This window comes from Pseudophryne corroboree, chromosome 1 (genome assembly GCF_028390025.1).
Source record: "Pseudophryne corroboree isolate aPseCor3 chromosome 1, aPseCor3.hap2, whole genome shotgun sequence".
NCBI classification, from domain to species: domain Eukaryota; kingdom Metazoa; phylum Chordata; class Amphibia; order Anura; family Myobatrachidae; genus Pseudophryne; species Pseudophryne corroboree.
The window spans coordinates 766,189,558-766,261,646 of NC_086444.1; the positions used below are offsets into that span (position 1 = coordinate 766,189,558).

At 46.4% G+C, this 72,089-nt stretch overlaps 1 protein-coding gene and 1 long non-coding RNA gene across 3 annotated transcripts in view; one reads left to right on the forward strand and one right to left on the reverse strand.

The window, feature by feature from the left end:
- Positions 1-17,476: 17,476 nt before the first annotated feature.
- On the reverse strand, positions 17,477-20,040 carry LOC134944562 (uncharacterized). Its single transcript, XR_010181902.1, has 3 exons — positions 19,964-20,040; positions 19,678-19,890; positions 17,477-19,080 (listed from the first exon to the last, which is right to left on the reverse strand). It is a non-coding gene; the product is annotated as an uncharacterized LOC134944562 (long non-coding RNA).
- Positions 20,041-63,137: 43,097 nt separating this feature from the next.
- SMARCAD1 (SWI/SNF-related, matrix-associated actin-dependent regulator of chromatin, subfamily a, containing DEAD/H box 1) overlaps positions 63,138-72,089 on the forward strand; it is a 337,899-nt gene continuing 328,947 nt past the window's right edge. The window contains exon 1 of one of the 2 annotated variants that reach the window (XM_063917359.1): positions 63,138-63,301. The gene's annotated coding sequence lies outside the window, so the exon portion shown is untranslated. Of the gene's footprint in view, positions 63,368-72,089 lie in introns of both variants that reach the window. The other variant, XM_063917366.1, reaches the window with a different exon arrangement.

The window sequence follows — 72,089 nt, forward strand, 5'->3', positions numbered from 1 at the left end:
TGAGTTGGGCTTTCCTCTCAGGCCTTGGCCAGGCAGCAATTGCCTCCACTTTATTGACCTGAGGTTTGATTTGGCCCCGGCCCACCACGTACCCCAAGTACTTAGCCTCCGACATACCTATCGCACACTTCTCTGGATTGGCCGCGAGGCCGTAGAAGCGCAGAAACTTTAATACAGCTTCCATTTTGGCCAGATGAGACTCCCAGTCATTGCTGAAGATAACAATGTCATCTAGTTACGCGGCCGCGTACTTTCAGTGGGGCTGGAGGAGCTTATTCATAGCCCGCTGGAACGTGGCCGGGTCCCCGTGATGACCAATTGGCAAGACTCGATACTGAAACAGGCCATCTGGGGTGAAAAAAGCCATTTTCGCCTTGGCAGCCTTGGTGAGGAGAATCTGCCAATAGCCTTTAGTAAGGTCAAAAGTGGTCAAGTATTGGTTTTGGACCTGTTGATCAATCATCTCATCAAAGCGTGGCATGGGATAGGCATCACAATTAGATACTTGGTTCAACCTGCGGAAGTCGTTGCAGAACCGCAGTGCTCCGGACAGCTTGGGAACCACACTATGCGGTTATTCCACCTGCTGGTGGACTCTTCAATAACCCCCAGGCGTAACATGTCCTTCACTTCCTTGCGCACTGCATCCCTCTTTGCCTCGGGTATCCGGTACGGTCGCAGATTGACCACTACCCCTGAAGGAGTAACAATATCGTGCTCGATGATCTTTGTCCTCCCTGGAATCGCCGAAAAGACATCTAAATTTCTCCTGACCATGTCTTGAGCCTGACGCGTCTTGACCTCGTCGAGTGATCCGTCAATTGGGACTGCGCATGCCAAGATCTTGGCCACTCTTGTAGTTGCTGTCTCTGAGCTTTCCTTCCTAGGCTTCAGCAGATTTATATGATAGATCTGTGTAAGCTTTCGCTTTCCCGGTTGGCTCACAAGATAAGTCACTGGTCCCAAAGCCTCGAGCACTGTATATGGCCCTTGCCAATGGGCATAAAGCTTGCCCTCCACTGTGGGTACCAGGACCAAGACCTTGTCTCCAGGGTTAAAACTCTTTCTCAGCTGGGACATCATAATTACATTTCTTCCTAGACTGTGCCTGAGTCATATGGTCCCTGACCAACGGAGCTATCTGCTGGAACCGCCCATAGAGCTGGTGAACGAACTGTACTACATTTGTCTGCTGTTCCCATCCCTCCTTTAGAAGGTCCAGGATTCCCCAAGGCTGCCTGCCGTACAACAGCTCAAAGGTCTGAAGCCTGTAGAGGACTGGGGAACCTCTCGGATGGCGAACATCAGAAAAGGTAGGAGCTCGTCCCAATCCCTTTTGTCCTGGGCTACTGCACTACTGAGCATCTGCTTGAGTGTGCGGTTAAAATGCTCCACCAAGCCATCAGTCTAGGGATGATACGCTGAGGTGCAAATCTTCTTAACCACCAGCAGCCGATATAAGTCGCTCATCAGCCGGGACATAAAGGGGGTCCCCTGGTCAGTGAGGACATCCTTGGGTATACCCAGGCGGGAGAAGATCAGCAATAGTTCTACGGCAATGCATCATATTTCTTAAAGGGATGGCTCCAGGGTATCATGAGGCATAATCAAGGAGATAAGATATACTGATGTCCCCTTGCTGATTTTTCTACTGGCCCCACAATATCCATCCCAATCCTTTCAAAGAGAATGGAAATTAACAGAAGAGGGATGAGGGGAACTCTGTACTGGGGCTTTGGTGCGGTACGCTGGCAGATTGGACACTCCTGACAGTACTTTGCTACTGATGCTCAGATTCCCGGAAAGAAAAACTGCTGCTGTATCCTCTGCAGAGTTTGCTCCTCCCTCAAATGTCCTCCCCACAACTGTGAATGGACAGCTTCCAGGACCAGAGGCTGATGGACCCGTGGTACTATAAGCTGCTCAACTTTCTTGCCCCGTTCCTCGACAATCCGATATAGTAAATCCTTCTCTACCATGAAATAAGGGCTGCCCCCCCTGGGTAAGGGCGAATACATTTTCCCATTATAAGTACAAATGTTCTGGAAAGCATTCACGAGGTTCGGGTCTTCCTGCTGATCTCGTCCGAAATTCTGATGCGAAATGACAGTTCTTAATGTGCTTTCGTCACTCGCCTCCTCTGGATCGGTCGACTCTTCTGGCATAGATGTACTGACTCCACACACACACACTCGGTTCCTGAGGACTTACTCGACCTTCGAGCCACGAAGCTGGGAGAGGAAGGCAGTTCCTCGAGTTGAAACGCCAACAGTTCCGATAGGCCAGGGAAATCTCGCCCCAGGATCAAAGGATAGGTCGAGCGCGGGGCAAAAGCTGCCACCAGCTGGATTGTTCCTCCCCAATGTTGTACTGAAAACCGCACTCTGGGGTATTTGCGAGTGGCACCATGGACGCAGAGCACATCAATCGCAGGTAAGACCTGGTCAGCGCCTTCAGGGACCGACCCCGTGGAGATAATTGACAATTCACTCCCGGTATCGACAAGCGCCTGGATTGGCCATGCTGTGATCTGGAGGGTCACCTGGAATCGGGAGGGCACAGAAGAACCCTTGCTTCCGACACAGCTGTAGGCTGGTTGCCCTGATTTCTCTGCTCCGCACTCCATAGGCTCAGGTTGTTTGGTACAGTCCTTTCAGATGTGGCCCAGTTCCCCGCACTCATAGCAGATGACCGGGTTGGTCCGGGCCCCTGTTTCCAGAGGCTGACAGGTTCAGGGTCTTGGGACTGGTCGAGTCTCTCAGTCTGAGGGCTTAGCCATTTTCCACAGCGCAGTATATCTCTCCATTGCGGCGGCTAGGTCCTCCATATTTTGAGGGTCAGCCTGGAGAACCCACCTCTGCATGCCTCTGTCTAAGACCTGCACACAGTGGTCTATGGCTATGGTCTCAACCACTTGGGCAGCGGTATTCTTTTCCAGCTGAAGCCAAGACCTCGCCATTTTAAGAAGTTTAGCCAGCTGGGTTTGAGAATTCTCTGTCGAGGTCCAACGCCAGTCCTGGAACTGCTGGGCTTTGCAGGCCTTCGTTACGCCGATGCGACCCAGTATGGCAGCTTTAAGCTGCGAATAGGTAGATGGCTGGTCTGCCGGGAGGTCATGGTACGTTTTCTAGGGATCCCCCGTCAAATATGGGGCCAGCTTATTCGCCCAGGTATCCTCTGGCCATCCCAGGTGTGTGGCCGCGCGCTCAATGGTCCCCAGGTAGGCTCCTACATCGTCTGAGAGACACATATTTTGCAATGGCCTAGGCTCCTGGTGATGCTGTCGCAGGAGACCCACTTCATCACGAATCAGGCACAGGGTTTCCTGCTGGGCTTGTACTTTGGTAATTGTGTTTGGAGAAGCTGCATCTGGGATTGTTGCCCCGCAGCCACTTTAGTTAGGGCCCTTAACAACTCCTCCATGGTGGACGGGACGGACGCACGATATATGAATCTTGCGTCCTTTAACATACACCACAAACCACAGTTCACAACAACAAAAAACACACAAAGGAGAAAAAAAACTTTTTTTATTTTTTTAAACTAATTGACACACACACCCTGGCTTGTTACTAACCTGACCAGAGTACGTTTGCAGAGTCGGTGGAGACTGTCACGGCTCCGGCAGCCGATGGGTTCCCGCTGCGCTTGGTGCATCCAGCAGAGGGTCCCTGATTGGGCGCAAATTTGCAACAAACGACCTTCCACCAGACAAGACGCTGACACAGTTGAATGAAGAAATGCAGACCATTTACTTCCACAGCATAGTAAACAGATTTATCACAGCAAGTTTCAATGGGTACCTTAATTAGGCACCAGTTCACAAACAGCATGTACACAACCTCAGGCTCCCTGTTTCTAACCCACTGGCCCGCCCTCTATCACCTGGCCACTTGTTGGCCTCAGGAGCCCTGAGCCCTTGCCCTAACGAGGTTTATAAAAGTGTGGCACAGGTGTGCCTGATTACTGGGAGCGCTTGGTCCAATACCTGGACTGGACCTGCATGAAATTGCCAGGTATTTCTGTGTATCAATAGCAATACAATAACATCATTTCCAACTGCCAGATAATCTTTGACACAACATTAAAGAGACAACCTGCTGTATCCCAACACCTCCCTGGGCTTCTTCTTGGTCCAGACCTAAACCCAGGTTGCCTTAGCTCGGAGCACCTGAACTGTTGTGCCCTGTCCTGCAAACACCCGGGGTGGCATCCGGACTAGACTGCACACTATGTTTGAGAGAATAGCAGATGATTTAGGAAGATGGATGCCTCTGTCCCAAGACACTATAGGGGTAATTCAGATCTGATCGCTAGGCAACGATTTTTGCAGCCCTGTGTTCAGATAGTCGCCGCCTAGAGGGGCAGTGTATTTTCGCTGTGCAAGTTTGCAAATGCATGTGTGGCAGAGCTGCACAATCTGATTTTGTGCAGTCTCTGCGCAGCCCAGGACTTACTCAGCCGCTGCGATCACATCAGCCTGTTCGGGACCCTCCCTACAAACGCTTGGTCCCGTCTGCGTTTTTTCAGACCCTTACTGAAAATGGTCAGTTGCCTGCGCATTGCGGTGCATATGTATGTGCAGTTCAGATCTGATCGGCACAACAGCGATCAGATCTGAATTACCCCCCTATGTCCAACACGATGGACTGTATGAATCACAGCAGTAAATGCTATGCTTCATATTCAGTTATTTCTAAAGTATTCTAAAAACACTTCTTGCAGCAAAGCTTATGGATTTTTCTTACAAATGGAAAAAGGAACTTTCTTTTTATTTTGCTTTAGTACAAACAGATTTTCAGACTCACTAAAACACTGAGTAAAGTGCTCAAGAAGGAAACTCGGACTGTATAGAGTGCAGCTGAATCCATTGCTTTCATTTTGGAGATACTCAAATCTGTTCAGGAGTTTGATCAAATCTGTAATTAGGCTTAGCAAAAATCAGAAGAACTGGGCCTCCTGTCAAAAGATAAATCGTATCGCAAAACAGGACAAAAAGGTTCTACAGAGCTATCAACCGAAGATAAATACCATCACCACCACTGTATATATTGTCAAGCCCTGGACAGTGTATCCGGGGAAACTGAAAGTAGATTCCAACAGAAAGGATTTGAAACTATGGGGTCAAGATGACGGCCGTCAGTATACTGACAACGACATCCTGTCCTTCAATATGCTAGCAGCGGGGCGCGCGCAAAGAGCAAAGCCGTCAAATACAAGCGAGCTAGATCCAGGTGTAGACAGGGACCCTGTAACAAAAGGTCTGGTCGAAGACGGAAGGGTGTGTCTATGGAGAGACACTGAAGATCTGTGAACCAATAGGCCTGGGCCATGCTGGATCCACCAGGATGATTGTGCCACCATCCTCTTTGAATTTGCGTAGTACTCTGGGAAGGAGAGATACTGCAGGAAGAGATAAGCCAGATCAAAGTGCCACGGGACTGTTAGAGTGTCCACGAAGATTGCGTCCAGATCCCTTATCCCTTGTCCTGGAGCTGTACACGGGTACCTTGCAGTTGTGTCCGTTCCCTATTTGTTTGCCAGAAGCTGAAAGAAGTCAAGGTGTAAAGACAACTCTCCGGGGTGCACATCCTGCCGACTGAGGAAGTCTGTTTCCCAGTTGAGGGACCTCAAGGATGAAAATCGCAGAGATGGTCGGAAAGTTATGGCCAGGCAAGAATCTGAGCTTCTTCCTGCATTGCGGCAGCACTGCAAGTGATTGGTATAAACCACTGAAGCTGCGTTGTCTGACTGCACTTGCACGGGAGAGCCATGAAGAAGATCTTGAGCCATCTGGAGGGCCTGGTACACTGCCCAAAGTTCCAGGACATTGATCGGAAGATCCCTTTCTGTTGGGGCCCAACGGCCCTGAAAGGAGTAACTGCACATGACAGCTCCCCACTCGCGGAGGCTGACATCCGGGGTGAGAAGAACCCAGTGTTGAATCCAGGAAGGGTGACCCTTTTTCAGGTTTGAAGTTTGTAGCCACCAGGAGAGGGACGTCCGGACATCCTGAGGCAGAACCATTGTGTGAGTTGATCTGCTTGGGTTGTCCATTCCACCTGGTGAGGATCAGGCAATGGAGAGGTCTGGAGTGGAATTGGGCATATTCCACCATGTCAAGGCGGATAACATGGAGCCCAGGGTCTGCATTGCTGAGTGAATAGAGACTCTGCGACTGTGGAGTAGGTTGTGAATGCGTAATTGTAGTGCTGCACGTGCAAAAGATGCGTTGTACGTGAGCATCCATCAGACCTCAGGGATGGAGCATCCTTTGAGACGGGATGAGAGAGGACTTGGCCCAGCTGATCAGCCATCCATGATCCTGAAGGAATGACAGTGTCATCTGGAGATGGTGGTGGACTTCTGGAGAATGTGCAAGAATTAGGAGGTCATCCAGTTAAGGGAGTATCCTGATTCCCTGTCTTCGAGGATGAGCAGCCATACCGCCATGAGTTAAGTGAACAGCAAATCAGAGGTATTGTTGCTGACAGGATGTTATAGGTATATGGAAGTGAGCATCCTGTATATCAAGGGAGACCCTAAAATCTCCAGGCCGCATAGCCATGGCAATGGAACAAAGAGTTTCCATTCGAAACCTGGGCACTTTGAGGTATTTGTTCAGTAATGGGCGATGAGACCCATTTGGGTTTCTGAACCAAAAAAAGAGTGTAGAATAGAACCCCCTGGTCCTGTTGAAACACTGGGACAGGAATAATCATGCCTGATTGTAGTAAGAAGTGAATGACCATCTTCAGCACCTTGGCCTTGTTGAAGTCTGCTGGTGGACTGGTAGGAAAGTGTTGTCTGGGAGGACGCTTCAGAAAGGAGAGAGTGTACCCGTGAGAGACCACTTCCTGAACCCAGGCATCCGTTGTGATCTGACACCACACATGGGCGAACTAAAGAAGTTGGCCTTCCACCCTGGGGTCCCCAAGGGAGAGGCCCGCCCCGTCAGGCAGAGGGTTTATCCTCCAGTTTGGTAGTTGGGTGTCTAGCTGCCCAGGCCAGTTTGGGTTTGGGCTCAGAAGCCTTTGTGGGGTGAGACTGCCTAGGGAAGGTCTGAACTCTGGCCTTGCCCTGAGGGTAAAGGACCGAAAGGATGAAGTCTGAGGCCGCGTAGAGGGAGGCTCAGGGTAGGCAAGCTGTTTTAGAAGTTGCCAGGTTATCAACAATCTTGTCCAATTCTGGTCAAAAAAGAAATTCACCTGTGTATGGAAGCGCTTCCAGGGCTTACTTAGCATCAGAGTCCGCCTTCCAGGAACGAAGCCAAACAATGTGGCATGCTACTACAGAAGCAGCCGAAGCGTTAGAGGACAGTAGAGCAGTATCCAAAGCAGCCTATCCAATTTTACAGGCGGCATCCATGTTTGCAATTAATGACAGTTGTTCCTTGGTCGCTTCCAAAGGGAAACTGTTTTTAAGGGCATCATCCCAGTTTTCAATAGCTTTAGCCACCCAAGACATAGCCGTGGCCGATCTGGCAATGGCACCTGTAAGTGAATATAAAGATTTGAAACATGTGTCTAATTGCCTGTCAGTTGTGGCCTTAAGGGAAGACGCTGTTGGAATAGGAAGAATGGAACTTTTAATCACACGTATCACAGAATCCCCAGTAGGTGGATTTTCCCATTTTGTACAATCAGCCAGGGGTAACGGATAAAAGGAGTTTAGCCTATTAGGTACAGTAAACTTCTTGCTAAGTGTATTCCATGCCTCATTCATAGCATGGAAGAAATGGCCAGAGTGTGGAAACTCAGTCACTACTACTTTCTGGCTTTTACAGAGAATCTTTAGATTTTGGGGCTGGTTCAGTATCCTCAAGCTGGAGTGAGAAATTAATCGCACTAAACTAAAGCAGCCACACTGTACCTCTTCCTACCCAGAGGGGGAGACTGCATCAGAGAAATCAGCATAATCTGCTGCAGCAGAAGATTCCTCAGAATCTGAGAGTAGTGTAGAATGTGAAGATGGCACAGCAAGCTTAGTGGCAGTAGGTGTAGGTAGTGTTACCTGGCCCTGTAATATGTTATGAAATGCAGCAGATGAAGCTACCAGACAATGTACCAAGTTAGAAAACATGTCCAACCAAAGAGGATGGAGAGGTGGGACTGTAATAGGCTGATAAACAGGCTGCAATTACTGTGGGAGACCCATAGGGGGAGTCACAGACGAGGCTGCAATATGGTCAGCAGTTTTAGTCAGCACATTAGAAAATGAGGCCCATGGAGGCTCCTGTGCTGGCACTGGGGGAGTTGATGGGTCCGGGAACACAAAAATAAGATTTTAAACCTACCGGTAAATCTTTTTCTCCTAGTCCGTAGAGGATGCTGGGGACTCCGTAAGGACCATGGGGTAAAGATGGTCTCCGCAGGAGACATGGGCACCACAAAGAACTTTAGAATGGGTGTGCACTGGCTCCTCCCTCTATGCCCCTCCTCCAGACCCCAGCTAGAGAAACTGTGCCCAGAGGAGACGGACCGTACGAGGAAAGGATTTTGTTAATCTAAGGGCAAGATTCATACCAGCCCACACCATCCACACCGTATAACATGGAATATACTAACCTGTTACCAGTATGAAACAAAACAGCATCAGCCCGAGACTGATCAAAACTGTAACATAACCCTTATGTAAGCAAAAAACTATATACAAGTCTTGCAGAATTTAGTCCGCACTGGGACGGGCGCCCAGCATCCTCTACGGACTAGGAGAAAAAGATTTACCGGTAGGTTTAAAATCTTATTTTCTCTTACGTCCTAGAAGATGCTGGGGACTCCGTAAGGACCATGGGAATTATACCAAAGCTCCAGACCGGGCGGGAGAGTGCGGGTGACTCTGCAGAACCGATTGAGCAAACATGAGGTCCTCATCAGCCAGGGTATCAAACTTGTAGAATTTAGCAAAAGTGTTTGAACCCGACCAAGTAGCTGCTCGGCAAAGCTGTAAAGCCGAGACGCCTCGGGCAGGCGCCCAAGAAGAGCCCACCTTCCTAGTGGAATGGGCCTTTACTGAATTTGGTACCGGCAATCCAGCCGTAGAATGAGCCTGCTGAATCGTGTTGCAGATCCAGCGAGCAATAGTCTGCTTAGAAGCAGGAGCGCCAACCTTGTTGGCTGCCTACAGGACAAACAGAGCTTCTGTTTTTCTAATTCGAGCCGTCCTGGCTACGTAAATTTTTAAGGCCCTGACTACATCAAGGGATTTGGAATCCTCCAAATCTCCCGTAGCCACAGGCACCATAATAGGCTGGTTCATATGAAACGATGATACCACCTTAGGCAAAAATTGAGGACGAGTCCTCAACTCTGCTCTATCCACATGGAAAATGAGATAGGGGCTCTTATGAGACAACGCCGCCAAGTCTGACACCCGCCTTGCAGATGCCAAGGCCAATAACATGACCACCTTCCAAGTGAGAAATTTTATCTCAACAGTTTGAAGAGGCTCAAACCAGTGAGATTTTAGGAACTGTAACACCACGTTAAGGTCCCATGTTGCCACTGGGGGCACAAAAGGTGGCTGAATGTGCAGCACTCCCTTTACAAAAGTCTGGACTTCTGGGAGAGAAGCCAATTCTTTCTGGAAGAATATAGAGAGGGCCGAAATCTGTACCTTAATGGAGCCTAACTTTAGGCCCATATCCACTCCAGTCTGTAGAAAGTGGAGAAACCGACCCAAGTGGAAGTCTTCCGTAGGAGCATTCTTGGCTTCACACCAAGAAACATACTTCCTCCAGATACGGTGATGTTTCGCCGTCAGCTCCTTCCTAGCCTTTATCAGAGTAGGGATGACTTCCTCCGGAATACCCTTCCCAGCTAGGATTTGGTGTTCAACCGCCATGCTGTCAAACGTAACCGCGGTAAGTCTTGGAACACGCAGGGCCCCTGCTGTAACAGGTCCTCCCTGAGAGGAAGAGGCCATGGATCTTCTGTGAGCAGCGCCTGAAGATCTGAATACCAGGCCCTTCGAGGCCAATCTGGAACAATGAGTATTGTCTGCACTCTTTTTCGCCTTATGATTCTCAGTATCTTTGAGATGAGAGGAAGAGGAGGGAACACACAGACCGACTGAAACACCCATGGTGTCACGAGAGCGTCCACCGCTACTGCCTGAGGGTTCCTTGACCTGGCACAATACCTCCGAAGCTTCTTGTTGAGACGTGACGCCATCATGTCTATTTGAGGAAGTCCCCAAAGACTTGTTATCTCTGCAAAAACTTCTTGATGAAGTCCCCACTCTCCTGGATGGAGATCGTGTCTGCTGAGGAAGTCTGCTTCCCAGTTGTCCACTCCCGGAATGAATACCGCTGACAGAGCGCTTACGTGATTTTCTGCCCAGCGCAGAATCCTGGTGGCTTCCACCATTGCCACTCTGCTCCTTGTCCCGCTTTGGCGGTTTACATGAGCCACAGCTGTGACGTTGTCTGATTGAATCAGAACCGGTAGGTCGCGAAGAATATTCTCCGCTTGTCGTAGGCCGTTGTATATGGCCCTCAATTCCAGTATGTTGATGTGTAGACAAGCCTCCTGGCTTGACCACAGTCCCTGAAAATTCCGTCCTTGTGTGGCTGCTCCCCATCCTCGGAGGCTCGCGGCCGTGGTCATCAGAACCCAGTCCTGGATGCCGAACCTGCGACCCTCTAGAAGGTGAGCACTCTGGAGCCACCACAGGAGAGACACCCTGGCCCTGGGGGACAGAGTTATTTTCTGATGTATTTGAAGGTGGGACCCGGACCACTTGTCCAGAAGATCCCACTGAAAAGTCCTCGCATGAAACCTGCCGAAGGGGATGGCCTCGTAGGTCGCCACCATTTTTCCCAGTACTCGAGTGCACTGATGGACTGACACTCTTTTTGGTTTTAACAGGTCTCTTACCATGTTCTGGAGTTCTTGGGCTTTTTCCCTCGGGAGAAAAACCCTCTTTTGTTCTGTGTCCAGAATCATGCCTAAGAAAGACAGCCGAGTCGCTGGAACCAACTGCGACTTTGGTAGATTTAGAATCCATCCATGTTGCTGTAGCACTCCCAGGGAGAGCGACACGCTTTTCTGAAACTGTTCCTTTGATCTCGCTTTTATCAGGAGATCGTCCAAGTACGGGATAATTGTGACTCCTTGCCTGCGTAGGAGCACCATCATTTCCGCCATTACCTTGGTGAACACCCTCGTGGCCGTGGAAAGCCCAAACGGCAACGTCTGAAACTGGTAATGACAGTCCTGTACAGCGAATCTCAGGTATGCCTGATGAGGAGGATATATGGGGACGTGAAGGTATGCATCCTTTATGTCCAATGACACCATAAAATCCCCCCCTTCCAGGCTGGAGATGACTGCCCTGAGCGATTCCATCTTGAACTTGTACCTTTTTAAAAACAGGTTCAGGGATTTTAGATTTAGAATGGGTCCGACTTAGCCATCCGGTTTCGGGACCACAAATAGGGTTGAATAGTACCCCTTTCCCTGTTGCGTTAGGGGAACCTTGATAATCACTTGCTGTTGACACAGCTTTTGAATTGCAGCTAAAATTATCTCCCTCTCTGGGGGAGAAGCTGGTAAAGCCGATTTGAAGAATCGACGAGGAGGCACGTCTTCGAATTCCAGCTTGTAGCCCTGGGATACAATTTCCATCGCCCAAGGATCCACGTCCGACTGAACCCAGACGTGGCTGAAGAGTCGAAGACGTGCCCCCACCGGCGCAGCCTCCCTCAGGAGAGCCCCAGCGTCATGCGGTGGATTAAGTAGAAGCCGGGGAGGACTTCTGTTCCTGGGAACTGGCCATAGCAGGCATTCTCTTCCCTCTACCCTTACCTCTGGTGAGGAAGGAAGAGCCCCGACCTCTTCTGGACTTATGCGACCGAAAGGACTGCATCTAATATTGAGGAGTTTTCTTTTGCTGTGGGGGAACATAAGGTAAAAAGGTAGATTTACCCAAGGTAGCTGTGGAAACCAGGTCCGCGAGACCTTCCCCAAATAAAACCTCACAGTTGTAAGGTAAAACTTCCATATGCCTCTTTGAGTCGGCATCACCCGTCCATTGGCGGGTCCACAGTGCTCGCCTAGCCGAGACCGCCATCGCGTTGGCCCTTGTACCTAGTAGTCTGACATCTCTCTGAGCATCTCTCATATATAAGACTGCGTCTTTGATGTGACCTAAGGTCAACAAAATGGTATCCCTATCTAGGGTATCAAGATCAGCTGACAAGGTATCTGTTCAAGCTGCTACTGCGCTATAGACCCAAGCTGATGCTATAGCCGGTCTGAGTAAAGCCCCAGTATGTGTATAAATTGATTTTAAAGTCGTTTCCTGTCTGCGATCAGCAGGATCTTTGAGAGCTGCCGTGTCTGAGGACGGTAGCGCCACCTTTTTGGATAAGCGCGTCAAAGCTTTGTCCACCCTGGGCGAGGATTCCCACCGTAACCTGTCCTGTGCCGGGAAAGGGTACGCCTTAAGAACTCTTTTTTTCAAATAACGTATTCAGCTCATGCGATGGGGGAAATGTTACCTCAGGTTTCTTTTCCTTAAACATGTGTACCCTCGTGTCAGGGACAGAGGGGTCATCTGTGATATGCAAAACATCTTTTATTGCAATAATCATATAATGAATACTTTTGGCCACCCTTGGGTGTAGCCTTGCATCATCGTAGTCGACACTGGAGTCAGAATCCATGTCGGTATCAGTGTCTGCTATTGGGGATAGGGGACGTTTTTGAGACCCTGAAGGGCCCTGTGACACCGTCAAAGCCATTGATTGACTCCCCGTATTATCCCTGGACTCTACTTTGTCCAATCTCTTATGTAACAAGGTCACATTTGCATTTAAAACATTCCACATGTCCAACCAATCAGGTGTCGGCGTTGCCGACGGAGACACCACAATCATCTGCTCCACCTCCTCTCTAGAAGAGCCTTCCGCCTCAAACATGCCGACATGGGCGTACTGACACCCCCCACACACACAGGGATTGTATATATATATATATATATATATATATATGGAGACAGTCCCCCGATAAGGCCCTTTGGAGAGACAGAGAGAGAGTATGCCAGCACACACCCAGCGCCAATAACCCTGGAATCAAAATTCCCAGATAAACAGCGCTTTTATATAATGTTACAGATAAATCTATTCACACAGTGCCCCCCCCCCCCCCCCCCCCCTCTTTTTGAGCCCTCTGTCACCGTGTTCAGCAGGGGAGAGTCCGGGGAGCCGGCTTCTGCAGTGTGGAGAAAATGGCGCTGGTTAGTGCTGTGAGATCAAGCTCCACCCCCTCAGCGGCGGGCTCCGGTCCCGCTCAAATTTATTTATACTGGCGGGGGATTATGTTGGGCCAAAAAAAAAGGCAATACACCAGGCGGGGCAAGCAATGCTAAAGAATCTACAAAAAAAGCCCCCAAATCCAGGAAGAAAACAACATACTGTAGTGTTTAACTTATCAGGACGTTCATTAACAACGTTAACAACGGATGAACTTTCAGTACTAAATAAGGGCCTCTCGTTCATCCCTACTACTCCATTTGATGAATTCCAGTGGAAAGTCGATTCTTATAATGTCCATAGGCGATTGAGATTGAAGGAACACTTTGCCCATCAGATTGGTACCAATATGGAGACGGACGTACCATCTAAATTAAAGCCAAGGTCTAGTTTTGACCCTCAGAGTAACAATCCCTCTTTAAAATGTTTTGCCAGGGTACTGAATTTTAAGACTATGGAATCAGTTAAAACAAACAGACATTGCAGTAACAATTTGACCAGGGGGGAGCGAGAAGCTCTGAATACACTTAGTAAGGATAGACAGATTGTAATACGCCCTGCCGATAAAGGTGGTGGTGGGGGGGGGGGTCATTGTACAGAATTTACAACAGTACAAAACAGAAGCCTATAGGCAGTTGAATGAGACTTCTGTATACAGCCGTCTGCATAAAGATCCTACTAATAAGTATAATGATGAATTGAAGCAAATGTTATTGCAGGCTTTGGAGGAAAAAATCATTACCTCTACTGTATATGAGGCATTGTTTCAGGACTACCCGGTGGCACCGGTATTTTACACCATCCCGAAAATCCATAAGGATGCCAAAGTGCCACCGGGTAGCCCCATAATATCAGCTAGGGATTCTGTCTACTATAAGGTCTCACAGTACCTTGATTATTACTTTCAGCCAGTCATACAGTCTCAATTAACTTATTTGAAGGATACTACCACGCTGATTAATAAACTGGCAGAATTACCCAGGTTTACTGAGGATTGTGTGTTGTGCACATTGGACGTGGTGAGCCTCTACACCAATATCCCACACGATAGAGGTGTGGAGGCAGCCAGGCGCCTATTGTCCACGAGCACACTATATAAAGGTCCTAATCTTGGTTTCTTTTTAGATCTCTTAAAACTTACCCTTGTGCATAACTACTTTTTGTTCGATAATGGGTAGTTTGAACAGAGGCAGGGGTGTGCCATGGGCAGCTGTGTCTACCCTGCTTTTGCGAACTGCTTCATGTTCGAGGTAGAAAGGGAGTTGTTCTTTACGAATCCAGAAATTGCTGATAAGATCTTATTTTTTGTTCGTTATTTAGACGATTTGTTTTTAATCTGGTCGGGCACAGAGGAAGAATTTTATGATACTTTACAAGTAATCAATGATTCTGATGAGAATATCAAATTTACGGCTAGTATCAGCAAGACAAGGGTAAATTATTTGGATGTAATTATTTCCATCAATGAGGGCTATATTCACACAGAGTTATATAAGAAGCCCACTGACAAAAATACCCTTTTACATGCGGCAAGTTTCCATCCACCATCCACAAAGTACAGTCTGCCTTACTCCCAGTTCCTCAGAGTTCATAGGATCTCAGATAATCTAGTGCATATTGCATCTGAGATCAATGAAATGGCCCTGAGGTTCAAGTTGAGGGGATATGACTGGGATGAATTAATGCGGACGAAAACCAAAGTATTTAGTATTGACAGAAACAAGTTATTACAGAATTCAGAGAAAAATGCAAAAACTATGCATAACAAAATTCCATTTGTACAGAGATGGGCCAGTATTTACTAAAAATCCGAGTTTGGTCGATTTGTGTTTTTTTTTCAAAGTCCCAATCCGGGAATTCACTAAGCACCAATCTCGGCAGTGTCTGGTCTATTCGTAATGGTTTGACTGACAACGTCCCGAAATACGAATGAATAGACCATCGGTCAAACGCGGCTGTTATTTCATAGAGTACGGGAATTTACTATTCATTCGTATTTGGGTGTTAGTCTCTGAGGGCTCAAATGCGGTCGTATTTTTTTGGGATTCGTTAAAAAAAGCGGCAAAAAAATAGACCTGCTTTTTTCAGTCGTGTTTACATGTGTTGGCAATAAAAAATCACTCATACCTGAATTAGGATGCCTATAAAAGGATGTTAGGCCCATTTCAATACACCTACACTCAGAAATGGCAGCAGGACTGTGGGCCAGTGATCTTTTGTGTGCTGTGGGATTCCTCAGACTCAGACATCAGCCTGTAAGTACCCAGGGCCAAGAAAATGAACATGGTCAGCAGGTTGTACCGGTTCCGCGGAGGCTGCGCAGGCCTCGTTTTTTAGGGGGCGTTTAAACTTGAACGCATTGTCCGATGATAAGGTCATACAGATGTTCCGTCTAAATCGTAACAACATTTTCCGTCTGTATGACCTTGTCAAACTGGGCCTAGACCCTGAGACAGCACGCTCTCGCCCTGTCTCAGGCCTGCACAAACTCCTGGCTGTGTTGCACTTTATGGCTACTGGCAGCTTTCAGGCTGTGTCTGGGGATGTCATAGGAATCTTACAGCCCTCATTTTCAAGAATCTTAATACAGGTGATGTATACTTAACAAATTCTTCTGTTTTGTGTTTGTTTTAATTTCTCGGTGGCCAGTTCTGTCATAAAATATCAAGTTTATTGTTTGTTAAAATGTTCACACAGGTTTTGGCTGTTTTGCAGCCCCACATCGAGGCCTCAATCTGCTTCCCTACCCAGGAGTCTCAGTGGCATGCCGTCAGGGTAGATTTCTATGAGCTGGCTGGCATGCCCAATGTGCTTGGAGCCATAGATTGCACACACATTCAGCTGAGACCACCTAGGGGCAGGCAGCACATATATACTAACCGCCATTTTCAACACTCCACAAATGTGCAGGTGGTTTGTGATGCAAATCTCAAAATAATGAGTGTTGTTGCTGGTTACCCTCGGGGCTGCCATGACTCCTTCATCCTCAGTCAGTCATCCCTCTTTGATAAGTTTGAGGACGGACAAATGCCAGATGGATGGCTGCTGGGTATGTAATTTGATATGTGTAGGCCTGCGTATACTTTGTCCAAATACAGGGGCAGATGTATTAACCTGTAGAAGGCATATGGAAGTGAGAAACCAGTGATCTGTGCAAGGTGATAATGGCACCTGCCAATCTGCTCCAATATGTAAATTAACATTTAGGAACAGATTGTCTGCTGCCTTTTTTACCTTGCACATATCACTGGTTTTTCACTTCCTTATGCCTTCTACAGGTTAATACATCTGCCCCACAGTGTGTTACTTATGTGTTGCTGTATCTTAACATGATTCACGTTACTATATCTGTCTTTTAGGTGATGGAGGATATGGCTGTTACTCTTGGCTTCTAACTCCATTGTCCCGACCTGATACCCCTGCTGAACACAATTACAATAATGCACATAAGTCCACGCGGAATGTGATAGAAAGATGTTTTGGTGTGCTGAAATCTAGGTTTCGGTGTCTGGATAAGTCTGGTGGACTTTTGTTGTATAGTCCCTCCAAGGTGACTCAAATTGTGTTCTGCTGCTGCTTTCTTCATAACATGTGTTTGCAACAACATCTGCCACATGTTGAGGAGGAGGAGGAGGAGGAGGAGGAAGAAAGCAGCCAGCAAGCAGAGGAATTAGAGACATCTGGTGATACTTGGAGTACTGATGTAGGGAGGCAGGTTAGGCAACAAATCACAAATCGCTATTTTTAAGGTAAGCTTGGTTTGCTTATTTCATTTGTTGTGTCTTCATAAATAGATGTTTTGTGTTTTTTGCAAAAATCCATTACTCTGAATGTGTCTGTCTCCTTGACACATACAAACATACCCTCACTATATGCTTAAAAAATGTTGCATGTGTATTGTGTGTTTTTTTAATATCAAAACAACAGATTATGAGTGGCATGCATTAAGTCTGGATAAGTGTTCGAAATCTTGCAGTGCTAATTTCTTACAAGCCAACATCAACCATTTAGTATTTTACTTTATCATTGTGTGTAATGTCCTAATGCACAGGTTCACAAACTCGGTCCTCAGGACCACACACAGTGCATGTTTTTCAAGTAACACAGTAGAAGCACAGGTGTATGAATTACTCACAGACATATGTTAAAAGGTTCACAGGTGGAGCTAAATATGTCACTTGTGATTCTGTGAGTAGACCTGCAAAACATGCACTGTGTGGGTTCCTGATGGCCGAGTTTGAGAACCTGTGTTCCCAAAAAACACTCCTCAACATATAATATGTTAGCCTTGAGGAAAACATGTGTCCCTATGTGTGATGCACCATCATATTTAAGACTCACAAACTTACTGTAATCTTGAATATTTTTTTTACTCATGTTTGATGCTGTAAACTTGATGATGTGTAAGTAAATACACAGTTTTCCACACATATACATTATTGTACTTTTTTTTTTTTAAAGGGTAAAAGTACATATTTGTTTGTTTATGCATCATGTGTAAAAACATGCTTAATAATTTTTAACACACACAAACATGTCCCAACAATACTGACATTCATTTGGACAATGTTTTATAAACAAAACAAAGGCAACATATTACAAGCTTTTTACGCCACTCAATTGAGTTAATCTTGTAATGTTGTATAGATAAGATAGCTAAGATATGTATCACTAACATTGTAATTTGGATTGTCTGCAGGCAAAGAGAATGATTGGAATCTAGAAAGAGTAATGATTAGAAAAAAATCAAGTGGTCAGTTTACTTCCTGCTAAAGACATTCAGCGTGGCAGGCAATTATTGTATCTGCAGGCAAAGAGAATGATTGGAATCTAGAAAGAGTATTGATTTGAAAAAAATCTAGTGGTCAGTTTACTTCCTGCTAACATGTATGTGTGGCTACATCAACTTTTTCCTCCTCCAATACCCTAAAAAAAAGAAAAGGAATAAATGTGCGTAATATTTTTTTCTATTATTTTGGCCCACTTATAATTAATGATGTTAAAAAAACGGTCAAGGAGCTAAGTGTGATATTTTGAAAACCATCAAAAACACTTGCAAACTATTTTGTGTTAATTATCACAAATGTCTAACTTGTTTTTTTTACGTTTTTTTGGTTGGCTGCTTGTCCTGGCCTTTGCCTTTAGCACTGTCATGTTGGCGTGCTCTGGTGGACCGTCTTGGTGGTGATGAGACTGGCGTGATATTTGGAGTAGTCGTACCAGAACTGCTGGTTGTTTGCTGTTGGTGCATGCATCTGAGAGTTTCATTCAGGTTAGTGAGGATGGCATTGAGTTCACGTGTAGCAGCATTTTGATTGTCTACTATTCTGATTAAACTTTCATTAATCTTTTGACTGTTTTGAAAAATGATCATATAACTTTGCTGTTGTCTGTGCTGTTCTTCCATTAGTCTGTGCTGTTCTTCCATTATGCGCTGTAAGTTGCCCATGACCTGTGTTATGTCTGTACGCATGACTTCCATGGTATTGCCTATTCTGGTTGTTTGCTCATTTTGTCGACTCAGATTTCTTGAGATTCTTCTGAGGTGAGATGGTAGGCTTGCAAACATTTGTGTCTGCTTACGCAGGCAATCTTCATTAGTGGCCTGCTGTCTAGACCAATAGTCCAAAACACCTGATCAGGGCCTTGTGTTCCTGGTGTTGTTGGGCTGTGTTGTGGTGGTGGTGTGCTTTGCTGTGGTGGTGTACTCACAGGTGCTGGGGGGCTCATTCCTTGCATTAATGGCAGCATTTCTAAGATGTTTGTCTCCTCCATGTCACTGTGTTGGTGTTGTTGCGGAGGGATGCTGGTCCCAGGACTCGAAGCTGAAATATTAAACATATCTACGTTAGCTATCCATATGTTTGTGAAATGATTAAAAAACACTACACATGGAACACATGTCATTCACTGTTACTTACAACTATTCTGCCTAGCAACATCATCACTCATAGCTTAAATGCATACATATAGCTGTTTGTGGCAAATGTGTCTGGTTACTTAATTGTGAAAGCAAACACTTTAGTTTTATTGGAGCTCACACATACTCCACCATAAAAAACATTGGAATACATAATGTGTTACCTTATAGCTTTGTTCCAACAAACATAGTAATGTTTTTGAATGTATTTTGCAATGTAACCTCAAGCACACATGAGAGTTTCAGAACAAAAAAAACTTGTCACAAAAAAAAAACATGCTTTTTTGTTGCAGCATCTTATACCCAATGTCATACTGTATGACTCAAGTGGACATACATATCTTTACTGGATGTGGACAAGGACATTTAGTTTGGATTCCATTTCAGCTTTTACTTACTGCGGTAAGTATTTTTGTTTTGGAAGTGTTTTGACTTAATGCGGTTATGACTGATTATGATTATGTTCTGACATTTTTCACTTTGATTCCAGTTTGATACTCACAATCAAGATGAGGGGAGTGTGGATGACGTCTTGGAGGTGTGTCCATAATTTGGAGTGGGGGCACCGAACATACGGACGATAATCTTCGTGGCGGGGTAGCCTGCTGTGTTTGTGCCGGGACAGATGACCTTGCTTTCTTTTCCGCCACAGGTTTCTTGTGGTGATGTCTTCCAGAAGAGCCACTTCTGCTGCTCCATACTTCTTTTGATGGACCTTTTAATGAAAGTGCAATTTTGTTATGCCCATTCCTTTACAAGCATACCCTATACTACAATGGACACTTTACCTGCTTCCGCAGCGTCATCATCATCAGATGTGTTAGGATTTACTGGCCGACGAGTAGTACTGCTTTTTTCAGACAAAATGAGATAAAATGAGATATATTCATAAATCATGCTATTGTGTATACATCCACCCATTATGCTTATAAACAGTTTTACATTTAGAAATGCTTGGTTTTGAATTCAAACAAACATAAGGACCAGAAAGCCAAAAATTAAACACAAAAAACAACCAAAACACATATGCACTATGGCAACATCAAGACAGCCAAACATGTACAGGACACTGACATAGGCCACAAGTTCAAGGAAAGGTTTTGTTTAAAAAAAAAAACAACAACTTCATTTTGTATTGATTTAAAAAATATTACAGATGCAATATCTAATTTGCTCTGTGATGTGGCACTCCAAAGACACATTACCAGTATATGTCCCAAAAATTTTAAAAACTAATTTTTTTGCAAAAAAATATGCAGTATGGTGTCACGGTACAAATACAAGCCAAATAAAATAAAATAAAAACAAAAAAGACAATAACATTCTCTAAAGATGACATTACACATGTAAGTGGTTTAAAAACAACTTTCCAGTACTCCAGCCTCTAACATGACAACAAATTTGTTAACTTAAAAAAAACATGGAACACATATATAAAACATAGTCATAATGTTTTAAAAAAAAAAAAACCCCAAAAGGAACACATTATTGCAGGACAAATCAGAGACACACCAAGTCCAAACTACACATGCAAAATATCTGTTTGAAAAACACATGACATACAATAAAGTAAGATGTTACATTGGCTTTTAGCTAACACATGACCCAAAACAATGAATTTGCAGACACACACTTGAAGATGGGAGTAATATGCAACGTCACATGACACAGATTACCAAATTAAACATTTTAACAAAAAAAAAAACATGCTCACCATTCTTCCTTGGCCTATCTGAATCCCGGACATGGGTTGCAGAGACAACTTCAGGAGGTATTACACTCCGCATGGGCTCCTCATACTCCAGATAACTTGCTATATAGGGCTGGCCACCACCGGTTTTCCGAGCAGACTTGGCCTCCTTGGCCATTTTGGACTTGACACGTCGCTTTATGTCATAGTACCGTTTGCGGCATATGTCCTCCGTCCGCTTGACCACCCCCTCACTATTGACAGCAGCAACTACTTTCGACCACAACACCGTCTTCCTCCGTGTTGGCACCTTGGCAGACTCAGGGCCAAATAGCTGCCTCTGATACTTCATCAGCTCACGCACCAATGCCACATTTTCTGCAAAACTAAACTTAACATTCCGCCCAGTCTTAGTAGTGGTGCGTGGCTGCGGAGCACTCTGACTGTCACTGTCACTTGAGGCTGCTGCAGCAACCTCACCCACCTCCTCCACCTCACTAACCTCACTAACACTCACCTCCTCCACCTGACCGACCTCCTCACACTCACTCACACCCTCCACCTCTGAGTCACACATAATTGTGTGTCTACACAGTTAACACAGGAAAAAAAAAGACAAACAACACACTCCTCCACTACCACTACACAACTCTCACACACACACACACTGACAAGGGACTATAAAGAAAAATAACTTGGACTAAAAATGAGACAAAACCACAAAATACAAGACAACAAGAATGACAAGACGACTTTCAAACACAATACCACACTCAGAAATCGCTACCAACACTCCTCAACAAACCACAAATTCACCTACCTCCACAGCACAACCTCCCTCCTCCTCACCACTAATACCACTTTTCCACTTACGAGCACTGGTCGCAGCCGGGAGCCTGACACGGGAGCTGCCCCCTGCTGCGACCCGTGCTCGGCCCCTTTCCCATCAGCAGTCACAACCCGACATATGCCGGGTTGGTGACGCTTCTAGTGATGCGGCAGGGGCGGCACAGGGAGATCACATGATCTCCCAGCGCCGCCCTTCCATACAGTGTAAATGGGAGCTGTGTCGCATCGACACGGCTCCCGTTTACACTACAACCCTACCCGGATCATTCCCGTGTCCTACCCAGGTAAATAGCCGGGTAGGATTCACGGGTCACTTGATCCGGGTTTACCCTTTTCCACTTGCAAAAAACACGGGTAAATGCGCGCCCCCGTGCATTTACCCGTGTTTTTTGAGCTAGTGGAAAAGTGGTACAACTAAACCCACGAGGTGCGGACGGTTTGGGGCGTATTTATATGGTTGCGCACAGACACTCCTACCATCTGAAACACAACCAATCACGAACGGGGATGAAAATCGAAACTGAAAGTGAAAATGCAGCCGCGGGAAAAAAAAACCCTGCCGCGTTTAACTTAGGAAAAAAAACTGCTAATCCAACAAAAACACGTACGCAAACGACAATGACGGCCGTAAATGTGCCAAAAAAAAACGACTGGCATCGACATCGGAAAACTCGAAAAGCATAAAGTCGACTGCTTCGTAACTTTGCGTATATGGATTCAAAAAGTTGCATGAAAATGCACCCGATACAAAACGAGTTTAAACACTACACAAACCGAATCAAACACGAATATTAGTAAATATTGGCCATGGTCTATAGTCAGTAAGGAAATTAAGAAACATGCTAAGGACACCTGGCCGGTGGTCTCTACTGATAAGGATTTGAGGATATTAAATGATAAAACGTTGTTGCCAAGTTATACTAGAAATAGAAACCTCAAAGATTATTTAGTTCACAATGACATTTCCAAGTTTAAATCAGGTCCAGTTCAGACATTTTTAACCAAGAAGCCGGGCTGCTACAGGTGCATAGGCTGCACTACATGTAGCTATATGGAAGAAGGACCCAGCTTCTCACATCCACATTCGGGAAAATTTGTGAAAATAGATAAAATATTGACATGTACGAGTACCCATGTCATTTATTATATACGTTGTCCCTGTGGGTTATTTTATGTCGGAAAGACGACACGGCAGTTCCGTGAAAGAATGGCCATGCATAGGTCTTCAATTAGAGCGGCATTGGGGGGGAGAGAGCCAAGCGCAACCAGTGGCACGCCATTTCGCTAGATTTAAACACAATCTGTCAAGCTTAAAATATAAAATTATTGATCAGCAACCTGAAAATATCCGTGGTGGTAACAGAAATAAATTGCTGTTACAGCGGGAGGCGAGATGGATTCATCGCCTCAATACAGTAGCTCCAGGCGGCCTTAATGAACAACTGTCATTGAATTGCTTTTCTTGATGTCTTTTTGAATGGCTTTCCTGATCTATATGTTATCATTATGTACTAACAGAAATATATATACCTCTAGACGGTATTACTATGGAAATATGTTTAAGATCGATGTATTGATTGCACCGTTTGATGAAATTTACATATACATTACATGTGTTATATTGTTAAGTAATGTTAGCACTGTTTATTTATCTCCAAGGTAACCGGGACGCAGCGTGGGACGTGAGCGCGTTACACAGGCACTGTGCAATGACGTCATCCATCCCCGCCAGCGGACCGGGCTGAGGGGACGCGGCACGCGAGGGTTTGGTGGGGTATAAAGGTATGTAAATGTATTATGTATGTTGGTCTGACAAAAGTTAATACATAACTGAAACGTTACCGTAACTAGAGCGCAGTCTCTGTGATTCCTTTCATTTGTCAAGTCCTCTTGGAGTGCCACCCACGCATATTGGATATATATATATACATATATATATATATGGAGACAGTCCCCTGATAAGGCCCTTTGGAGAGTCAGAGAGAGAGTGTGCCAGCACACACCCAGCGCCAATAACCCTGGAAACAAAATTCCCAGATAAACAGTGCTTTTATATAATCATACAGATAATAAGAATTTACTTACCGATAATTCTATTTCTCGTAGTCCGTAGTGGATGCTGGGAACTCCGTAAGGACCATGGGGAATAGCGGCTCCGCAGGAGACTGGGCACAAAAGTAAAGCTTTAGGACTACCTGGTGTGCACTGGCTCCTCCCCCCATGACCCTCCTCCAAGCCTCAGTTAGGATACTGTGCCCGGACGAGCGTACACAATAAGGAAGGATTTTGAATCCCGGGTAAGACTCATACCAGCCACACCAATCACACCGTACAACCTGTGATCTGAACCCAGTTAACAGCATGATAACAGAGGAGCCTCTGAAAAGATGGCTCACAACAATAATAACCCGATTTTTGTAACAATAACTATGTACAAGTATTGCAGACAATCCGCACTTGGGATGGGCGCCCAGCATCCACTACGGACTACGAGAAATAGAATTATCGGTAAGTAAATTCTTATTTTCTCTGACGACCTAGTGGATGCTGGGAACTCCGTAAGGACCATGGGGATTATACCAAAGCTCCCAAACGGGCGGGAGAGTGCGGATGACTCTGCAGCACCGAATGAGAGAACTCCAGGTCCTCCTCAGCCAGGGTATCAAATTTGTAGAATTTAGCAAACGTGTTTGCCCCTGACCAAGTAGCTGCTCGGCAAAGTTGTAACGCCGAGACCCCTCGGGCAGCCGCCCAAGATGAGCCCACCTTCCTTGTGGAATGGGCTTTTACAGATTTTGGCTGTGGCAGGCCTGCCACAGAATGTGCAAGCTGAATTGTACTACAAATCCAACGAGCAATAGTCTGCTTAGAAGCAGGAGCACCCAGCTTGTTGGGTGCATACAGGATAAACAGCGAGTCAGATTTCCTGACTCCAGCCGTCCTGGAAACATATATTTTCAAGGCCCTGACTACGTCCAACAACTTGGAGTCCTCCAAGTCACTAGTAGCCGCAGGTACCACAATAGGTTGGTTCAGATGAAACACTGAAACCACCTTAGGGAGAAAATGAGGACGAGTCCTCAATTCCGCCCTGTCTGCATGGAAGATCAGATAAGGGCTTTTACAGGATAAAGCCCGCCAATTCTGACACGTGCCTGGCCGAGGCCAGGGCCAACAACATGACCACTTTCCATGTGAGATATTTTAACTCCACAGATTCAAGTGGTTCAAACCAATGTGACTTTAGGAACCCCAAAACTACATTGAGATCCCAAGGTGCCACTGGAGGCACAAAAGGAGGCTGTATATGCAGTACCCCTTTTTACAGACGTCTGAACTTCAGGTAGTGAAGCTAGTTCTTTCTGGAAGAAAATTTACAGGGCCGAAATTTGAACCTTAATGGACCCCAATTTTAGGCCCATAGACACTCCTGTTTACAGGAAATGCAGGAATCGACCTAGTTGAAATTCCTCCATCGGGGCCTTACTGGCCTCGCACCATGCAACATATTTTCGCCAAATGCGGTGATAATGCTTTGCGGTTACATCCTTCCTGGCTTGACCAGGGTAGGGATGACTTCATCCGGAATGCCTTTTTCCTTCAGGATCCGGCGTTCAACCGCCCTGCCGTCAAACGCAGCCGCGGTAAGTCTTGGAATAGACAGGGTCCTTGCTGGAGCAGGTCCCTTCTTAGAGGTAGAGGCCACGGGTCCTCCGTGAGCATCTCTTGAAGTTCCGGGTACCAAGTCTTCTTGGCCAATCCGGAGCCACGAGTATAGTTCTTACTCCCATCCGTCTTATAATTCTCAGTACTTTTGGTATGAGAGGAAGAGGAGGGAACACATACACTGACTGGTACACCCACGGTGTTACCAGAGCGTCCACAGCTATTGCCTGAGGGTCCCTTGACCTGGCGCAATACCTGTCCAATTTTTTGTTTAGGCGGGACGCCATCATGTCCACCTTTGGTTTTTCCCAATGGTTTACAATCATGTGGAAGACTTCTGGGTGAAGTCCCCACTCTCCCGGGTGGAGGTCGTGCTGAGGAAGTCTGCTTCCCAGTTGTCCACTCCCGGAATGAACACTGCTGACAGTGCTATCACATGATTTTCCGCCCAGCTTCTGCCATTGCCCTCCTGCTTCTTGTGCCGCCCTGTCTGTTTACGTGGGCGACTGCCGTGATGTTGTCCGACTGGATCAGCACCGGCTGACCTTGAAGCAGAGGTCTTGCTTGGCATTGTAAATGGCCCTTAGCTCCAAAATATTTATGTGAAGTGATGTCTCCAGGCTTGACCACAAGCCCTGGAAATTTCTTCCCTGTGTGACTGCTCCCCAGCCTCGCAGGCTGGCATCCGTGGTCACCAGGACCCAGTCCTGAATGCCGAATCTGCGGCCCTCTAGAAGATGAGCACTCTGCAACCACCACAGGAGAGACATCCTTGTCTTTGGTGACAGGGTTATCCGCTGATGCATCTGAAGATGCGATCCGGACCATTTGTCCAGCAGGTCCCACTGGAAAGTTCTTGCGTGGAATCTGCCGAATGGAATTGCTTCGTAGGAAGCCACCATTTTTCCCAGGTCCCTTGTGCACTGATGCACTGACACTTGGCCTGGTTTTAGGAGGTTTCTGACTAGTTCGGATAACTCCCTGGCTTTCTCCTCCGGGAGAAAACACCTTTTTCTGGACTGTGTCCAGGATCATCCCTAGGAATAGAAGGCGTGTCGACGGGATCAGCTGCGATTTTGGAATATTGAGAATCCAACCGTGCTGCCGCAGCACTATCTGAGATAGTGCTACCCCGACTTCCAACTGTTCCCTGGATCTTGCCCTTATCAGGAGATCGTCCAAGTAAGGGATAACTAAAACTCCCTTCTTTCGAAGGAGTATCATCATTTCGGCCATTACCTTGGTAAAGACCCGGGGTGCCGTGGACGATCCAAACGGCAGCGTCTGAAACTGATAGTGACAGTTCTGTACCACAAACCTGAGGTACCCTTGGAGAAGGGTAAATTGGGACATGTAGGTAAGCATCTTTGATGTCCAGAGAGACCATATAGTCCCCTTCTTCCAGGTTTGCAATCACTGCTCTGAGTGACTCCATCTTGAATTTGAACCTTTGTATGTAAGTGTTCAAGGATTTTAGATTTAAAATTGGTCTCACCGAGCCGTCCGGCTTCGGTACCACAAATAGTGTGGAATAGTACCCCTTTCCCTGTTGCAGGAGGGGTACCTTGATTATCACCTGCTGGGAATACAGCCTGTGAATGGCTTGCAATACTGTCTCCCTGTCTGAGGGAGACGTCGGTAAAGCAGACTTTATGAAACAGCGAGGGGGAGACGTCTCGAATTTCTTGAGACGGGCCCCCACCGTGCCTGAGACCGTTTGTAAAGCCCCAGCGTCTGCTGCAGCCTTTTTCCTCTCCCTCTGCCACGGGGCAGAAATGAGGCGCCTTTTGCCCGCTTGCCCTTATGGGGCCGAAAGGACTGCGCCTGATAATACGGCGTCTTCTTAGGTTGAGAAGCTACCTGGGGTAAAAATGTGGATTTTCCAGCCGTTGCCGTGGCCACCAGGTCTGTTAGACCTACCCCAAATAACTCCTCCCTTTTATAAGGCGATACTTCCATATGCCTTTTGGAATCAGCATCACCTGACCACTGTCTTGTCCATAACCCTCTTCTGGCTGAAATGGACAGCGCACTTACTCTTGATGCCAGTCGGCAAATATCCCTCTGTGCATCACGCATATATAGAAATGCATCTTTTAAATGCTCTATAGTTAGTAATATACTGTCCCTATCTAGGGTATCAATATTGTCAGTCAGGGAATCCGACCAAGCCACCCCAGCACTGCACATCCAGGTTGAGGCGATTGCTGGTCGCAGTATCACACCCGTGTGAGTGTATATACATTTTAGGATATTTTACTGCTTTCTGTCAGCAGGTTCTTTAAGGGTTGCCGTATCCGGGGACGGTAGTGCCACCTGTTTAGACAAGCGTGTGAGCGCTTTATTCACCCTAAGGGGTGTTTCCCAACGTGCCCTATCCTCTGGCGGGAAGGGGTATGATGCTAATAACTTTTTAGGAATTAACAGTTTTTATCGGGAGAAACCCACGCATCATCACACACTTCATTTAATTCCTCAGATGCAGGAAAAACTACAGGCAGTTTTTTCTCACCCAACATAATACCCTTTTTAGTGGTACTGGTATTATCAGAAATGTGTAAAAACATTTTCCATAGCCTCAATCATGCAACGTGTGGCCCTACTGGAAGTCACATTCGTCTCTTAATCGTCGACACTGGAGTCAGTATCCGTGTCGGCGTCTGTATCTGCCATCTGCGGTAACGGGCGTTTTAGAGCCCCAGATGGCTTTTGAGACACCTGGACAGGCACAGGCTGAGTCGCCGGCTGTCTCATGTCATCAATCTTTTGTAAAGAGCTGACACTGTCACATAATTCCTTCCATAAGCTCATCCACTCAGGTGTCGACTCCCTAGGGGGTGACATCTCTGTTACAGGCAATTGCTCCGCCTCCACCTCATTTTCCTCCTCATACATGTCGACACAACGTACCGACACACAGCACACACACAGGGAATGCTCTGATAGAGGACAGGACCCCACTAGCCCTTTGGGGAGACAGAGGGAGAGTATGCCAGCACACACCAGAGCGCTATATATATATATAGGGATAACCTTATATAAGTGTTTTTCCCCTTATAGCTGCTGTATTGTTATACTGCGCCTAATTAGTGCCCCCCTCTCTTTTTTAACCCCTTTCTGTAGTGTAGTAACTGCAGGGGAGAGCCAGGGAGCTTCCCTCCAACGGAGCTGTGAGAGAAAATGGCGCCAGTGTGCTGAGGAGATAGGCTCCGCCCCCTTCTCGGCAGCCTTTTCTCCCGTTTTTCTGTGGAATCTGGCAGGGGTTAAAATTCATCCATATAGCCCTGGGGGCTATATGTGATGTATTTTCGCCAGCCAAGGTGTTTTTATTGCTGCTCAGGGCGCCCCCCCCTAGCGCCCTGCACCCTCAGTGACCGAAGTGTGAAGTGTGCTGAGGAGCAATGGCGCACACCTGCAGTGCTGTGCGCTACCTTGGTGAAGACAGGATGTCTTCTGCCGCCGATTTTTCCGGACCTCTTCTTGCTTCTGGCTCTGTAAGGGGGCCGGCGGCGCGGCTCTGGGACCGAGCTCCGAGGCTGGGCCTGTGTTCGGTCCCTCTGGAGCTAATGGTGTCCAGTAGCCTAAGAAGCCCAATCCACTCTGCACGCAGGTGAGTTCGCTTATTCTCCCCTTAGTCCCTCGATGCAGTGAGCCTGTTGCCAGCAGGTCTCATTGAAAATAAAAAACCTAAAACTAAACTTTCACTAAGAAGCTCAGGAGAGCCCCTAGTGTGCACCCTTCTCGGCCGGGCACAAAAATCTAACTGAGGCTTGGAGGAGGGTCATGGGGGGAGGAGCCAGTGCACACCAGGTAGTCCTAAAGCTTTACTTTTGTACCCAGTCTCCTGCGGAGCCGCTATTCCCCATGGTCCTTACGGAGTTCCCAGCATCCACTAGGACGTCAGAGAAAAATCTATACACTCAGTGCCCCCCCCCCCCCTCTTTTTGAGCCCTCTGTCACCGTGTTCAGCAGGGGAGAGTCCGGGGAGCCAGCTTCTGCAGTGTGCTGTGGAGAAAATGGCGCTGGTTAGTGCTGTGAGATCAAGCTCCACCCCCTCAGTGGCGGGCTCCGGTCCCACTCAAATTTATTTATACTGGCGGGGGATTATAAAATATATTGCCACCACAGCCTATATATTCATATGAGCCAGTCCTAGAGGTTTATTGCTGCCCCCCTGCTCCCCTCCGTGCCTGCAGTGTGTGTAGTGTGTGGGAGCAATGGCGCGCAGCGTTACCGCTGTGCGTTACCTCATAGAAGATCTGAAGTCTTCAGCCGCCTTTGAAGTCTTCTTTCTTCGTATACCTAAAACAAATAGCACACACCCAGACGCGCTGTCACAGCTGCCAGTAGGGATTGTCAATCCCAAGAAGAACTGTAAAATACGAATAAAAAACTGGCGCTGGATGTTTCCCCAATAATAAAGACTGTGGGTGAAATCTGATATAACGACATTAATTTATTAATTAATTAAGCTAGACATTACAATCTAAAAATAGGAAATATTCCAATAAAAACATATAATAAAGGGCATTGATGGAGCTCAGAAATAGTTGGAAATGGCTGCTAGCAAGTGGCCACAATGGATCCCGGACTGAAAGTATGCAAAGTTCCCTGGGAAAAGGAATTAGAAACAGCTGGTGTTACCCTTTAACGATGGAGACTTCCAGAGGAATGTAATTGCCAGCCGGCAAGCTGTGCTGTTTTGTGTGAGCACTGGGTCTCTCCAATCGGTGCTGTTTAGTTGAAAATCCCACAGGAAAAATTCCAAAGTGTTTGGTTCAAAAGTCCATATCTGGATCCGTTTGAAATGCAGGACACTGGTATGATGGCAGCATGAATTCCTTTCTTCGTATACCTACCCGGCTTCTATCTTCCGGCTCTGCGAGGAGGACGGCGGCGCGGCTCCGGGATGAACGGCGAGGTGAGACCTGCGTTCCGACTCCCTCTGGAGCTAATGGCGTCCAGTAGCCTAAGAAGCAGAGCCTATCATTTAAGTAGGTCTTCTTCTCTCTCCTCAGTCCCACGATGCAGGGAGCCTGTTGCCAGCAGTGCTCCCTGAAAATAATAAACCTAACAAAATTCTTTTTCAGAGAAACTCAGGAGAGCTCCCCTGTAATGCACCCAGTCTCCTCTGGGCACAGGATCTAACTGGGTTCTGGAGGAGGGGCATAGAGGGAGGAGCCAGTGCACACCCATTCTAAAGTTCTTTGTGGTGCCCATGTCTCCTGCGGAGCCCGTCTATACCCCATGGTCCTTACGGAGTCCCCAGCATCCTCTAGGACGTAAGAGAAATAGGAGGTGCACTAACCGGTTTAGTAGTTGGGTGTCTAGCTGCCCAGGCCAGTTTGGGTCTGGGTTTAGAAGCTTTTGTGGGGTGAGACTGTCTAGGGAAGGTCTGACCTCCGGCCTTGACCTGAAGACAAAAGGACAAAGTCTGAGGTTGCTGAACAGGTGATACATGACCAGTAGCGGATCTTGCCACGGGCAAGCAGTACTTTTGCCCGGGGCTCCGCCTTCCGGAGGGCGCTGGCGCCATCCGGAGGGCGCCGCACCGTGGCAAGATCCGCCACTGCTGCCCGCTGTGTCCCCCGTCCGCCTCCGCTGCCCGCTGCCGTCCGCCTCCTGTGAAGGGAACTAGACGCTAAGCGTCTAGTTTCCCTTCGTGGAGTGTAACTTTGCTGAGCGGTGCGCGATGACGTCATCGCGCACCACACATCAAAGGTCCTCTCCACGAAGGGAACTAGACGCATAGCGTCTAGTTTCCCTTCGTGGAGAGGACCTTTTGCTGTGCGGTGCGCGATGACGTCATCGCGCACCGCTTAGCATTCAAGCGGCGCTAGCAATGTACAGGGGGCGTAACTGACCACACCCCCTGTATTAGGCCACGCCCTTTTCCTGCCCGGGGCGCAGAGCGCCCTTGAACCGGCCCTGTACATGACACTAGAGCAGGAGTTCCAGTCTGTTTAGATGCCTTGCCATTGTTAGACAGAAGTTCAAGTAGAGTACATCCACAATATGGTAATGTGCACTGTGTAACTCTGAACAGTATGTGACAATAAGCCTGCACAAATACAATACCTTGTAATGTGGGCAAAGTAAACCATGTACACACCAGTATATAAAGATTACTGTAGAACGAAAGGTACGGGAAAGCAATATAAAGTGCAGAGCGAAAAGTACAGACAACAGAATGAGCATACAGTAAGTCACATAAAATGCAGATACAGGGCCTAATTCAGCATGGGATGCTGCTCCAACAACATTAGCATGCTGAAGCCCTGTGCTGTGTGCGCATACACAGAAGCCGCACTGCACATGCACACAAAGGGCCCGAATCAGGCCTGATCGCTGCTGTGCATATTCGCACAGCAGGAGATTATCGAACTACTGCGCAAGTGTATGCACCGCAATGCGCAGGTGCGTCGCCAAACAGCGACAGAATGGTGCAAAAATTTTGATTGCACAGTCACTCGCAAGGTGATTGACAGGAAGAGGATGTTTGTGGCTGGTAACTGCCTGTTTTCTGAGAGTGTCTGGAAAAACGCAGGCGTTCCCAAGCGATTTCAGGGCGGGTGTGTGACGTCAGCTCCAGCCCTGATCAGCCTGATTTCTTCAAACTGGAGGCGTAAGTATTGAGCTACGCACAGACTGCACACAGAATGGGAAAAACATTTGACTGTGATGCGAACGGTTTTGCAGCTGTCTGCTGACTGAGGGGAATTTTCGCAAAGTGTACACATGCAATCGCACACTTGCAAGGTGCGATTTTTCACTCCCCCTTGAGCGGCGACTATCTGATCGCAGGACATTGTAATTTGCAGCACAGCAATCAGGTCTGACTCGGGCCCAAAGTGAGATGCGACGGCAGAGGTGTTCGCGGGGTATTGCGATGGTGTTTCGGGGGCATGGTGTGGACAATGCAGGCGTGTCCGGACTGTATGCGGGGCAGTCTGCGATGGCTGCGTGATGTCACACTCAGCCGCTGTGACCCAAAACATGGTGGGTGCAGAGGGCAACTCTAAACATGCAAGAGCATCGCCATCGTGCAAAGTGCTCACATGTTTGCAGGAGGAGGCCAGGACCCGGCATGCGAGGCAGACTTGCCCTGTGCTGGGGTGCCCCCCTTGTATGTCAGTGTAATGGGTTGTAGATGTGTGATTTTTCGCACATCTAAGACCCATGCTGAATTAGGCCCATAAATTAACTGCAGTGGGCACTATCAACTATTCAGTTATTACAGCTTGTAGGATGCAGCACTGTGTATTACCTGACTTCAAGCAGAGGAATACAGTGAGACTAAACCTAGCGTGGAAGGAGGGTGAAGGAGCAGCCCCGGGCGGGAAGACCTCAGCGAAATGGCGCCTTGGGTTGGAGGAGGGGCTGTTGAGAAAGTGCTGCCTCCTCTTGCTGACATCCACCACCTGTTCCCTGTCCTGTTATTAGAGCTTTCTCAGTGCCTGTAATGTGGTCTAGTGGAGTCCCAAGGCTCGCCATGGTCTGGGTCCACATCAGCACCACCAGTCAGTCTCCCGGGACTGATGGTATAAGACTGCCGCGATAACGGGTCCTGCAAGCGGGAACTCGCCTTACCTATCCACCAGGAGTCTGGTTTGCAGTCCGGGGTGCCCCTAAGTGCGCCTGCTAGTAAAAGGCTGTCGGGTCGTGCCAAAATCAACAAGTTGTTACTGGCATTGCGCCACCGGTGGGGTTAATGGAGCAGCAACACTGGCGTCCATGTGACTGCCCTCATACCACCCTCATGGAGTCTGTTTCTGATCGTTTGAGTAGACACATGCACATTTGTGGCTTGCTGGAGGTCATTTTGCAGGGCTCTGGTAGTGCTCCACAAAGGCGGAGGTAGCGGTCCTGCTGCTGGGTTGTTGCCCTCCTACGGCCTCCTCCACGTCTCCTGATGTACTGGCCTGTCTCCTGGTAGCGCCTCCATGCTCTGGACACTACGCTGACAGACACAGCAAACCTTCTTGCCACAGCTCGCATTGATGTGCCATCCTGGATGAGCTGCACTACCTGAGCCACTTGTGTGGGTTATAGACTCCGTGTCATGCTACCACTAGGGTGAAAGCTTTCAAAAGTGACCAAAACATCAGCCAGAAAGCATAGGAGCTGAGAAGTGGTCTGTGGTCACCACCTGCAGAACAACTCCTTTATTGGGGGTGTCTTGCTAATTGCCTATAATTTCCACCTGTTGTCTATACCATTTGCATAACAGCATGTGAAATTGATTGTCAACCAGTGTTGCTTCCGAAGTGGACAGTTTGATTTCACAGAAGTGTGATTAACTTGGAGTTACATTGTGTTATTTAAGTGTTCCCTTTATTTTTTTGAGCAGTGTATGTACTAATGAATGTCAAAGTTTTATTTAGGAGGAGAAGGCGACCTGACTGGTTTCAGCCATTTCTCATGCATTTAAAGGAGTATCCAACCAGTAAAAGAGGAGCTGTAGCCTGCAGGGGAAGTGGCTGAGGCCAGTGGAACTGGTAAGTATGGAGTCATTCAAGTACATATATAGTAAAACCCAAAAATAAAATAAAAAAATCAAGAAAGTAACATCATAAATGGAGAATATCCTGTCCGCACATTAGTATTTACCAGTAGGAAAGCGGACAGAGATAGGGTAACCCCCGGGTATTTCTTTTAAATTACCACATAAGAGGTATCCATTTCTAGTAATGCCCCTAGTCTAGATAATATCGGAAATGTTTGTTGGACCATGTACAGACCCTTAATGCGGGATGAGAAGAATTGAATGAATACTTCGCATGACCTAGAAGCTTGTTTTTTTTGCAGTACTAGAAAATTCTCTGTCAGGATAAGATCACTGGTAAACACTAATTCGGCAAATGGGAGGAATGAGAGAAGTGTAAAATTACCCTTTGACAAAACCTGCAGAAGTTACGATTGGGCCTCTATGATGCTAAACACTTTTTCTTTTTTTCCTAGAAGCAGTGGCCCCTGACTAACTTAATGAACAGAGATTTTGTTATGTAAATTGAAATGTGAAATACATATATTGGCCAATATTTACTAATATTCGTGTTTGAGTCGGTTTGTGTAGTGTTTAAACTCGTTTTGTATCGGGTGCATTTTCATGCAACTTTTTGAATCCATGGCCCTCATTCCGAGTTGTTCGCTCGCAAGCTGCTTTTAGCAGCATTGCACACGCTAAGCCGCCGCCTACTGGGAGTGAATCTTAGCTTAGCAAAATTGCGAACAAAAGATTCGCAATATTGCGAAAAGACTTCTCTGTGCAGTTTCTGAGTAGCTCGAGACTTACTCTTCTAGTGCGATCAGTTCAGTGATTGTCGTTCCTGGTTTGACGTCACAAACACACCCAGCGTTCGCCCAGACACTCCTCTGTTTCTCCAGCCACTCCCGCGTTTTTCCCAGAAACGGTAGCGTTTTTTCACACACACCCATAAAACGGCCAGTTTCCGCCCAGAAACACCCACTTCCTGTCAATCACATTACGATCACCAGAACGAAGAAAAAACCTCGTAATGCCGTTAGTAAAATACCAAACTTCATAGCAAATTTACTTGGCGCAGTCGCAGTGCGAACATCGCGCATGCGCAATAAGCGGAAAATCGCTGCGATGCGAAGAAAATTACCGAGCGAACAACTCGGAATGACCACCCATATATGCAAAGTTACGAAGCAGTCGACTTTATGGTTGTCGTGTTTTCCGATGTCGATGGCAGTCGTTTTTTTTTGCCACATTTACGGCGTCATTGTCGTTTGCGTACGTGTTTTTGTTGTATTTGCTGGTTTTTTTCATAAGTTAAACGCGGCAGGGTTTTTTTTTTCCCGCGGCCGCATTTTCACTTTCAGTTTCGATTTTCATCCCCGTTCGTGATTGGTTGTGTTTCAGATGGTAGGAGTGTCTGTGCGCAACCATATAAATACGCCCCAAACCGTCCGCACCTCGTGGGTTTAGTTAGTGGTGAGGAGGAGGGAGGTTGTGCTGTGGAGGTAGGTGAATTTGTGGTTTGGTGAGGAGTGTTGGTAGCGATTTCTGAGTGTGGTATTGTGTTTGAAAGTCGTCTTGTCATTCTTGTTGTCTTGTATTTTGTGGTTTTGTCTCATTTTTATACAAAGGAAAAATAGTAAACACCTGCGCTGGAACAGTGAAGGCAGCAAACGAAAATCTTCCAGTGTTATCAAAACTGGAATAAATGAGGAACATAGAACAAAAATGTGATATTCAATCTGCGCCAAACAAATGAAGGGTAATAGATACTTATTTTTGAGGATGGTCCATGTACAATTTTCAAAAGTCCCAATTTCTTGTTTCTTTAAATAGAAACGAAAGACAGTCTCCTCCAAATGGATACCATATATAAAAGAGAACACACAGAGAAATCCAATGTGTAGTATAGTTTTTTGTTATAAAAGTCTGGATAAAAGGGGATAAGAGAAGATCCGATGATACTCTTTAATTCCGTGAACTTCAAAGATTATAGGGTCACCCAAAATCGTGCACTGATCAAAGGAATAGATGCTCACTCTTGGGCTTACATGAAGCAAAGGGTCCTATGCTTATAAAGGTATCTTTGCTTTATACGTCCCCAATTGACACCATAGTGAACCTTATTCATACAACCAGAAGAAAATCACGCTTACACGTAGGCTTACTTGTAGCGAGTGATGTAAGTTCATGTAGCGGTTTCTTTAATATTCCTCCCCCACTATCGAGAATCTCCTCAAAAATCCATGCCAATATTTCGGGAAAACACAAATAAAAGCGGGTCTCAGGCTAAAAGGACATTTCTCATACCTGTACAGCTTTACATACAGTATACGTAGTTCAAACGTAGGATGTCAAACACGCTTACACGTGTGCTTACTTGAAATGAATATGGTCAAATCCCGTAGCGTTTTCTTTTCCTCCCCACACAAATGATTTGATTCCCAAAACACACAACCGTTTGTGAATAAAAACGGTGTTTATTGGGTAGATAAAATAACAAATAAAAACAAAATAACTAATAGGACACCAAGCTGTCAAAGCCTGACCTGGGTCATAGGACGAATTTTACAACTCAGTGGGTATCGAACAAAAAGGGCCCATCTATTCTCACCACTAGGCTGGATGCCACAGGTACAGGTCCAGGTGTCCCAAACTAAAACACTCCACCAGGTTTTTATTCACAAACGGTTGCCACCTTTGACATCAATAACAGCTTGAAGTCTTTTGTGGTAGTTGTGGATGAGGCTCTTTATTTTCTCAGATGGTAAAGCTGCCCATTCTTCTTGGCAAAAAGCCTCCAGTTCCTGTAAATTCTTGGGCTGTCTTGCATGAACTGCTTGTTTGAGATCTCCCCAGAGTGGCTCAATGATATTGAGGTCAGGAGACTGAGATGGCCACTCCAGAACCTTCACTTTATTCTGCTGTAGCCAATGACAGGTCGACTTGGCCTTGTGTTTTGGATCATTGTCATGTTGGAACGTCCAAGTATGTCCCATGCGCAGCTTCTGGGCTGATAAGTGCAAATTTTCCTCCAGTATTTTCTGATAACATGCTGCATTCATCTTGTCATCAATTTTGACCAAGTTTCCAGTGCCTTTGTAGCTCACACATCCCCAAAACATCAGCGATCCACCTCCATGTTTCACAGTAGGAATGGTGTACCTTTCATCATAGGCCTTGTTGACACCTCTCCAAATGTAACGTTTATGGTTGTGGCCAAAAAGTTCAATTTTGGTCTCATCACTCCAAATGACTTTGTTCCAGAAGTTTTGAGGCTTGTCTCTGTGCTGTTTGGAGTATTGTAAGCGGGATGCTTTGTGGCATTTGCATAGTAATGGCTTTCTTCTGGCGACTCGACCATGAAGCCCATTTTTCTTCAAATGCCTCCTTATTGTGCATCTTGAAACAACCACACCGCTTTTTTTCAGAGAGTCCTGTATTTCAGCTGAAGTTATTTGTGGATTTTTCTTTGCACCCCGAACAATTTTCCTGGCAGTTGTGGCTAAAATTTTTGTTGGTCTACCTGACGTGATTTGGTTTCCACAGAATCCCTCATTTTCCACTTCTTAATTAGAGTTTGAACACTGCTGATTGGCATTCTCAATTGCTTGGATATCTTTTTATATCCCTTTCCTGTTTTATACAGTTTAATTACCTTTTCCCGCAGATCCTTTGACAATTCTTTTGCTTTCCCCATGACTCAGAATCCAGACACGTCAGTGCAGCAGTGGATGAAAGATGCAAGGGTCTTTCAGAAGTCCAGAAATTCACTGATCTTTTATACACACACACTGATTACAAGCAAACAGATCACAGGTGAGGATGGTTACCTTTAGTAGCCATTCAAACCAGTTTGTGTCAACTTGTGTGCATGTTATCAGGCCAAAATCTCCAGGGTATGTAAACTTTTGATCAGGGTCATTTGGGTAGTTTCTGTTGTCATTATGATTTAAAAAGAGTAAACACAGTTGTTTGACAATAAATGGCTTCACCCAACCACTAACCATGAGTGAAAGAAAAGTTTGTGAGTTATCATTCATATTCTCTGACAAATGGCCAGAAAATCACAAATTCTGCTAGGGTATGTAAACTTATGAGCACAACTGTATGTCTCTTTCATGATTTGTTTGTGTTTTCTCCCTCTACCCAGCAAAATCTCTATCGAATCCGAACATCAGTGTGCAAAGACATAGGTACATGTATGTGTGAAACGTTCGTTCAAATCAGACATCATAAGCCATAGCACTGTCCCATCATACTCTATAGGGTGAATGTCGTCCCACACCCAACCAGTGGTCCTGTGACCGCCGAGTGCATATAGAGGATGTCTCGTCATCCTCCCTGTCTTCCCCAAATATAGTCAATGTCTGATTTGCGAAATGAATACATACGTGTGTCTAGGTCACCGATTATTGTTTGAAATATTTTTCTTCTGTTAATAATTTATGGCAGTTATTGTTTACTGCCAAAGGGTGGACTGTCGAAATCAAAAATATTACATACAGAAAACATAAAAACTCCATGCAGATGAGTCGCTGTGCGTGCGAATACGCGCAGCGTGCACAGCGATATATGGTAGCATACGCACTCACACAGACACGCCATAAAGATATATTCAACACATATTTCATACCACACATAAATTAAACATGTCAAGCACTTTATATTATAATGTTTTAAATTATATAATAGAGTATAACATCATGTATATGTATTATTGCAACGGAACAAGATAAACATGTCATGCTTGGTGTCAAAATGATCAAGGGAATGAGTGTGTTAGTTTGATAGCTTGGGTTAAGTTGTAGCTCATTGTAACAATTAGTTATGATTGAATGTATGAATATGAAGCCACAACTCAAATGAGAACAAAGAACAGCAGATGGACAGGAAACCAATGGCCAACCCCTATGATGTATTCTTCAAGGCTGGACATTGCTTGCATATGAACTGACCAATAAGACACCATGAATGAGAAAGTTCCCTCCCCTGGACCAATAACAGAAGACTCAGTCCCAGACCTGTACTCCCCCAATTTACACAGTGTATAGCATTGCAGACACACAAGAAGTTCTGTTTGCTAGTTGCTGTTTGAGATGCTGTTTTTTTGCTGTTCTATGTAGCTGCTGTTGAGGCAGATCCAAAGATGGAGAAAAGTGTGCATTGAGGTAGTGTTCATTCTAGCACCCTGCACCTTTCAAAACATGTGCAGTTCCTCTTTCCTGCGTGGGGTGTCGCTCTCTGCTCTGGTGCTTCTCAGAACACTCTGCTCTGTATCTCAGCACTAAAATACAGACCAGAATGTGATGAGAAGCACCAGAGCAGAGAGCGACACCCCAGGCAGGAAAGACGAACTGCACGTGTTCTGAAAGGTGCAGGGTGCTAGAATGAACACTATTGAGGGAAATGGTAATTGTATACTGGCTGTGGCTGTAACTGTATGGATTCTTTTGTAACTATCTGCTTCTTGTGTAATTGTAACCATGTAACCATATATATATATATATATATATATATATATATATATATATATATATACACATACACTGTACATGTGATATACTGTATACATATCCTTTAATATCAAATATATACATCACTGAGCGTTGGAACTCAGACAATGTGTGCAAGTGCTTGTTTTCTCTTAAGGGATGTAGTGTTTGTGACGTACAGCGCACTTTTATCGTATATGGTAATAAGATGCGCCTTGCGTCCGCTGCATATATTAACGCTGGCATTCTAAATATTTATTAGAAATTAATCTGAACTTCTCAAGCTCCTGCTGGCACCAAACAAAAACTGAAGAACCTGAGCTGTGGGCAGGGTATGAGGGAAGACCAGGTGCATCCTGGGAGGCTCAATAGATTTGCTGTTCGGTGCATGAATCCTGGTCGCCACCAAGCATACCTAAAGTTAACCCTGAGGAGACTATGGACCCTGAAGAAGAAAATTCTGATTAAAAAAAAATTGAGAATCACTGCTATAGACCATCAATGCTTCAAGAGCGGGGTGGAAATATTTCAGGCTTCAGAATGCACTTCATCAGCATTTTCAGGTAAAAACATATTTGAAAGATTTGAAGTTGGAAACTCGCAGACTTATCTCTGATATCTTATTTGTGGTGTAGGCAACATCTGTTACTGTGGAGAGATCATTTTCAATGTTGTGGAGGGTGAAAACATACAGTATCTGCAGTCTAACATGATACAAGAGCGGCTGTATTCTACACACAGTATTCTACACACATACCCATCGCGAGCTGATGAACTGATTATGTACTTGATTCTAAATTAATTTATATCTAAAAATATAATTAGAGTGTAAAGGTGGGTACACACTGGCCGATATATCGCGGGTCCGTCGGCCAGTGTGTACAGCCGATATGTCTGTGAACTTCGTTGTTCACAGACATATCGCGTCGGCCCCGCAGCACAGCCGACGGACAATATATCTACCGATATATTGGCGCGTCGCTGTGTGTGTATGGGCTGTGTGTACGTGCGTACACATGCTGCGGCAGTCGGCACTGATTGACAGCTGAATTGGGCGGGCGTATGCACACGCCCGCACAGTTCATGACGTCAGTCCCCGACGGATCGGGCAGTGTGTATGCTCAACACACTGCCCGAACCGTCCATAGATATATCTGGCGATAAATTGATCGGCAGATATATCTATCAGTGTGTACCCACCTTTAGGGGGATATTTAATAAACATAATTATCTAAAAAAACAAAACAAAAAAAAAGAGATAAATATCTATTTTCCAGTGGCGGCTGCAGTGCAGTCCAAAACTCAATTAGGGAGTCACATTAACTGCAAGTGAGTCCTGGCCAGCAATATCTGTCAGTGTTTTGGGTTAAGGGCCCTACACATTTAAAGATCCGCCGCCGAGCTGCCCGATAGCGGATATGGCCGACCCTGCGGCGGGGGGGCAGTGACGAGGGGAGTGAACTTTCTTCACTCCCCCCGTCACCCGGCTCCATAGAAGTGCAGGCAAATATGGACGAGATTGTCCATATTGGCCTGCATGCACAGCCGACGGGGGAACCAGCGATGAACGAGTGCGGTGCCACGCATCGTTCATCGCTGGTGCCTCCACACTCAAAGATATGAACGGTATCTCGTTCATTTATGAACGAGATCGTTCATATCTTTGAGTGATATCGCCCAGTGTGTAGGGCCTATTACAGTTGTTGTGCTTCCTTATTTGAGTTTTGGACTGCGCTGCAATCGCCACTGGAAAATAGATGTTTATCTTCTTTTTTTTATGCTTTATAGATAATTATGTTTATTTACTATCCCCCTCAGTCTTTTGTAAACCTTCATGGCCTTCATGACAAAAGCTGAATAAATATTTTTTTTTATGCATTATTTCACCTGTTTTTTTTTTAATTCAACACTTTTTATAAAGTTTTGCATATTTTTACAGATACGTTTGCATGATTATAACAATTAAACAAAATGAAATACTTAAACATAAGAAAGTGTCCGTGCAGACTTATTAGAAAGTCACAGAAGGTGTTCAGGGATATTACAATTCCCATACATAGTGCGTGTATTCACATATTCACAAGAAAATAGATAAAGAAAAAACAGGTATATCTTCTGAAGTAGTGTCGGGCTTCGTGGCCCTAACGTCATGTTTTGAAGTGTTCGCAGTACTTTATGTTTGTTACTAATAAAAAATAGGATTTTAATACCCACCGGTAAATCCTTTTCTCTAAGTCCGTAGAGGATGCTGGGGTCATCATAGAACCATTGGGTATAGACGGGATCCGCAGGAGACATGGGCACTTTAAGACTTTGAAAGGGTGTGAACTGGCTCCTCCCTCTATGCCCCTCCTCCAGACTCCAGTTATAGGAACTGTGCCCAGGGAGACGGACATTTCGAGGAAAGGATTTATTGTTAAACTAATGTGAGATTCATACCAGCTCACATCTCAAACAAGCCGCAGAACGTGGCATTCAACAGAACACAAGCCAACGGCATGAACAATTGCAGCAACATGCTGACAATAACGTAACACAACATGTGTGTAACCACAACTAATAACTGCAGATACAGTACGCACTGGGACGGGCGCCCAGCATCCTCTACGGACTAAGAGAAAAGGATTTACCGGTAGGTATTAAAATCCTATTTTCTCATACGTCCTAGAGGATGCTGGGGTCATCATAGAACCATGGGGTTATACCAAAGGTCTAGAATGGGCGGGAGAGTGTGGATGACTTTGCAGCACCGATTGACCAAACTTAAGGTCTTCATCTGCCAAGGTGTCAAACTTGTAGAACTTTGCAAATGTGTTTGACCCCGAGCAAGTAGCTGCTCGGCAAAGTTGCAATGCCGCCCAGGACGAGCCCACCTTTCTAGTAGAATGGGCTTTTACCGATTCTGGTAAAGGCAATCCAGCCGTGGAATGAGCATGCTGAATCGTGTTACAGATCCAGCGTGCAATGGTCTGCTTGGAAGCAGGACACCCAACCTTGTTGGGAGCATACAGGACAAACAGAGCATCTGTTTTCCTAATCTGAGCCGTTCTGGCGACATAAATCTTCAAAGCTCTGACCACATCCAGAGATTTTGACTCGGCGAAGGCATCAGTAGCCACAGGCACCACAATTGGTTGGTTCATGTGGAAAGAGGAAACCACCTTCGGTAGAAATTGTTGACGTGACTTCAATTCAGCTCTATCTTCATGGAAGATCAAATAAGGGCTCTTGTGAGACAAGGCCGCTAACTCAGACACCCGCCTTGCAGATGACAAGGCCAACAGGATGACCACTTTCCAAGTGAGGAATTTCAACTCCACCTTCCGTAAAGGTTCAAACCAATGTGATTGAAGGAACTGCAACACCACATTAAGATCCCATGGTGCCACTGGAGGCACAAATGGAGGTTGGATGTGCAAAATGCCTTTCACGAAAGTCTGAACTTCTGGAAGGGAGGCCAATTGTTTCTGAAAGAAAACCGATAAGGCCGAAATATGAACCTTAATTGAGCCCAATTTTAGGCCCGCATCCACACCTGCCTGTAGAAAATGGAGAAAACGTCCCAGTCGAAACTCCTCCGTAGGAGCTCCCTTGGATTCACACCTAGAAATATATTTTCTTCAAATACAGTGGTAATGTTTAGACGTTACCCCTTTTCTAGCCTGAATAAGTGTGGGAATCACTTCACTGAGAATACCCTTACGGGCTAGGATTTTGCGCTCAATTGCCATGCCGTCAAACGTAGCCGCGGTAAGTCCTGATACACGCACGGCCCCTGTTGTAACAGGTCCTCGCGCAGAGGAAGAGACCAGGGATCTCCTATTAGTAATTCCTAAAGATTTGGATACCAAGCCCTCCTTGGCCAGTCTGGGACAATGAGGATCGCCCAGATCTTTGCTCTTCTTGTGATCTTTAGAACCTTTGGAATGAGAGGAAGTGGAGGGAATACATACACCGACTGAAACACCAACGGTGTCACCAGCGCATCCACTGCTATTGCTTGAGGGTCATTTGCCCTGCAACAATATCTCTGAAGCTTCTTGTTGAGACAAGATGCCATCATGTCTACTTGAGGAACTCCACAACGACTTGTCACCTCTGCGAAGACTTCTTGGTGGAGACCCCACTCTCCTGGATGGAGATCGTGTCTGCTGAGGAAGTCTGCTTCCCAGTTGTCCACTCCTGGAATGAAGATCGCTGACAGAGCGCTTGTATGCTTTTCCGCCCAGCGGAAAATCCTTGTGGCTTCTGCCAATGCCACTCTGCTTTTCGTTCCGCCCTGACGGTTTATGTATGATACTGCTGTTACATTGTCCGACTGGATCAGTACAGGTAGATCTCGAAGAAGATGTTCCACTTGCAGAAGGCCGTTGTAAATGGCCCTTAACTCCAGAACATTTATGTGGAGACAAGTTTCCTGATTTGACCATCTTCCTTGGAAGTTTTCTCCCATTGTGACTGCTCCCCAGCCTCGGAGGCTTGCATCCTTGGTCACTAGGATCCAGTCCTGTATCCCGAACCTGCGCCCCTCTAGTAGGTGAGAGCTGTGTAGCCACCACAGGAGTGATGCCCTGGTTTTGGAAGACAGGAATATCCTCCGGTGCATGTGTAGGTGGGATCCGGACCACTTGTCCAACAGGTCCCACTGGAACACTCTGGCATGGAACCTGCCAAACTGAATGGCCTCGTAGGCCGCAACCATCTTCCCCAGCAACCGAATGCATTGATGGATTGACACTCTTGCTGGCTTCAGAATTTGTTTGACCAGACTCTGAAGTTCCAGAGCCTTTTCCACTGGAAGAAAGACTCTCTGTAGTTCTGTGCCCAATATCATTCCCAAAAACGACAACCGCGTCGTCGGAATCAACTGTGATTTTGGCAAGTTTAGGAGCCAACCATGTTGCTGAAGGACTGTCAGGGAGAGTGCAACGTTTTGCACCAACTGGTCCCTGGATCTCGCCTTTATCAGGAGATCGTCCAAGTAAGGGCTAATCATGACTCCTTGCTTGCGAAGGAGAACCATCATCTCCACCATCACTTTGGTGAAAATCCTCGGAGCCGTGGACAGGCCAAACGGCAACGTTTGAAATTGGTAATGACAATCCTGAATTGCAAACCTCAGGTAAGCCTGATGCGGAAGATAAATGGGAACATGTAAGTAGGCATCCTTTATGTCCACCGACACCATACAATCCCCTTCCTCCAGACTGGAGATCACTGCTCGGAGAGACTCCATTTTGAATTTGAATTTCTTTAGGTAGAAATTTAGGGATTTCAGGTTTAGGATTGAACTGACTGAGCCGTCCGGCTTCGGGACCACAAACAGGCTCGAATAAAAGCCGTCTCCCAGTTGTGACTAGGGAACCCTGACTATAACTTGATTTTGATACAACTTCTGTATTGCGTCGCAAACTACCTCCTTGTCCGGAAGAGAAGCTGGTAAGGCCGATTTGAAAAACCTGCGAGGGGAAACGTCTTGAAACTCCAGCTTGTACCCTTGGGATACTATTTGTAAAACCCATGGGTCTAGGTCCGAACGAACCCAAAACTGACTGCAGAGTTTGAGACGTGCCCCCACCGGAGCGGACTCCCGCATAGGAGCCCCAACGTCATGCGGTGGAAGTGGCAGAAGCCTGGGAGGACTTCTGCTCCTGGGACCCTGACAAGGCTGGTGATCGTTTACCTCTTCCCCTTCCTCTAGTAGCAAGGAAGGAAGAACATCGGCCCTTTCTGTATTAATTGGGCCGAAAGGACTGCATCTGATAGTGATACGTTTTCTTTTGTTGTGGAGGAACATAAGGCAAAAAAATAAGAATTTACTCACCGGTAATTCTATTTCTCGTAGTCCGTAGTGGATGCTGTGGACTCCGTAAGGACCATGGGGAATAAACGGGCTCCGCAGGAGACTGGGCACTCTAAAGAAAGATTCAGGACTATCTGGTGTGCACTGGCTCCTCCCCCTATGACCCTCTTCCAAGCCTCAGTTAGGAACTGTGCCCGGAAGAGCTGACACAATAAGGAAGGATTTTTGAATCCCGGGTAAGATTCATACCAGCCACACCAATCACACCATATAACTCGTGATAGGAACCCCGGTTAACAGTATGATAACAATGGAGCCTCTGAACAGATGACTCGCAATAACAACCCGATTATAGTAACAATAACTATTTACAAGTATTGCAGACAATCCGCACTTGGGATGGGCGCCCAGCATCCACTACGGACTACGAGAAATAGAATTACCGGTGAGTAAATTCTTATTTTCTCTGACGTCCAAGTGGATGCTGGGGACTCCGTAAGGACCATGGGGATTATACCAAAGCTCCCAAACGGGCGGGAGAGTGCGGATGACTCTGCAGCACCGAATGAGAGAACTCCAGGTCCTCCTCAGCCAGGGTATCAAATTTGCAGAATTTTGCAAACGTGTTTGCCCCTGACCAAGTAGCAGCTCGGCAAAGTTGTAAAGCCGAGACCCCTCGGGCAGCCGCCCAAGATGAGCCCACCTTCCTTGTGGAATGGGCTTTCACTGATTTAGGCTGCGGTAATCCCACCGCAGAATGCGCCAGCTGAATAGTGCTACAAATCCAGCGCGCGATAGACTGCTTAGAAGCAGGAGCACCCAGCTTGTTGGGTGCATACAGGATAAACAGCGAGTCAGTCTTCCTGACTCCAGCCGTCCTGGAAACATACATTTTCAGGGCCCTGACTACGTCCAGTAACTTGGAATCCTCCAAGTCCCTAGTAGCCGCAGGCACCACAATAGGTTGGTTCAAGTGAAAAGCTGAGACCACCTTCGGGAGAAACTGAGGACGAGTACTCAACTCTGCCCTATCCATATGGAAAATCAGATAAGGACTTTTACAAGACAAAGCCGCCAATTCTGATACTCGCCTGGCCGAAGCCAGGGCCAACAACATGACCACTTTCCACGTGAGATATTTCAAATCCACAGTCTTAAGTGGCTCGAACTAATGTGATTTCAGGAATTCCAAAACCACATTGAGATCCCAAAGTGCCACTGGGGCCACAAAAGGAGGCTGAATATGCAGAACTCCTTTGACAAACGTCTGAACTTCAAGCAGTGAAGCCAGTTCTTTTTGGAAGAAAATCGACAGAGCCGAAATCTGGACCTTAATGGACCCCAATTTGAGGCCCAACGTCACACCTGCTTGCAGGAAATGCAAGAATCGACCCAGCTGAAATTCCTCCGTCGGGGCCTTCTTGGCCTCACACCACGCAACATATTTACGCCAAATGCGGTGATAATGTTTTGCGGTGACATCCTTCCTGGCTTTGATCAGGGTAGGGATGACTTCCTCCGGAATGCCCTTTTCCTTTAGGATCCGGTGTTCAACCGCCATGCCGTCAAACGTAGCCGCGGTAAGTCTTGGAACAGACAGGGTCCCTGCTGCAGCAGGTCTTGTCTGAGCGGCAGAGGCCAAGGGTCCTCTGCAAGCATCTCTTGAAGTTCCGGGTACCAAGCTCTTCTTGGCCAATCCGGAACCACGAGTATAGTTTTCACTCCTCGCTTTCTTATTATTCTCAGTACCTTGGGAATGAGAGGCAGAGAAGGAAACACATAAACCGACTGGTACACCCACGGTGTCACTAGAGCGTCCACAGCGATCGCCTGAGGGTCCCTTGACCTGGCGCAATATCTTTTAAACTTTTTGTTGAGGCGGGACGCCATCATGTCCACCTGTGGTCTTTCCCAACGGTCTACCAGCATTTGGAAGACTTCTGGATGAAGTCCCCATTCTCCCGGGTGGAGGTCGTGCCTGCTGAGGAAGTCTGCTTCCCAGTTGTCCACTCCCGGAATGAACACTGCTGTCAGTGCCAACACATGATTCTCTGCCCATCGGAGAATCCTTGTGGCTTCTGCCATCGCCATCCTGCTTCTTGTGCCGCCCTGTCTGTTTACATGGGTGACCGCCGTGATGTTGTCTGATTGGATCAGTACCGGCTGGTTCTGAAGCAGGGGCCTTGCTTGGCTTAGGGCATTGTAAATGGCCCTTAGCTCCAGAATATTTATGTGAAGCGAAATCTCCCGATTTGACCACAGTCCTTGGAAATTTCTTCCCTGTGTGACTGCACCCCAGCCCCGAAGGCTGGCATCCGTGGTCACCAGGACCCAGTCCTGTATTCCGAATCTGCGGCCCTCTAGTAGATGAGCCCTCTGCAGCCACCACAGCAGCGACACCCTGGTCCTTGCCGACAGGGTTATCCGCTGTTGCATCTGGAGATGGGACCCGGACCATTTGTCCAACAGGTCCCACTGGAACGTCCTTGCGTGGAACCTTCCGAATGGGATTGCTTCGTACGAAGCTACCATTTTTCCCAGGACTCGTGTGCATTGATGTACCGACACCTGTCCTGGTTTTAGGAGGTCTCTGACTAGAGATGACAACTCCTCTGCTTTTTCCACTGGAAGAAACACTTTTTTCTGGTCTGTGTCCAGAATCATTCCCAGGAATAGAAGACGTGTCGTCGGGACCAGCTGTGACTTTGGAATATTGAGAATCCAGCCGTGCTGTTATAGCACTTCCCGAGAAAGTGCTACCCCCACTACCAACTGTTCTTTGGACCTCGCCTTTATCAGGAGATCGTCCAAGTATGGAATAATTAAAACTCCCTTCTTGCGAAGGAGTATCATCATTTCGGCCATTACCTTGGTAAAGACCCTTGGTGCCGTGGATAACCCAAACGGCAGCGTCTGGAACTGATAGTGACAGTCCTGTACCACAAATCTGAGGTACTCCTGGTGCGGAGGGTAAATAGGGACATGCAGGTACGCATCCTTGATGTCCAGGGAGACCATGTAATCCCCCTCGTCCAGGCTCGCAATAACCGCCCTGAGCGATTCCATCTTGAACTTGAACCTTTTGATATAAGTGTTCAAGGCTTTTAAATTTAAGATGGGTCTCACCGAACCGTCCGGTTTCGGTACCACAAACATTGTGGAATAGTAACCCTTTCCCTGTTGAAGGAGGGGTACCTTGACAATCACTTGCTGTGAATATAGTTTTTGAATAGCCACCAACACTGCCTCCCTGGCAGAGGGAGTTGCCAGTAAGGCAGATTTTAGGAAACGGCAGGGGGGAGACGTCTCGAATTCCAGCCTGTACCCCTGAGACACTACTTGAAGGACCCAGGGATCCACCTGTGAGAGAGCCCACTGTGTGCTGAAATTCCTGAGACGGGCCCCCACCGTACCCGGGTCCGCCTGAGCAGCCCCAGCGTCATGCTGTGGACTTACCGGACGCAGGGGAGGACTTCTGCTCTTGGGAACTAGCTGTGTGCTGCAGCTTTTTCCCCCTACCTCTGCCCCTCGGCAGAAAGGATGAGCCTCTAGCCCTCTTATTTTTCTGGGGCCGAAAGGACTGTACCTGATAATACGGTGCTTTCTTTTGCTGTGGGGTAGCCTGTGGCAAAAAGGTTGATTTCCCAGCAGTAGCTGTGGAAACGAGGTCTGACAGACCATCCCCAAAAAGTTCCATCCCTTTATAGGGCAAAACTTCCATGTGCCGCTTCGAGTCGGCATCGCCTGACCATTGCCGAGTCCATAACCCCCTTCTGGCGGCAATGGACATAGCGCTTATTTTTGATGCCAGCCGGCAAATATCCCTCTGTGCATCACGCATGTATAAGACGGCGTCTTTTATATGCTCTATCGTCAGCAAAATATTGTCCCTATCCATGGTATCAATGTTATCCGACAGGGAATCTGACCACGCAGCTGCAGCACTGCACATCCAAGCCGATGCAATAGCGGGTCTCAATATAATGCCGGTGTGTGTGTATATAGCTTTAAGGGTATGTTCCTGCTTTCTATCAGCAGGTTCCTTTAGGGTGGCCGTATCCGGAGACGGTAGTGCCACCTTTTTTGATAAGCGTGTCAGCGCTTTATCTACCCTAGGGGGTGTTTCCCAACGTGACCTATCCTCTGGCGGGAAAGGGTACGCTGCCAATAACCGTTTAGAAACTATTAATTTCTTATCTGGGGAAGACCACGCTTCCTCACACACCTCATTTAATTCCTCAGATGCAGGAAAAACTACTGGTAGTTTTTTCTCACCAAACATAATACCCTTTTTTGTGGTACCTGGGGTATTATCAGAAATGTGTAATACATTTTTCATAGCCTCAATCATGTAACGGGTGGACCTATTGGAGGGTACACTAGTCTCATCGTCGTCGACACTGGAGTCGGTATCCGTGTCGACATCTGTATCTGTCATCTGAGGTAGCGGGCGTTTTACAGCCCCTGATGACATTTGAGACGCTTGGACAGGCACAAGCTGAGAAGCCGGCTGTCCTATGTCGTCAAACCTTTTATGTAAGGAGCTGACACTGTCACGTAATTCCTTCCATAAGTCCATCCACACAGGAGTCGACCCCGCAGGGGGTGACATCACATTCACAGGCATTTGCTCCGGCTCTACATCATTATCCTCATCATACATGTCGACACAGCAGTACCGACACACAGCACACACACAGGGAATGCTCTGACAGAGGACAGGACCCCACAAAGCCCTTTGGGGAGACAGAGGGAGAGTATGCCAGCACACACCAGAGCGCTATATATCACAGGGATATCACCTTATAAAAGTGTTTTCCCTTATAGCTGCATATATATTGTATACTGCGCCTAAATTGTGCCCCCCCCTCTCTTTTTTACCCTTTCTGTAGTGCAGGACTGCAGGGGAGAGCCAGGGAGCGATCCTTCCAGCGAAGCTGTGAGGGAAAATGGCGCCAGTGTGCTGAGGGAGAAGGCTCCGCCCCTTTTTCGGCGGGCTTTCTCCCGCTATTTTAAAACGTCTGGCAGGGGTTAATTTACACCTATATAGCCCCTGGGGCTATATATGGTGTTAGTTTGCCAGCCAAGGTGTATATTATTGCTGCTCAGGGCGCCCCCCCCCCCAGCGCCCTGCACCCATCAGTGACCGCAGTGTGTGGTGTGCATGAGGAGCAATGGCGCACAGCTGCAGTGCTGTGCGCTACCTTGGAGGAAGACAGAAGTCTTCAGCCGCCGATTTTCCGGACCTTCTTGCTTCTGGCTCTGTAAGGGGGACGGCGGCGCGGCTCCGGGAACGGACGACGAGGTCGGGTCCTGTGTTCGATCCCTCTGGAGCTAATGGTGTCCAGTAGCCTAAGAAGCCCAAGCTACCACCAGTTAGGTAGGTTCGCTTCTTCTCCCCTTAGTCCTGATAAAGCTAAATATTTATCGTATATAAAACACTTTAAGAGGTCTAAGAACACTGTACGCTATCTACGTAAGAAGTACCGTAAGGGTACGCAAGTTGCGTAACGATCGCTCAACCGTAGTCGAGACGCTCAAGCGTCACGTTCGCTTACGGCCCAGAGATCACAGGCAGGCACGCTATTGGCTGCCGACTAACGTAATGATTCGCTATAGCGTAGCGGACGCTCGGGACCACGAGGAGATCACCAGCGGTGCAGACGCTTACAACGTTAAACCTTTATATCTATACCTTTAACAACGAAATATACTGTAAACCTTAGTGTGGTGATAACGTGTAAATGCAACCTGGTGTAACCTGATTAACTCACAAGCTGTTTGAGCGTCACCGACGCTCTGAGATTACTTAACACTATAAGGAATACACAGATACCTGGGCTTAGGGTCCAAAACCTATTATATGTATTATAACTATTATACTTGCAAAAGGAATCACAGTACAAATGATACACTACAATATAACATAGACTACCTAACCAGATAACTACACGGGAAATACAATACAATACAATTACGTTTAAGGGAAAATAAGAGAGGAAAAGGAGAAGAGAGAGAGAGAAAGAAATGGCTTACAATAACAAGAAGATCAATATGATTGCAGAGAAAGCTTACACATGTGAGGAACAATCGCTGCGCAGTCAGTCAATGCTGAGAATCTTTGTTTAGAAAGTACTTGAGCTTACCCATGCTGCCTGTCCCTATATACACAACACCCAGCAACACAATTGTCCCTACAATGCCGCATGGGGCAGAAGCTTGACTCCATTTTGGGAAAACTCCACTTGATTCCAAAGACTACACCACATGGCTGAAAGGGGGAGGGGAAAATACCCGGCAGCAGCCATTTTAGATTTGCAGGCCCAAACACATGGCACTCTCTACTACACCACAATCACATAGCAGAAAACACAAGACTCCATTTTATTCCAAAATGTCCAAGCCTCAAAACAATGCATATGTTCTGATTTTACAATTCCAAACAATCTAAATCACCTTTCACAATTTCAATCCAACTTCCTAGAACCATCTTATTAAATCTCCATAGGCAAACAAATACCACAAATGCTATGCTACAGGTTGTCTAATGTTCCACTTCATCACAGACTTCACAGGGCACAAACAAGTTACATTCACACAGCTGCGCAAGCCTCACCATCCCCAAGCCATTTGTTTCTCCAAACCAACCACTCTATGCTTACCCATCATTCCACAACTACCCCACCACAAAACACACATTTAAAACTACTCTATGCCAATAAGCCATGAGATATTGAGATTATGATACTTAGCCTTTTATGCCTGGCGATGATCCAGCCATGCTTCTGAGACCTCTGTTCTGAGTGCACCCACACCACATCTGCTCTCTGTGGCAACCAGCAACACTGACCCCAACCCCCCCCAGACAGGAACTATCCTCCTGTGTGTCTGTTCCTAGGGGAGGGGTCTCTCTCTCTCCTTTGTATATGCTAATCAGGTTCAGCCCTGAAAATCTTAGTAAAGGATTTGCTTGATCATCCATTGTTCCCAACAAAGTGATTTTAGCTTTTATACATTCAATCATATCTATCCGCTACAATGTCCCACAACTTAATAACAAGTATCAAATTAATCTACGCATTGAGCTGGTTGTTTTAATACCAAACATGATGTCTGGTGCTTGATATTATTATAATTATGTACTGTATGAAATAAGTGTCGAATCCATCTCCGTGCCATGTCCGAGCAAATGCGTGTGTTTCCATATATTGCTGTCCTCGCTGCGCATATTTGCAAGTATAGCGACTTAAATGTGTGTGGTTTGTATGCTCTCTCTATGTAATATTTTTTTGACTTTGACAGTCCACCCTTTGGTAGTCACCAATAACTGCCACTTCCTAAAACATTTCAAAAAGAGAAAAATATATGTCATATGTAAATACATTTCTATGATTGGGTAAGGGAGGAGAGAAGAAGGTGGGAAAAAGGTATGACCTAGTGAGATAGCAGAAGTATGTATGTATGAATCCATGTTTGGGGGGTCATGTATCATCGTGCCGTACGTGTTTTAAATCAAGCTTCGAGGTATTGCGAAGTATACATTTGAATTCCTTCTTATCCCGCGGTACGGGTCTGTGGATGGGCTGTCAAACTTTACCGAGCTCTTTTTGGCTTTGGTTGTAACAAAATGGGGGAGCACATTTTAGTTGATGATACATGAATGGGGGAGATATGTGATTGCTGATATCTGTGCCTGTATTCCCTATCGACTATGTGTGTCATTACCTGAGGGTTGTAGAAATGAAGAAAAGACATAATTACGGTAAATGCGGTGGTATTCTATGTCAGGTAAATGAACATTCGTCGATTGAGGTCTTGTTTGGTGTCTGTTGATTGCAGTCTTCTTTGTGCTTTTGCTCATAAGGTGCGAGCAAAAGCTGTCAATGTCCATAGATTTACAAAAGTGTTGGGCTAGCGTAATTTTAAAATTTCTAGGGAAACTGGGGATCCATGGCATAGTTCATCAAAAATCTGTGTATCAGGTTGTCAAACTTCTTCTTTAATCCCTCTGTTGTCTGTATATCGGCTCATCAAATTCCTCGTCCAAGTGGGTCTTGTTACCTTGGAGAAAACGGAAAAACAGGTGAAAGAAACGGACCGTAGAAATCGCATTTTCATCACATCATTGTTTCTACATTTGGGTCATAAATCAAGTCCAGGTTAATTACAGTTTCCTCACTCCTTAAACTCATTACCCTAGTACGATGATTGCACTTCATTAAAGCCTGACCGCATCTAAATATCAATCCAATCGATATGACAACACCTAAGATACATAGGAGAAACTTCCCAACATCCATTATGACTCCTTGAGCCCAGTCTCCTAAACCAGAAAACCAATTTCGCGGGTTCAACCATGACACCCAACCAGTCAGCTCATTACCTACAGCAGCAAGAGTGAGATTGTGTCTCCTGCGAAATTCCCACTTCAATTGGAGAATATCGTCCATCTTCTGGTCTATGACCTCGACCGGATCCTCGGTGCTATTCGTAATATATGTGCAACATTTCACGCCGTATTGTGTTGCCAGTGTGACACAATATCCGCCTGTCACTGCTGTGAGGTAATTGAGAACCATTCTATGCTGTACCAGTTCTGTTTTGTAAGCCTGAAGTTCTCTTCCAGTATACCTAAACGTGTCATCATACATTTCAGTGATATTATCTAACAAATTGGCGAGCGCAGAAATGTATTTATAATTCAGCACTCCTCTAGCGGTGCGGGTGAAATCTAACGCGATTAAGAATTGAATCCCGGTGGATTCACTTATCAGATCAGAGGCCGGATGCTCTGTCTTCTCTATCAGGTGCCTTTTAACAACGTGCTCGTAATGGGTGTGAGTATAAGGAGCTTGGGCACCACGGTGTATGTCTTTCATTTTGTCATGTGATACAGTCATTACTTCAGGCAGTACTTTTCCAATATAACACAATCCTTCAGAGTTTTGGGCAAGCCACTTGTACGCCTTTCTCCCGCATATGAAATATGCATCATTGGGGAGAACATATGGGACGGAGTAGGACATAACCATATTACACACCTTCCATGTGAAATCTCCTAACCCTAATTCTTCCATCTGCTTAGTACACGTATCAGGTTGTACGATATGTGCACAGTATCCTGGTGATACCTCTCCAACTCTAGTAATCCTATTTCCTAAGGTATACCTATACCGGAAAGATTTTCCTCTACCGGCTATGTGGCGTACAAGCTCTGTATCTGTAGGCATTCTATCTGCTCTATGCGAAAAGGTCATGGTTTGGTTACTCCATGACACTTCCCAATTTCCCGGCTTTCGGGGATTGGAGATGTTGAAACATAATAGGGACCTATCCACATGGTATTGGTGGAGCTTCAAACTAGGAGGGCTGGAGATATTAAACCTCCGGTCCACCGGTCTCCCACCATTTAACTCAAGTACCTCCCCTAACGTTAAAGGAAATGGTACTAGCCCTGATTTTCTGTGACCTTGAGGTACTTGAGAGCATACCCAACAATCTGTTTTATTAAGCACACTACCCACTAAAGAGTGATAGTCACTCAAGGGATGCCGGTCCATATGGATATTAAAACTGGATTGGCATTTCTTAATACACCCATCCTCAATGACATTATCACAGAGCCTACAGATACAGTTTTCTTCAGCTAATAATCCTTAAAAGAAAAATGTTTACAAATAACATGGCTGCTAGATCGTTTCCGGTACTCGCCTTTGCTTGGTGATTGGGTTGCTATTGGAAATTTACACCTCCATCTTTATCATCAGGACCTTTCTGGATCCTTTCACGACCTCACTGATACTCTCCCCGGAACAGACTGCTCTGGTCAACATCATGGTCAACAGGAAAATCCAGATCACAGTCTCTTGGGGCAAGTCCATCTTACAGGAGGAGAAAAGAAGAAATTTGTAATGGGGGTACAGAAAATCAGTTTGAGGGGGAGAGAAACTTGTTACGATAATTAGTTCTCTCGTCTTGTTGTTCTTCTTGTTCTGCTGTCTTCTCAAAGGTGCTGTCTCTCAGTCTTCCAAACGAACATTCTGGTGATGCAATATTCCCTCCAAACCAGCGATCTTTCTGTAAGGAGCAAAAATCTTGCATTACCATTTGTCTAACTGATGGGTGACATACCATCTTTAAAACATGAAAGCATGAGTGAGAAGAGAGAGAAAACAACAACAGCAAAAAAAACAAAGAGAGAGAACAATTTATGTGCATGTGTATATTACTTAAATCAACAATAGCCATCAATAGGAAAAGAGAAAAAAAAAAAAACATTTTTCAAACATTTCAAAACACTGTCAGATCATCAGGCTGTCATATCTACATGTCCAATGGTTTCCTTGCGCAGTCCCTCCCCCCAGCACTTCCATATTCCATTGTCTGTATCTGGCCAGAATACATTGGTGCGGATAGGTCATGCTGGGGTTTGGTAGACTTCTGCAAAGACCAAGTATGTATGCAACGTTTGAATCCTACCAATAATCGTCAGAGATGGGGAGAGAGAAAACGAAACATTTCACAGATACATTTACAACGTTTCACCCGGTCATTCCTGTGTTTTCAGGGAATGACCTCCCAATTTATTAACTATAACCTCAGGCTTACCATCAGTCCTAATGATCACCTTTCCTGACTGCACATTATGGGTGTGGGCCAAAATTTTTCCTATATGATCCCTGATTTTAATTTTGTGTGTTATAACTTTGCTCATTTCTTGGTCTAGGGGGTCTGACTTTATGTGGGTTATTACAGTTGCTGGCATAATGCCCTTCTCTTCTACAATTATAACAAATCCTTGGTTTCCTCCAAGTGTCAATGACCTGAGGTCTTGGTTGATTTGATGCCTCCTCAAACGCTCGGATGTTCATCGCCATCAACCGTTCTCCCTGCGCTTCCCTGGTTCTTTGGATATTGCGGTCATGCTCGATAGCGGACTCTCTTAATGCAGCCACCGAGATGCCTCTCCAGTGAGGTATGGAGGTTTGTACCCTGATTTTTTAGTGTGTCTTTTAAGCTGTCCATTAATACAGACACAGCTACCTCTCTGTGGTGTACGTTAGTGTCAATGTCATCTATACCCGTGTACCTAGCCATATCCTGCAGAGCCCGGTGAAAATACTCTGATGCGGATTCACCTTCTTTTTGTTTTATTGTAAAGATTTTATTCCATTTTACTACTGTGGGAAAATATTCTTTCAACTGTAGATTGATTCTTTTTACATTATCTTGGTTATACTCGTTTGTTAGTGGCACTTCCTCATCTAGCTTACAATCAGCGATAAATTTCAATGAATCAACATCGGGGGGTAAACATGCCCTCAAAACTGTCCTCCAATCTTTGTTATTTGGCTCTGCAGTATGTCCTAAGCACTCTAATGTATCTTTGACAAGCAACTAAGTCTTTCCTGGGATCAGGAAATTCAGACAGAATTGTTCTTAATTCTGTTCGGGAAAAAGGGGCAGTACATGGCGATGTTCCTGACGGGGGTGACTCCTGAAGAGTCAGTTTTCCCATTTGGTACTGCAATTACCCTGACAGGATTAATTCCAGTAACGTCATTCTGAATTGATTCTACAATATGAGGTACATTTGTTTGTGCGTAATGTATAATACCATACGTACCTGTGGACACGACCTCACCTGACCCTCCATTAGGGGGTTTGATTACAGTCTTTACCGATTGGGTCGCGTCCACCTGGATGTCTTGTGTGATGGCTTCTGGAAGAGGTGCCGACATCGTTCTGGGCTCACTTTCTTGTTGGTGTTCCTGAGGAAAGTTTGACATGGGGTGCGACTTGCATGGGTTAATAGTTGTACATTCAACAGTATTACAATTATCTTTGTTACATTTATTACACTTATTCTTATCATCTATACTACAGTTGCTAAGAGCGTTTTTATTGTTCACCCTTGTGCTTTTCTCCGCAACCATAATCCCCTCCATTGCCATGTCTCTCCTCTCAGATGAAAGTTAGGTATGTAAGTTACATTTCTCTGCATGTCACTTTCCTGTAGCCATATCTGCAAACAATCATCATTTTTTAACTCGTTGTTTCCAGGATTTTATGAGACCGATCCTCCGCCTTAAATTATGCAACACCTCTAAGTCAAAACTACCTATCCCGGGAAATGGTGCCTTATCCCCCGCAGTCATTCGTGTCCATTCATCACAAAAGGTCTCAGTGTGGGGACCATACCTCCTCCACATTACTAACCGAGCAGACCCTCGGGGTCTGCAAGCCTCTAGAGTCTGAATCCTGACCTCCGACCGTCTCTGTATTGTGCACTTGGCTGCCATTGTGGACCTTTCTAACACAGAAAAACTTCCTAAAATGCACCAAACACAGAACTTCGTTGGAAATCCTTAAAGCTCTTCCACTGAACTTCTTCTGCTCCGGGTATCTCCGGTCCGCCTTCTAGCAGACACGTGTAGCCGTTGCAGGCCCTATCTTTAGAGATTTTCCTGAGAAAATTCCCTTCCTTTTTCTTTACACAAATCACGCTTGCATGTGCTCCCTACAACACGTATGAGGGCAAGATTTACGCATGGATATACGACCTCATATCACGTTGCGTTATTGGTCACACATACAACCGTGCGGTCCAATCGTACCACTTATAGACACTTGTTGCCCATAAATGGTAGGATCATTGGCCAGAGCGTAATACAACGAAAACTTTATCACACTCTGTTGCACGTTTTCACTTTAGGCCGTGCTCATAGATCACACAGATCACAAAGTCCACAAAGCGGGATTCAATACCGTTTTATCACATAGATCACAAAGTCCACAAAGCGGGATTCAATACACTCATACCGTTTTCAACCCACTATCATTCTTATAGTTATCTGATCAGAAAAAAATCATTTCCCGTAGTCTGATAGCTCTCCCCAGAGGTGTTGCAGTAAAGTAAGGTATTTAAACTAAGTTTTGGAAAGCTGAAATCAATTTGTGCTATTTATCGCTTTGCGTTATTTACCGCGTTGCGCTACTTATCGCCTGTTGTTTGAGTTACGGGGGCGTACCCAGACGCTCCGTTGCGTAATATACGCTGCGTGCGTCGGCCTTTGGATTGCGTACGCAAGTCTTTGTTAGAGACACGTGTACGCAAAGCAAAGATCCACCGTAACACAATTTATACTTTTATCAATGTAGATGATCCTTGATCATCTACCACACACCACACTGACTTCGCCTTATCTCCCAGGCAAAAACTGTGTGTTTGTCTACACTTTAACTATATTACCTTTACTCAAACTATTGAAATAGCGGCAAATCTCTCTCAGCACGTTTATCAACTATAAACTGGCAAACAGGAGAGTGACATACGAAAATACACAAATGAAAAGGAAATGCAGATATATATGTGTGCGTGCAAGACAGAAAAATAAACAGTTTTAAAAGACACTAGCGTTTTGCTCTTACCTCCGGTTCCCGGATTCCTTCAGCACCCTTTACCTAAGCGAAGCAGACGCTTATCCCGTCAGCACTACGAGGGATACAACCTCCCGCCCTTTGCTGATGGATAATGTCTGCTGATATTACCTAGTGCAGATATGTGAAGGACTGGACGGCCCCCAATTGATAAAGCTAAATATTTATCGTATATAAAACACTTTAAGAGGTCTAAGAACACTGTACGCTATCTACGTAAGAAGTACCGTAAGGGTACGCAAGTTGCGTAACGATCGCTCAACCGTAGTCGAGACGCTCAAGCGTCACGTTCGCTTACGGCCCAGAGATCACAGGCAGGCACGCTATTGGCTGCCGACTAACGTAATGATTCGCTATAGCGTAGCGGACGCTCGGGACCACGAGGAGATCACCAGCGGTGCAGACGCTTACAACGTTAAACCTTTATATCTATACCTTTAACAACGAAATATACTGTAAACCTTAGTGTGGTGATAACGTGTAAATGCAACCTGGTGTAACCTGATTAACTCACAAGCTGTTTGAGCGTCACCGACGCTCTGAGATTACTTAACACTATAAGGAATACACAGATACCTGGGCTTAGGGTCCAAAACCTATTATATGTATTATAACTATTATACTTGCAAAAGGAATCACAGTACAAATGATACACTACAATATAACATAGACTACCTAACCAGATAACTACACGGGAAATACAATACAATACAATTACGTTTAAGGGAAAATAAGAGAGGAAAAGGAGAAGAGAGAGAGAGAAAGAAATGGCTTACAATAACAAGAAGATCAATATGATTGCAGAGAAAGCTTACACATGTGAGGAACAATCGCTGCGCAGTCAGTCAATGCTGAGAATCTTTGTTTAGAAAGTACTTGAGCTTACCCATGCTGCCTGTCCCTATATACACAACACCCAGCAACACAATTGTCCCTACAATGCCGCATGGGGCAGAAGCTTGACTCCATTTTGGGAAAACTCCACTTGATTCCAAAGACTACACCACATGGCTGAAAGGGGGAGGGGAAAATACCCGGCAGCAGCCATTTTAGATTTGCAGGCCCAAACACATGGCACTCTCTACTACACCACAATCACATAGCAGAAAACACAAGACTCCATTTTATTCCAAAATGTCCAAGCCTCAAAACAATGCATATGTTCTGATTTTACAATTCCAAACAATCTAAATCACCTTTCACAATTTCAATCCAACTTCCTAGAACCATCTTATTAAATCTCCATAGGCAAACAAATACCACAAATGCTATGCTACAGGTTGTCTAATGTTCCACTTCATCACAGACTTCACAGGGCACAAACAAGTTACATTCACACAGCTGCGCAAGCCTCACCATCCCCAAGCCATTTGTTTCTCCAAACCAACCACTCTATGCTTACCCATCATTCCACAACTACCCCACCACAAAACACACATTTAAAACTACTCTATGCCAATAAGCCATGAGATATTGAGATTATGATACTTAGCCTTTTATGCCTGGCGATGATCCAGCCATGCTTCTGAGACCTCTGTTCTGAGTGCACCCACATCACATCTGCTCTCTGTGGCAACCAGCAACACTGACCCCAACCCCCCCCAGACAGGAACTATCCTCCTGTGTGTCTGTTCCTAGGGGAGGGGTCTCTCTCTCTCCTTTGTATATGCTAATCAGGTTCAGCCCTGAAAATCTTAGTAAAGGATTTGCTTGATCATCCATTGTTCCCAACAAAGTGATTTTAGCTTTTATACATTCAATCATATCTATCCGCTACAATGTCCCACAACTTAATAACAAGTATCAAATTAATCTACGCATTGAGCTGGTTGTTTTAATACCAAACATGATGTCTGGTGCTTGATATTATTATAATTATGTACTGTATGAAATAAGTGTCGAATCCATCTCCGTGCCATGTCCGAGCAAATGCGTGTGTTTCCATATATTGCTGTCCTCGCTGCGCATATTTGCAAGTATAGCGACTTAAATGTGTGTGGTTTGTATGCTCTCTCTATGTAATATTTTTTTGACTTTGACAGTCCCTCGCTGCAGTGAGCCTGTTGCCAGCAGGTCTCACTGTAAAATAAAAAACCTAAACTATACTTTCTTCCTAGGAGCTCAGGAGAGCCCCTAGTGTGCATCCAGTTCGGCCGGGCACAGAAATCTAACTGAGGCTTGGAGGAGGGTCATAGGGGGAGGAGCCAGTGCACACCAGATAGTCCTGAATCTTTCTTTAGAGTGCCCAGTCTCCTGCGGAGCCCGTCTATTCCCCATGGTCCTTACGGAGTCCCCAGCATCCACTAGGACGTCAGAGAAAAGATGACTTACCCGCGGTAGCTGTAGATACCAAATCAACAAGGCCGTCACCAAATAAAGTCTTACCTTTATATGGTAGAGATTCCATACTTTTCTTGGAATCAGCATCAGCATTCCATTGTATCTATTTCAGAAGACAAGCTGTCTGCCCATTTTTCGATAGCACTACTTACCCACGCAGACGCAATGACAGGTCTGAGTAGCGTACCTGTGGTCGCATAAATGGACTTCAACATAGTTTCTTGTTTACGATCCACAGGATCTTTAAGGGCCGCCGTGTCAGGTGACGGGAGCGCCACATTTTTAGACAAACGTGACAGGACCTTGTCCACGGTGGGGGGGTGACTCCCACTTTTCCCTATCCGCCGAGGGAAATGGATAAGCTACCGTAATTCTTTTAGGAATCTGAAACTTTTTGTCAAGAGCTTCCCAGAGTTTTTCAAATAGCGTGTTCAGTTCATGAGAGGGAGGAAACGTTACCTCATGTTTCCTTTCCTTATACATACAGACCCTTTTATCAGGGACAGCCGGGTCCTCAGTGATATGTAGTACCTCTTTAACTGCCACAATCATGTACTGAATGCTCTTTGCCAATTTTGGATCTAATCTGGAATCGCTATAGTCGACATTGGAATCAGAGTCCGTGTCGGTATCACTGTCTGCCAACTGGGCCATCGTACGTTTCTGTGACCCTGAGGGGACCTGACTTTGCAATAACATATCTTCTCCAGATTTCTTCCATGCCTGCGTCTGAGACTCAGACTTATCTAGCCTCTTACTAATAAGAGTCACATTAGCATTCAAGGCGTTCAACACATTTATCCAATCTGGCGTCGGCGGTGCCGACAGGGTCCCTCCCCCAGCCGTTTGTGTCCCTAATACAGTCTCCTCCTGGGAAGAGCCTTCAGCCTCAGACATGCCGACACACGTGTACCAAACACCCACAGACACACCAGGCATATAGGGGACAGACCCACAGTAAAGTCTGTCAGAGAGACACAGAGGGAGTTTGCCAGCTAATCACCGGTTCTGAAACACTAAAGAATGCCCCAGACCTGCAGCGCTTTTAAATTAAACATATATTGCACCAGTATTTCTGTGCCCCCCCCCCCCCCCGTTTTGCACCTTGATACTTATTCAGAAGTGTGAGGAAGGACCAGTGTCTCTGCAGCCTGTGTAGGGGAATATGGCGCTGAGCTGTGTGAGCTGTGAGGACGAAGCTCCACCCCCTTAATGGCGCCCATCAGTCCCGCTTTTTTTAAATATATATTTATATTGGTGGGGGTTAGGACAGTGCCTAGGCACTTATGTCCCCTCTTGCCAGTTTAATTCTGAGGCTTTTCTGCTGCCCAGGGCGCCCTGCACCCTGTAGTGCTGCTGTGTGTGTGGGAGCATGGCGCGCAGCGTGCGATCGCTGTGCGGTACCTCAGAATGCCGTCACTGAAGTCTTCTTGACCTTCTTCTACTCACCTGTCTTCTGCTCTGTAAGGGGGGTGACGGCCGGCTCTGGGAACGAGCATCTAGGCGTATCTAGCGATCAAACCCTCAGGAGCTAATGGTGACCTGTAGCCAGAAGCAAAGCCTTTGAACTCACTGGAAGTAGGTCATACTTGTTTCCCCTTAGTCCCACGAAGCAGGGAGACTGTTGCCAGCAGTCTCCCTGAAAATAAAAAACCTAACAAAAGTATTTTTCAGAGAAACTCAGTAGAGCTCCTCAGAGTGCATCCAGTCTGCCTGGGCACAATTCTAAAACTGGAGTCTGGAGGAGGGGCATATTAGCGGGAGGAGACAGTTCACACCCTTTCAAAGTCTTAAAGTGCCCATGTCTCCTGCGGATCCCGTCTATACCCCATGGTTCTATGATGACCCCAGCATCCTCTAGGACGTATGAGAAATATTTATTTCTGTTACTTTATCACATTTCAGGAAAACAAGTTTCATTAACTAGGAGGCATAAAACCTGTGGGGAGGGGGGGACCTACTTACTGATTTATGGGTAGCATAATTAGATTATATCTTGGCCCCCTCAACCTAAATATGTTCTGAACCCCCCCTTCCCAGGCTCAAACATACTGTACATAGAGATATAGACACACACATATTTTCTCCCTATCCAGTCTAGCAGTAGGTCATCGTGTTCTTACAGCACTTCCAGGACCCCTTCCATTACTCTGCTCCTTAGTAAATGTGCAGCAAAGGTGACACTGGTGGTGACGTCACCACCTCCCCGGCAACAGAATCGTGAGAGCATCACTACAGCTCAGCCAGGTCACGTGACGTCACTGGCGCGCCCGGCAGCTCCCGGCCTGAGCGAACGTCGTCGTCATCTGGCGGCGCCCAGCGAAGGACTCCCTGAAAGAGAGGCCGCGGGAAGAGGAGGTAAGCACCGCCTGGGTGCCGGGAGCTGGGGTCCGCGCCCCGGGGGAGGCAGCTGTCAGTCACACGGTGGGATGTTTGTCCGCCTGCCTTAGCTTTGAGTTTCATTAGTGTGCATCGGGGCTGTGCGTGTCCCTGTGCCGGGCTAAGCCGGAGAGCACAACACGCCGGCTGTAGCATTTTGACGGACAATGTAACGATCCCAGTCAGTGTTGCACAGCAGTGTCAGAGCAGCATAAGGGCCACAGGCCGTGTACACAGACACAATGACAGGGAAACACGTCTGGACACTTGCTCTTTGTATTTCGCCGTAGCAGTTCTGCAGTGGCTGGTCATTTTATACCTGGCCTCATACATGTAGAAGCTACTGATGTCACAGATACACATGTAACCGCACCATTGCCTTCACAGAACATGAGATGTGTAATGTTTCTGCATTGTATGTGTGCCAGCTATTGTTCAGTTTGTCAGGCCCTGTACTGCTGCGCCCTGTGACAGGACCACTGACAGGAAGCCTGTGTGGAGTAGCTCTGCTACATAAGCTGTCTACTAGCCATTGTCTTAATGGACCTTTTAAATTATGTTCAATTCATTTTGAGGACTATCTATATATGCAGCTGTCTGGTTTCGACTTCGATTGAGAGTTTCTGAAACACAGATGCAGAAATACAGCGCGATAGTGTTTTAAATGAAGAAGAGAATGTGTTTAATATAATTTCTCTTACGTCCTAGAGGATGTTGGGGTCCATATTAGTACCATGGGGTATAGATGGGTCCACCAGGAGCCATTGGCACTTTAAGAGTTTGAGAGTGTGGGCTGGCTCCTCCCTCTATGCCCCTCCTACCAGACTCAGTTTAGAAAATGTGCCCGGAGGAGCTGGTTACAGCTAGGGGAGCTCTACAGAGATTTCTTGGTAAAAGTTTCTTAGAGTTTTTATTTTACTGGGAGGCTGCTGGCAACAGCCTCCCTGCATCGAGGGACTGAGGGGGGGAGCAGTGTCCGCCCTGCGGGGTCTGAGCCACTGTCTCCGCTGACTGGACACTGAGCTCCAGAGGGGATAGATGGCTCCCCGCCGCAGGGGAACACTCACCCCGGCAGCATGCCGCCACCCCCTTGCAGAGCTGAAGTGTGGCGAGTTAGTCACCGCCCCCCTTAACAAGCGGGGGGTCGGTGTGAAGATGGCGGTTACAGGGTAGGAGCGCAGTATTAACTGCGCTCCCGGACGGCTCAGCGGTACCTAGGTGCGGCGCTGTGAGTGGCGCCCTGAGCCAGTGCCTGACCCTACACTGATCAAATCCAGCCTGTCGGGGTCTGCGGCTCTCAGCCAGCACACAAAACCTCAGGCCAGTATAATCTATGAAGAGCTGGAAGACATTGCCTATATGGGGGCGGAGCTTCTCAGAGCAGACCCAGCAGTGTTTCAGCACCATTTTCCTGCCTGCAGTCGGATGCAAGTGGAAGAACAGTCCCTCCAGTTCAACTCCAGCTATCTGTACGGTACCAGGGGGTTGTAGAAGGGAGGGGAGGCTGTGTAAGACTGTGTCACCTATTAAGGGACACTGTCAGCGCTGGCTTAGGGTCTCCCTATACCTATAATAGCGCTGTGTGTGGGTTGACTCCAATCTATGTGTCTCTGCCATTCTTGAGGGGGAAATTCTGTCTGCCCTGTCCCCTGTGTGTATGTGGGGTGTATCAGCAAACAGGTCTAGAGGATTTCTCTTCTCAGGAAAATCCCATCTGATGTAATCAGGATTGCACTGTTGTAGCGCAGATCCCAGCTAGAGAACCGGACTGGTTAGCCTCTCTTAGGGGGACTATTTCTCAGATTTCTGAGAGGGTTGCAAGAACTGAGCATGCAACTCAGGTATTGCAATCCTCTATGGTTGTATGGTCTGATACTGCTTCCTCGGGGTCCCCTGTGGTTCATCCTCACAAACGTGCACTTGCCAAGATTATGCAGGATTACACGGACACCGACTCTGACACTGGTGACGGGGATATATCGAAGGGGACGGCATCACTTGCTAAGGGGGTGCAGTTGATGATTGAGGCCATACGGGATGTGTTGCAGATTTCTGACACACCTCCTGAGCAGGTAGAGGAGGCCTTCTTCACGGACAGTAAGAAGGCCCCTCTCACCTTCCCAGCATCTAAGGAATTAAATGCTATATTTGAAAAGGGCCTGGGAAAATCTGGAGAAAAAATTCCAGATCCCTAAGAGGGTCTTGGTTGCTTTTCCATTCCCAAAGGATGATAGAAAAAAATGGGAGTCTCCGCCTATAGTTGACGCCTCTGTCTCCAGGCTGTCAAAACAAGTTGTTTTACCAGTCCCGGCATCTACCGCGTTGAAGGATCCGGCAGATCGCAAGGTGGATGCTACGTTCAAATCCATATACACGGCTTCAAGGGCTATACTGCGCCTACTATTGCCTGTGCATGGATTTCTAAAGCTATAGCCAGGTGGTCAATCACTCTGCAGGAGGATTTGACTACGATGGATAAAGGTGACGTTGATTTATTTTTACGTAACATTCAGGATTCTGCAGTGTTCCTGGTAGATTCCATGAAGGACCTGGGTTCCATGGCTGCGGGGATCTCCTCCATGTCCATCTCGGCTCGCAGGGGTCTCTGGCTGCGCCAATGGTCTGCGGATGCGGAATCCAGGAAAAGTGTGGAGGGCCTACCCTATACAGGTCAGTCTTTGTTTGGGGAGGCGCTGGATGCGTGGATTGCCACGGCTACCGCGGGTAAGTCTCCTTTTCTTCCCTCAGTCGCATCGGCTACGAAGAAGCCTTTTACACCAGCCACGTCACAGTCCTTTCGGCCCGCGATGCTTAGAAAAGAACAAGCCTTCTTACACCTTCTTCAGAGGTGGTCGTGCTAAAGGAAAAAAGCCTGCTCCCATAGGTTCCCAAGAGCAGAAGCCTGCTTCTGGTGCCTCCAAGTCCTCCGCATGACGGTGGACTGCACAGCCTGGAGGAGGGTCAGGTGGGAGCAAGACTCCGGCATTTCAGCCATGTCTGGGTGACGTCTGGCCTGGACTCTTGGATACAGGATATAGTGTCCAGGGGGTACAGACTGGAGTTTCAAACTCTCCCACCTCACCCTTTCTTCAAATCAGGCTTGCCGGCTCTGCCGGCAGACAGAGCAATTCTTCTGGAAGCTATCCGAAAATTGGTAGTGTCCATGGTCATTGTTCCAGTTCCGCCTCATCAGTGGAACAAAGGTTACTATGCAAACCTTTTCGTGGTACCGAAGCCGGATGGTTCGGTACGGCCAATTCTGAACTTAAAGTCTTCGAACCCTTATCTCAGGGAGTTCAAGTTCAAGATGGAGTCTCTGAGAGCTATCATCTCAAGGATGACAGAGGGGGAGTTCCTGGTGCCCCTGGACATCAAGGATGCGTACCTCCACATTCCTATTTGGTCGCCGCATCGGGCATATCTCAGGTTTGCACTGTTCGATCACTATCAGTTTCAGGCACTGCCGTTCGGTCTCTCCACGGCACCGAGGGTCTTCGCCAAGGTGATGGCAGAGATGATGGTTCTCCTCCGTAAGCAGGGGGTGAACATAATTCCGTATCTGGACGATCTCCTGATCAAGGCGTCGTCCAGGGAGAAGTTGTTGTTAAAATCCATTGCTCTCACGACACATCTGCTCAAGGAGCATAGTTGGATCCTGAACCTTCCAAAGTCTCATCTGGAGCCGACAAGGAGGCTGTCTTTCCTGGGGATGATCCTAGACAAGGAGGTGCAGAGGGTGTTTCTCCAGGTGGAGAAAGCATTGGTGATTCAAACAATGGTCCGGGATGTTTTGAAGCCTTCCCGGGTATTGGTTCATCAGTGCATCCGCCTTCTGGGACAGATGGTTGCCTCCTACGAGGCTCTGCAGTACGGAAGGTTTCATGCTCGATCCTTTCAGCTGGATCTCTTGGACCAGTGGTCGGGATCTTACCTACACATGCACCAGAGGATACGTCTGTCATCAAAAGCCAGGATTTCACTCCTCTGGTGGCTACAACTACCACACTTTCTGGAAGGCCGAAGGTTCGGAGTTCAGGACTGGATCCTTCTAACCACGGATGCAAGTCTAAGAGGTTGGGGAGCAGTGGCTCAGGGGTAAACCTTCCAAGGAAGGTGGTCGAATCAAGAATCCCTTCTCCCAATAAACATCCTGGAGCTAAGGGCCGTATACAACGGCCTTCTTCAAGCAGCACACCTTCTACAGTATCGAGCTGTTCAGGTGCAGTCGGACAACGTAACCACAGTGGCCTACATAAACTGACAAGGCGGAACGAAGAGCAGGGCTGCAATGTCAGAGGTGTCAAGAATCCTTCTCTGGGCAGAAAGACACGCGGTCGCGATGTCAGCAATCTTCATTCCAGGAGTAGACAACTGGGAAGCAGACTTCCTCAGCAGACACGATCTCCATCCAGGAGAGGGGGGCCTCCATCCGGAGGTGTTCGAGGAGGTAACCGATTGGTGGGGGGTTCCTCACATAGACATGATGGCCTCCCGCCTCAACAAGAAGCTGCGGAGGTACTGTTCTCGGTCGAGAGACCAGCAGGCAGTGGCGGTGGACACACTGGTAACACCGTGGGTGTTCACGTCAGTGTATGTGTGCCCTCCACTTCCTCTGATTCCAAAAGTTCTTCAACTTGTAAAAAGAACAAAGGTTCTGACAATCCTCATTGCTCTGGACTTGCCAAGGAGGGCTTGGTACGCGGTTCTGCTGAATCTTCTGCTGGAAGATACACGGCCCTTACATCTTCGGGAGGATCTGCTGCTGCAGGGGCCGTTCGCTTATCAAGACTTACCACGGCTACGTTTGACGGCATGGCGGTTGAGCGCCAGATCTTAGCTCGGATGGGCATTCCGAGCGAGGTGATTCCTACCCTGATACAGGCTAGGAAGAGAGTAACGTCTAAACATTACCGTTCCATTTGGAAAAAATGTGTCTTGGTGTGAATCCAAAAAATACCTGCGGTGGAGTTTCAACTTGAACGTTTTCTCCTTTTCGTGCAAGCAGGTGTGGATATGGGCCTGAGATTGGGCTCCATCAAGGTTCAGATCTCAGCTTTGTCCATTTTCTTCCAAAAACAATTGGCTGCCCTCCCTGAGATTCAGACCCTTTTGAAAGGGTTTCTGCACATCCAGCCTCCCTTTGTGGCGCCCACGGCACCCTGGGATCTTGATGTGGTATTACAGTTCCTGCAATCGGATTGGTTTGAGCCTCTACAGGAGGCTGAAGTCAAGTTTCTCACGTGGAAGGCGGTCACTTTGTTGGCCTTAGCTTCTACTCGACGCATGTCGGAATTGGGGGCTTTGTCCTGTAAAAGTCCCTATCTGATCTTCCATGAGGATAGGGCGGAACTCAGGACTTGTCCGCAGTTCCTGCCTAAGGTTGTTTCAGCCTTTCATATCAACCAACTTATTGTGGTGCCAGTGGCTACTGACCAGTGACGTGCGGTGAGGTGAGGCAGAGCCTTTCCTGTCATACTTCTATTTAAACCAGAGTTTTGATTGAATAAAGTATATGAAAAATGCTAATAATTTGTTTGAAATATTTTCTCTGCATTATTCTAATAATTTTTATAGCCAAAACTGTGGAGTAAAAAGTCCATGGTAGGTGAGGCAGTGCCTCACCTGCTTATCTTTTCAGCACATCTCTGATCAAAACTCATCAAATTCTGAAGAGTTTATACTGCTGTACCTGTGTATAATTCCCAGATGTACCCTTTGGCTCATATATTGCATATAAATCTGGCTATGAGGTTAGCCAGTGCCTCCTGAGCCATTTAGCTCACCGCACGTCCCTGCTACTGACTCCTCAATTGCTTCAAAGGCCTTGGATGTTGTGAGGGCTTTTAAGATTTATGTGAGGAAAACGGCTCGTCAAAGAAAATCTGACTCTCTGTCCTCCTATGATCCCCAGAAAATTGGGTGTCCTTCTAAGCAGTCGATTTCACGCTGGATCAGGTTCACCATCCAGCATGCATATGCTACGGCAGGGTTTCCGTGTCCAAAATCTGTAAAGACCCACTCTACTCGTAAGGTGGGCTCTTCCTGGGCAGCTGCGCGGGGTGTCTCGGCTGTACAGCTTTGCCGAGCTGCTACTTGGTCTGGGTCGAACATGTTTGCTAACTTTTACAAGTTCGATACTTTGGCCTCTGATGACCTCAAGATTGGTCAAGCAGTTTTGCTGGAGCCTCCGCGCTCTCCCTCCCGTTTTGGGAGCTTTGGTACATCCCTATGGTACTAATATGGACCCCAGCATCCTCTAGTACGTAAGAGAAAATAGGATTTTAATTGCCTACCGGGAAATCCTTTTCTCGTAGTCCGTAGAGGATGCTGAGGTCCATATTAGTACCATAGCGCTTCGTTTTCCTGCTGTGGTTATTTAGTTCAGTACTGTCTGGTTCCTAGGTTAGTTCTGCGTTCTTTACTGTTTCCGTACTGTTTCAGCTGTTGCTGAGTTTTCCGGCATGTTGGCCGGATTTGCCTGTTGTGTGAGCTGGTATGAATCTCGCCACTATCTGAGGTTTTCCTTCTCTCAAAGTATGTTGTCTCCTGCTGCACAGTTTCTGTATCCGTTCACATGGTCGACAGTCATTAGGTCGACATTGACATGGTCGACATGGACACATGGTCGACATGAGTTTTTTAACTTTTTTTCCTTTTGGGGAACTTTTCCATACTTTACGATCCACGTGGACTACGATTGGAACGGTAATCTGTGCCGAGTGAAGCGAAGGCACCATGCCCGAAGCATGGCGAGCGAAACGACCCATGTTAGGGGACGCGGTGCACTAATTGGGGTTTCCAGTCACTTTACGCAAAAAACGACACCAAAAAAAGTAAACTCGTGTCGACCTTTTATGTGTCGACCATTTTCATGTGTCGACCATGTCAATGTCGACCAATAGTGGTCGACCTAATGACTGTCGACCATAACATGGTCGACCATTCATACCGGAACCCACAGTTTCTAGACTGAGTCTGGTAGGAGTGGCATAGAGGTAGGAGCTAGCCCACACTATTAAACTCTTAAAGTGCCAATGGCTCCTAGTGGACCCGTATATACCCTATGGTACTAATATGGAACCCAGCATCCTCTACGGACTACGAGAAAAGGATTTACCGGTAGGTAATTAAAATACTGTTTATTTTCAACTCTATGCATGAATATAAAATCTGTGACTTAGGGCTTTCAAAACGATCCACAGGTTTGTCGCAAAAGAAATACCTTTTAATGATTCCAGCTATAGTGATCACTCTAAAAGTATGTGCACACGGCGAGATTTTTACTTGTGATTTTGATTATATAGTCAAAATCTCAAGGAAAGTTAGTGCAGATCGCAAGGTGAAAGTCCTCCTTGCGATCCTGATGCATGGTCCTGCGCGGTCTGTATCGCAAGCCTAGATAGATTGTGCAGGCTCGTGTAAAAGATAGTCAAAATTGATAGCCAAAATCGCACAGAGCCAGTATCACAAGCACAGTCATCTATGCTTGCGATACCAACCACAGGGGCAGATGTATTAACCTGGAGAAGGCATAAGGAAGTGATAAACCAGTGATATGTGCAAGGTGATAAACACACCAGCCAATCAGCTCCCATATGTAAATTACAGTTAGGATCTGATTGGCTGGTACATTATCACCTTGCACTTAACACTGGTTTATCACTTCCTTAATGCCTTCTCCAGGTTAATACATCTGCCCCACAGTCCCTTTTAGGGCAGGGTGCTGATTACAGAGGAAGGCTTTTTTTTTTCATTTTGGAGGGCATATTTTTGATGCGATGAGTTGCTACAGATACAATGGGCAGACAGCGAGCAATGTACAGTATATATTAATAGTTTTTAAATACTTATGTGTATTTTGTGACCCCACACACAAAATATATTTAAATAATCCACCCCCGCCACCCCACAATATTGAAAACATTTTTGCATTCCTAAGTTTTTTGTACATCCGCAGCATTTTGTCACTGCATATCCCTTGACTACATCACATGTATATCCCTGGTCTTTCTCTAGCGAAACACCAGTATTTTGTGGCTCACTTAATACCCAATGACACAGAATGTAGTAATACTTTGTCAAACTACGCACCCGCTACCCGTAGGGACTAAGATAAGCTTTGCCACGAATAGCTGCGTTCTACTATGTGTGCCCATCGCGGGTAAGATGATGTACGTATCTGTATGTATATATGTAGATGTATGTACTTATATACAGTATGACAGTATGGATGGTGTGGTGGTTGGCGTTGCTGCCTCACAGCAGTAGGGTTGTGGGTTCTGTTCCCGCTGCGGCCCTGGCTGTGTGATTGTCTGTTCTCCCATAGCTTGTGTTTCCACAGGGTGCTGTGGTTTCCTCCAACACTCCAAGGGTGTAATGGTGGATTGATTGGTTCCCAATAAAAATTACCCCTAGTGTGTGTACATGGACAGACTGGACGGGCCAATTGGTTCTTATCTGCCATCACATTCTAACACTAGTGACTGAACCCAACCACTAAACCCACTCTAATAGCCATTCTAATCCAGTAAACTAACCCATACCCAAACAAAAAGGGAAGACTGGATGGGCCATATGGTTCTTATTTTCTGTTAAATTCTGTGTTAACAGGATTAAGGTCATTCCGTATCAAATCAACACGCTTTTTGTTAAAATTTTAATTCACCCTGCTCAGATTTTGTTCAGATTTGGTAAATGGAGAGTAAATATGTAGTCTAAGAAAAATTCAAAATTTTATTTAAATATCTCATGCCGTTTCCAAACTTGG